Below are 71,160 nucleotides of genomic sequence, written 5' to 3' on the forward strand. Positions count from 1 at the left end.
TCTACATCTATTTCAACGTGCAGTGCACCAGCTCATGTCATGGGTAATTTTGTAACTCTATATAAGCCGGCAGACATATGTGTTTAGAGAGAGAGAGAGAGAGGGGAGGGGAGGGGTAGAGAGGTAGTTTTCCTTGCATGTCTTCCCGGGCTTTTGGGGGTCCATTGACTCTTCAAACAAGAGCTGAAACTCCAACCTCCATAGCTTTAAAACAAACCTCACAAAATAATCTCTGATTGTTTAATCTCCTCTCTCTCACCACCTCACCTTTCTTTCTCAAACATGCACCCCACGTTCTATTTTTGTTGACAAAGGAAATAAAAAAAAAAAAAAAAAAAGAAAAAAGAAAAAAAAAAACACTACACAAACCTTCCCCCCCCCCCCCCCTTAATCAGTTAATCATCTCCACATTTGCTTCTAATTCACCTAATCCAGCAAACCAGAACAAAACAGGTTCTAATCTCTCTCTCTCTCTCTCTCCTTCATTTCTTCAGGGAGATGGGCTTCCCTTCTATCTCCATATTTCCCTCTTTAACATAATTCTCTCCAACAACTACCACCACCACCACTTTGTTTAGCTTTCTCTTTCCATCTCTATAGTCTTTCCAACCATATTTACCTTAAGCCATGTTCTGAGCTCCCATTTTCTTTTTTGCTTTTCCTTTCAAACCCATTTTTCTTGCTCGAACTCAGAATGGTTCGAGCATTTGAACAAGATCATACAATTCAGAAATCTAAATCTTTTTACTTCAAAGGAATGTTTGACATGACAGGAAGACAGGCTCAAAGCCTTATTATTGAAAGTTATAAAGGAAGGTCATTGGTAGATGATCAAGTTACCTTTAGAAGTCAGGGATCCAATTCACCTGATAGGCCATTAATGGAGAAACAACAAATTGGGTCTGCACTTAATCGATCACCTGATGTTGTTCCCAAGTCAAGATTGAGCAGAGAAGGGGGAGGTGGTGGCACTGGTGCCTCACAAGGCAGAGACAAGAATGCAGGTAAAACCAATGCTTTTTCATTTAATTCTTCTCTTACATCTTCTTCATCAGAGTCGAATCAATTTTGTTTTTTTTTTTTTGTTTTTTTTAATTTGTTTTCTCTGTTTTGTTTCCTGTTGGGTTTGGTTCAGATTTGGAAATGATGAAAGAAAGGTTTGCTAAGCTTCTTTTGGGTGAAGATATGTCTGGTGGAGGAAAGGGTGTTTCATCAGCTCTGGCTTTGTCAAATGCCATTACCAACCTTGCAGGTGCTTTCAATCTCTCTATAAAACAGTATTAATTTCCTTTCTTTGTTACAATGAACATAAATATGAATTAATGAGATAGAACCCCATACATTTATTTGTCTGTATATGTTGAACACAAACTGCATAAGTTCTATTATTAAGAAAAAAATTAATAGTTTGTGAATTTTCTTCTTTGTAATTTAAACAGCTTCTGTCTTTGGTGAGCAAAAGAGATTGGAACCCATGGCTCCAGAGAGGAAAGCAAGGTGGAGAAAAGAAATTGAGTGGCTCTTATCTGTTACTGATCACATTGTTGAATTTGTCCCTTCACAACAGCAAACCAAAGATGGATCAAGTGTAGAGGTGACATACTTCTCCATGAAATTCTTTCTTTGATCAATTTTTCATATATAAATAGACTGTTTCTTCTCACAATATTGATAATCTCTTGATCAAATAGATAATGGTGACACGACAACGAACTGATCTGCATATGAATATCCCTGCGCTGCGGAAACTTGATGCTATGCTCATCGTAAGCATCCGATCTCTTTAAGATTTCAATGATTTAGAGGCTTGAGAGGCTAATTGATGCTGATATTTCTCTTTCTTTTTCCAATGGATTCATGATTAATTAACAGGACTACCTAGATAACTTTAAAGATCAGAATGAGTTCTGGTATGTATCAAGAGATTCTGATGAGGCTGAAAATGGAAATAGGAAGGATGACAAATGGTGGCTACCCACTGCTAAAGTCCCACCAGAGGGGCTTTCTGATGTATCAAGAAAATGGATACAGTTCCAAAAGGAATCTGTGAACCAAATACTAAAAGCAGCAATGGCCATAAATGCTCAGGTTATTTCAGAGATGGCAATCCCTGAAAACTATATTGAATCCTTGCCAAAGGTAAAAGGAACAAAACCCTATAGTTTATTTATGTAGAGCATTTGTGTCCTTTTTTCTTCCTGTTTATTTATTTCTCTATCTTATTTTGGTGTTAGAATGGGAGAGCAAGCCTTGGGGACTCTATATATAAGAGTATCACAGTTGAATACTTTGATCCAGAGCAATTCCTCTCCACCATGGACCTTTCGACGGAACACAAGATCCTAGACCTTAAGAATAGGATTGAAGCATCTATTGTAATTTGGAAGAGGAAGATGATCCACAAAGATGGAAAGTCTTCATGGGGTTCAGCAGTGAGTTTGGAAAAGAGGGAACTCTTTGAAGAGAGAGCAGAGAGCATTCTAGTCCTTATAAAGCAGAGGTTCCCTGGCATTCCACAATCATCACTCGACATAAGTAAAATTCAATACAATCGGGTATGAACATGATCATGAACATTATACATTGTACTTATCTTGTTTTTCTTTATAAATTTTAAATTTATGTATTTAATCTCAAAGAGATATCTTGAATCTGAAATGCCACAGGATGTGGGACAGGCTGTTCTAGAGAGCTATTCAAGGATACTTGAAAGCTTGGCTTTCACAGTCATGTCAAGAATTGAAGATGTTCTCTATGCTGATTCCTTGGCTAAGGATCCATCGTTGGCTGAGTCAGGCAGAAAACCTTCAGTGGATTCCTTGCCGTCGATAGGGTGTGTAAAGTTTCCAGATCCTGAAGAAGAGATTCAGAAGTTGAATTCCATCGGGACGCCTACTTCAATGACATTATCAGACTTTATGGGTTGGCATTTGGATCAAGGAGAAACCGAGCCAAAGAAAGATACATCAGAGAGTATAGATGACAATTGGAAAGAAGATGAAGAAAAGCCTATGACCAAACCTGCCAACATTAATGTTACCAACAAGAAACTTTCCTATATAGAGAAGCTTGAGATTTTGGGTGGTTTGAGAAGTCCAACAGCTCGTCATTAAAACAGAAATATAGAGAAAACTCAGAAAAGAAAGAGTGTTTAAGGAGAGAAATAGTGAAAGAGAGTGAGGGGAGCTTGAATTCCCAATGTAAATATACTCAGACCCACAAAGAGTCTTTTAGACTCTAATTGGTTTTGTTACCATTTCATTCCTAATGTGGATGATGCATTTGGGTAAATGCTCTCTTCTGTATCCAATGTGGATGTAATTGATTTGTAGAGTTTTAGCTACTGATCAGTTTTTATTCTGACCTTTATTTCAAAGAAAATACATGCTTCTTACTTCACTAGTCCTATGAATTGGCTGAAGTAGGAGTTCTTACTAGTCCTTGTTATTTGAGATTGTTAAGTTAAATTAATGATACTGATTTTGCAACTGGATACAACAATTACTCACACATATCCAAATGTAAATTTTAAAAACAAATACTGTTAGGGCGTCCATGGGGAACATGAGGCCAGTTGTATTTGTTCTTCTCAGATCATCTCATCTTCAGACTTTCTCAACTTCCACTTTGTCAGATCTCAAGTCAGTAGCAAGAGCATGAAAGAAGTGTCTGAAGCTTTCATAGGGCAGATCTACCTGCTTCACCTACTACTGAAATCACTAAAATGACCAAGAACTACTTGTTTTGGGCAAAACAACCATAGGAATGGGAGAGATAGATATATAGTAAGCCTTAGTTAATTTCTTTTGAACTAGGATGTTTCTCCATGTACATGTCTTTCCAAGGCCTTTTTCTATTGCCCCGTGATGAGCATTTATTTTTGTAATCTAATGACAAGAACCTACATATGATCGGTGTATTCTTTTAAAACTTAAAGGAAATTTTTATAGGACTATCATATGACCGGTCATGATGTATGGTGTGGAATGTTGGGCAGTTAAGAAGCTTCATATAGATAAACTAAGTGTAATGGAGATGAGGATGTTGAGATGAATGTATGGCAAAACTAGGAAGGATAAAATAAGGAATGAGAATATTTGAGCGAAGTTAGGAGTAGCTCTGATACATGATAAGCTACAAAAGAGCCATTTAAGGTGGTATGACCATGTTCAACGGACGCCTTGGGATGCTCCAGTTTGAAGGAGTGATTTGATTCAGATTGAAGGAAATAAAAAGGCTAGGGGGCATGCCTAAAAAGTACTCATGCATAGCTTAGGTCTCGTATCTTGAATGACTCTGAATAAAACTGATTGGAGAGGAACGATCCATATAGCCTACCCCATTTAGTTGGGATAAGACTATGTTGTTGAATGAAAAGAACCTACAAATGTTGTGGAGGTCTAAGCTGCATGTCCCTTGGCATGAGGTGTTATGGTTTAAAAACCATATATATTCTTCCTCATAACTTCATTGTGTGGAGAGTGATGACCAAGTCTCTCCCAACGCAGGGTTTTTCCAACCATACGCGTGTAGATCCGTTCCATTGCTTCTGCTTATGTTGGAATACTTTGGAGGATATTCATCATCTTTTCTTCTTGTGCCCGTTCTCCCAAAGAGTTTGGGAAAGAATCCTCTACAAAGATTTGGTAGCCAGGAGGAGGATCTTTGATCTTGATAGAGAGTGGAAGTGGGTCATATAGAACTTTAATTAAGCGAAATCAAGTTTCAGTATTGTGGGCAAACATGCATTCAATGCAACCATCTACCATATTTGGAGAGAGGATTATGAGATGTTGGATCTTCCATCAAATTTGGGATTCCATCACCTTTGATGTTCGAGGGAAGATTCTCCTCCTTTGAGGAACCTTTCTTAGATTCTCTTAGGAATAGACACTGTTTCTTCTTATGATTTGCCTATTAGATTGAACCCGGTTATGGAGTTTCCCTTAAGGCAAGACTCCTTTTAATTTAAAGGTCCATTTGGGAATGCTAACTTAAGAACATGCCTTAAAATAATTTTAATTTATAAAAATGGTGGCATCCTACTTATTAATTGAATATAAAATAAGAGGTACTACGGACTAGTTTTGTGATTTGAAAAAACAATCGATGGTGGGCTGCATATCTCATTTCATTGAAATTAATCTTGTTATATTGTTATTGGATATATTTAGTATGTGTTAGAAATTTTTGTTAATTTATTTTGAACTGCTTGGAATCGATTAGGAACTGGAACTAGAATCGGCCCACCCATTAATTAATGTTCCTAGATCTCCGGTTTGAAACCAGTTAGCTTATTGGTCCGATTCTAATCCTGACCTCTTAGGGCTGAAACTGTTAAGGAACCGGACCAATTGACACCCTTATCGGTAATCAATACCCGACTGATCCATTAAATTGAACCCATAACAATCAAGTATTGGTATCAGATACAACTGATACCCATGTCCGATATCAATATGGATTAGCCGATACGCCTGATTTGTTACTATTTTTAAATTCCATGGTTGCCTGCATGTTTTAATAGTGCTCTTCAGTAGCTCACTAGATAGAAGCCTAAATTAAGGGTTTCAAAATCAAAACGAAACCGTTTATCGAAACCAAATCGAAATGTTTATACCAAAACCGTGAAACTGTTTAATAAATGGTTTGATTATGGTTTAAGAATTAAGACAGTTTAATTAAATGGTATAAATCAAACCGGACCGTTTAACAATCTTAGATGTACATAAATGTGCCAGAATCAAACAAAAACCATTTAAACCAAAACCGTGAAACCATTTAACAAATGGTTTGATTATGGTTTCAAAATTGAGATCATTTAATTAATTGATTTAAATCGAATCGGACCATTTAACGCCCTGGCTAATTGCCTAAACCGGTAAACCCTCTCCAAAGGAAAAACGTAATGAACTAAGGGCATGATTGCAATTTGAAAACTGACCAGACCTCACCTCACTGCACTCCCTCAGCCGGTTGTCCTTCCTTACTCTGCCATTCGATTAACTCCCACCTCATCCACAAAGATAAGAGGCGAAGGAGCGAAATCCTCTTCCCCCTTCCACCCCTCGCTAGCCCACAATGTTGTTATCTTCCCCGTCGTCATTTCTAATACTCCCTCAATTGAAATCTCTCAGCATCAGCTCTCCATTCCTTCATGGATCTTCACCAATTCATCATCTCAACAAACCCTCTTCATCTCTTTCAACTTCACAGCCATCTCCGCCTTCTTTTCTTCCTCAAATTCGTGCCATGAAAACGCTGCAGGGAAGGGTCGTGTGCGCTACCAACGACAAGACTGTTGCGGTCGAAGTGGTGCGTCTCGCCCCACATCCAAAGTACAAGAGAAGGGTGAGGAAGAAGAAGAAGTTTCAGGCTCACGACCCTGAGAACCAGTTCAAGGTTGGTGACATTGTACAACTCGAGAAGAGCAAACCTATCAGCAAGACCAAGGCCTTTATTGCTATTCCCGCCATTGCGAAGAATCGTCCCAAACCCACTGAAGTCGTGCCGCAAGAGCTTAGTATCCCATTGGAGTCCCAGCAGACTTAGATGAGTAAGATTACGCTTTTGATTCTTGTATCTCAACTGTATTCAACCGTTTCTATCAAATCCTGCGTCGATTTGGTTCGTTTGTGACTGTTTAACTTCCGAATTCTTGTGTTTTTGTGGATTAATCAATCGAGGTGATGGAATTGTTCTTTATTGGTAACTCCGTTTATTCAAGTTTCGTGTGAAATTGGTGGCTTTTAGTTATCGAACTAAAAACTAGATATTCTCTCTTAATTATTGAAAATAAAATTGGAGTTTGTGCTAACTTATCAGAACCAGTTTTGATGAACCCTAGTTTGGCTTCTCTTGGAAGGGACAGTCAGAACTGCCGTTTTTGTGCTTGATTATTTGCCATTGAGAAATTGGGAATTCTTGTTTTGAATTGAAGATTAAAGATGGAAGTCCTATCTGTCAATCATGTGGTGATCATTTGAGATATTTTTCCTGCATAAAGAGGAAAAAAGCTTTACTGCATTGGAAGTTGTTTCTTAAGTTTGGGCCTCTTCTTAGCATTGTATGATATCTGGTTATTCCATACACCTTCATCTTATTTTATCAATCTCAAATAGTAGATGTTCGATGTTGTATTTTCTATGACCTGGGTAGTCAAGTGGGTCCTCTTTCCACTCATTTACAGCTAAAGGGTAAACAAGAATCAGCTATCTCCTGGTTATGACTTGCCTCAAAATCAGGCATTGCAAACCTCAAAAACCAATATTGCTGGAAAACTAACCTTTTACCTGTGTACTCGTTCGCCAAATCTTGTTCAGTTCCAGCCAAGCTCAGTTTTGTCTTAAATCTTCTTGGAAGAATACCAAACAATGGCTGAGCTGATTTACGAACACTCTCTTCCCGTGGTCATGGTGATAGTAAATCAATCAAGCAACAGAATGTACGAGAGTGAGAGCGAATATTAATTTGAGGAGATTTTGTACTTTGTTTATGGGTCATATGGTTGAGGTTTAGAGCGACAGTATATTATGAAAGAATCAATTCATTCAAGGGTTGTCCGCCTGTCTGTTCTCTTTCTCATGCTGGTCAATCGCATCGCTGTCCTGAGTCTTGCTTGTTGAGCTTCATTTGATAAGCTTGGCTCCTTTGCATGATTTAATATGAAGAGCCAGCTTTGACAAGCTTTCTAGGTACTCTAGCAGGGAAGGATAGTTGTCATTTGAAAGGAAACGCCCCAATGCAAGATGTATTTGGAAAAAGAGTCCTTTTCTTTCTAGTTTTCTTCTTATCTATTGTGATAAGAAATTGCTTTTAGTTCAGTCCGACCTTGAAGCACGACTCACCTAAGGTCAATGCCGACTATCAATAGAAAAGACAAATCCCTTATGAGTAGTAACTAATAAATCGATAGAACTGCTGATTGTAAGACACTGGACCTTTCAGTACCATCTTCCTCTTGCCACAAACAGTGTGTTATAAGGTAGGTTCCAAATCTCTTGAGACACCAGTAGCACTGCAAATCTTTTGGTTCATCAAAACTGACAAGAAGACACTCTATTTCCTCTTGATGTTTGTTGTTTTCCGGAGCACCACCTTCTTTCTCTTTCTGCTAACAGTTATTTTATTTGAATTGATCAGAAATAAGGGATTCCTCTTTGCCTCACGACAACCGAACCCCTAATTGAAGATCAATTGATCTCATTCCTTGTAACTAGCTGAGAAGCAATCACGTTGAAAATTTGATTGTAACAAACTAGGTTGGGAGAATCAAGTGTGCTCCTTTGAGGATTGGTGACTTCCTTCCATTATATTCCATTCGTGATCTGAACTGTAGAAATTTTGCCTCTAATATTAATGATAGATTAACACATCCGAGTTGATGTGCTACAATTCCATCATCAACCGCATTACATGCCGCATACATACAGTATACTTGTACTTCTTTCATATGTTAGAGAGAGAGAGAGAGAGAGAGAGAGAGAGAGATGGATTTTCTCTTTTGTAAAGGCCTTCTTGTACATTGTTTATTATGTTTTAGCTGTCATGATATGTTCATCCAGAGTACCTTTCTCAGTGTCAGAGAACACTTTCCCTCTGTTCTAATTATCACATTTCCTTCCCTCCCCCAAAAATGCTAAACCAATGTTTTTCTCCTACCATGGTTTGGGAGTCTAATTTTGTTTGTCAAAAAACCAAGGGTGATGAAATAAATTTATCCGCCTACATTGGAAGCAATTCACCATCACGTTCCAACATTTGAAGTTTGGATAAATTGATAATAGTTTGGATGATCGACCTATCAAACTTGGTGGTCTATCTCTGACCCAAACTTTGTCTGGTTCATCACCAATCCATGTTCACAGAGGTTATCATAGGGTTTGAAATTGCAGGTATATACTTGATAGGATCAGGAGGTCTAGGCTTTTCCCAAAGATCCCTCTTTTCATATAATCTGTATTCACTAATTGTTCTAATTCTTTGAACTTGATGAAACAACGGTTAAACCGAGATTTTCATAAAAAGAAAAAGGTTAAACCAAGATTAAATAAAAGCAAATTCAGTCTACACAAAAAATTATGTCCATGCGACTTTAACATGGAGATATGATTATTGCATATAAGATAGGGTAAAAAACTTCAAAAAGGAAATCCCCAGCCACAGATTTAACAGCAAAATGAGCTTTGCTAACTTAAGCTTTGCCCATATATTGATTAAACAATACGGGTGACAGCTGCATGTATGGCATCTGCAAGATGAGGGACTGTCCTTGAGCTCAGACCTGCCATGCTAATTCTTCTGCAACACAGAGAGAGAGAGAGAGAGAGAGAGAGCATGGGAACAACATTATCAGAAATAGAAAAAGCGAGCCAACAAATATATTCATAATTTTATAGTAAATTTCTACCATTGATACAGGACTTTCAAGTTCAATAAATATTGAAGCTTAAACCCAATACACTAAAACTTCTTAACCCATATCCCAGCATGTCAATAACCTCAATGAAATGGATTGAAGCTGGTGAGATCAATAATTCACGAATTTCTTATTAATAAACAGCTAATATAATGATTTGAGATTGAGGCTTTGAATAGAAGACACCTGGGTGTGGAAGGGTTGACCATAAGCGAAAACTAACATAATTTACAGACAAATATTGGTGATACTACGCATGTTTGGAATTACTTGTTTCCAGTAAACAGTTATACAGGTAATTGGCATAGTTGTCACGTCGGGGAAGGTTCAAATTCAAGGTGACACCAATTAGGTGACTAAGGCGCCCAAGTCGGCCAAGGCGACACCTTGACAACTATGGTAATTGGTTCATCAGACTACTTCCCACTAATATTTGATTGAAAAATGATTCAGGGAATAAATATTATTTTCACAAAGAATGGGTATTTAATGGACAAATATACCATTGGAGAAATAACTTTACCCGTCAGATGTCATGTAGACGTGATACTCTTTGGTCATGAAGGAAACTTGCTCTGTATTCAATCCTGTGAATGTAAACATTCCAATCTGCTTAATAATATGACTCCAATCGCCTGGTGTACCTGCATAGAGGCAAAGAAAAAGCATCAAATCATGTAAGCTTAACTGAGAATAGTATATATGCAGCAGTTGTTGTAAACTGGATACAAGTATCACCGAGTTCCTCACAAAAGAATCTGAATTTGTCCTTCACAAAAGATGTACTTTAAAAAGGCAGGTCATTGCAACCGAATTGGGAACTAGACATTTGATTTCAATGCAATTATATAGTTGAACCAAAGCTAACTTTGCAGCCACGATAAAAAAAAAATGCAGGAAATGAGGATCAATAAACTAACATAAGAAACCCAAAGACAAGCTAACCTCTGGAACGTAGAGCATCAAATAGTTGCTGGCGCATGCTTTTAATCCGGTCAGCCATTGCTTTCAACTCAATTGTCCATTCATGATACATATCCCTGCAGTCAAAGCACACAAACTTAGGGGAAAATATTAATGGCATAAAAAGTCCATAAATAAGAGCTTGTTTAACCCCTTGTATAATGTCACCTTGCTCTGACTTAGATATACAGTATTTGCATCTTTTATTTTATTCACCCTTCAAAGCATTATTGTAATTATTTTATTAAATGATTCACTTGATTTATATTAGTTTAATTAAATCCGTCTTATCATAATCCTTATTTCATTATTTGGACTGCATTAAGTTATCATAACAGAGAATTTGTTAATTTGACTTGCTTTGCCTATCATTTTTCCAAAATTAAACTTGGTATACTCAAATTGCAAGGGCTAAATCATTCCTGGATAGCAGCAGCATTTATACCTGTCCTTGAGGATGGTAGCTACAATGGATGGACCATGGATAGGTGGACTGGAAAACATGGGCCTGATCACAAGTTTGAGCTGGCTTTCAACCCTGCTTGCTACATCCGCTGTCTTGCAAACCTATAAATTGGCAGACCTTTAGATTCATAATATGACACAGCTTTAATCAAAAGAGAAAATAAGCAGCAACCAATTTTGAAACGATAGATAATTGCTTGAAAGGTGTTTCTTACAATGTTGAGGGCACCAACACGCTCCCCATAGAGTCCCATGTTCTTCGCATAACTCTGAGTTGCAAGGCATTCACCACCATCTGCAACAAACATGCGAATAGGTTGTGCATCGGCATCCAGGCTTCCACTTGCAAAACCCTAGAATTTGAACAATTCACATGACAGTTAGAATGGACCAATCTGAAATTGTCAAGTGCCTACACCCAGGGAAAGAAGAAACCTTATAATTTTTTTCTAAATAACTACACGGATGATGAATTATATCAGTGAATAAAAAGGGTGTACCCAGTGCACTCCTGCCACTGCGGGGTCTGAGGAGGGTCATAACTAAATAACTATAACTATAAATGCATAAATTATAAAATAATTAATTAACTAAATAACTGTAAATGCATATATTATATAACTAAATAACTATGACATATGGTCTGGAATGTAAATATATGACGCTTGCGTTGGCGTCTTGAGACTTTGCACCTACATATGTGCCATGACTACTGTGGACCAATCATTAGCCAGTTCAGATAATCGAATTTCCAACAACATAATTGCTATCCAGTTGTTATTCCAAGATCACAAGGGACTTGACAATCCCGAATTACTTTGGGTTTTGGATCAATCAAAGTTACCTGATAGGCACTATCAAAGAAAGGCAACAATCCTTTTGATCTCGTCAGCTTCCTAATCTGCTCCCACTGGTCAAGGGTTGGATCAACACCAGTCGGATTGTGAGCACATGCGTGAAGCAGCACTATTGCTCCTGTTGGAGCAGAACCAAGATCTTCTAGAAGGCCTGTTTCCCACAGATAAAGAAATATCATAAAATGCAAAAAGTGCCACAAAACATCAGATGTAAAACACAAGAGCCAAACAGGATACTCGAAAGTTGAAACAGAAAAAACAAATTAACAGAATTGAATGAATAACCAAATATACTTTGAAGAACTACAATTACTGAATATTCAGTAAAAAAATCAGATTTAGTAAATATTATTTAATCTTGATCTTGATACAGAAAAACAAATTATGCATAATACCTAAATGAAGATTCACTGGTGACACACTACTGTAACATTGCTGATAAGACCCTAAATAGCTTTATAACAGTATAGGCTCAGCATCAGAGAGGCACAAACCTTGGAAGTTCAGTCCACGTGTAGCTGGGTCATAGTAGCGATAAGTCTTCACAGACAATCCAGCTATAGTGAAAACTTTTGGATGGTTCCCCCATGTAGGTTGCGGAATGTATATTGTGTGCTGGTAAAAGAGGGATAGTTAAATTGTAAGTTACACAAATCATCGACTTAGAAAAGAATCAGGTTTAATAAACAAACGTGAGTTCTTTACTTGGTGATAATGTCTGACCAAAAACTCAGCACCAACCCTGAGTGAACCAGTACCAGACAAGCACTGGACAGTAGTCACCCGGTTCTCTTGAATAGCAGGGCTGTTACCAAAGCAAGCAAACTATCAAAATAAGTGCAATAAAACAAAATATGTTCAATAAAAGTAGAAGTAGGACATTTTTAACAATAACAAACATTAATCTTTAGGTTTATTGATCCTTCAAAAATTTTGTATCTGTCTACTTGCAATGCTTTAACTTCTCAGATCTTTCCATATTACTGCAATTATAATTCCAAGTAAAACTACAGGTTATTTTTACCTGTCAGAACCAAAAATGAGCTTAGCACTTAATTTATTGAACTCTGCCAATCCAGTAATGGGGAGATACTCCTTAACGCGAGACCTGAGATTTGTAAAAAGTCAATAACCACTTCATTTAAAGTCAGTAATAGAAATAACAATGATTCAATAGCTTACTGGTCCTGTACTAGCATCTGCTCTGCACGTCTCACCACATTCAGAACATAAGGTTTGCCTTCCTGTTACACATGATGTTCGTCAATTGAAATAATTTTTAATCAGATGTGACTAAACTCTTTTTCATGTGAGAACACATAAGCCTGTCTGCTAGTTGAATGTGGGTGGGTGGGTGTGTGTCTGTGACCACATTCAGAACATAAGGTTTGCCTTCCTGTTACACACGATGTCCGTCAATTGAAATAATTTTTAATTAGATGTGACTAAACTCTTTTTCATGTGAGAACACATATGCCTGTCTGCTAGTTGAATGTGGTTTATGGGTGTGTGTGTGTGTGAGAGAGAGAGAGAGAGAGAGACGCAGACATTACTACAATTTATTTTGTACATCTTTTCAGGTATGCCTCATAGGACTGAAGCATGGCACTACTAGCACCAGAAAAAATGGAATCCAATTCCCAGTCTAATGTATGACCGCCAACAGGAGTTACCAGTGAAATGGAAAAGTTCAAACAAATGAATACACATAAATAGGCATCTATTCTGAAATTCAAATCCACATGTGTTTATTCCTACATGTTAGCAAAAAAATCAAAAAATGTCATCAGAGAAACACACCTCTGTTCGATAGGCACCAACACCTAAATTCAACTTGATTGGGCTGGTATCCTTGTTATATGCAACAGTCACCTGATTGGTTGAAAATAATTCATAGTTAGTATAAGAAATGAGTAAAAAAAATCTGCATCAAGTTGTCAAACAGAAAAGAGATGCTAAGATTAAAAACCTCTAAAGAGGTGATAGGAATCAATAGAGCAGGCTATATGAGTTATTAGGCATAAGAAAGTGAAGAAAGTAGTGATTTGAGAAAAGGAAGGGGGGGGGGGGGGAGTTGAATAGAGCATAAACATCATTCGAAGGGGGTGGGGGACTGATTTTGTATTTTGGGGTTTCCATTATCTTTTCAGAATCCCAAACCCTACCCCCCTCCTCCCCACAAAAACACACATATATTAGACTATTTTATGCCTTATTAATAAATTTTGAAGGACCTGCCTAGGCAGTACAATTTGTTGTAGGACTTGTGCGCCATATGAAGAAACAAAGAGCTACCCTGCCATTGGCTCATCGACTTCATTTTTCAGGTGCAATGAATATAGATATGTCCATCATTAATGAAAACAGTTAATATCGTGGAATTGTTATAGAGGGCCAATGGAAGACATTTTTGGTTGCGCAGAAAAATTAAGTTATTTACGACACCCATCATGCCATCTCCCAGACAAAGAGCATGCAATTAAGGTATTTTCATTTGTGAGATGTAGTTCATCAAAACGTTTTGGCACTTGGGAGGGCAGTGTCTTCAACTTATAAGACTTCTTTCAACTTAATGAAATAGTTTCAGGTGTAGGTGATAAAGCATCCGGACAGAGTATCAACAAGCATACTCGTTTCTTATTCATCTTCTTGTAACAAAAACACACAAGTTTTGCTTCACACAAAGAAAGTTAAAAATTTAGTAGTTTGCTTTCGCAGCACCCATTGGGTTGAATAGGCGCTTGTCTTCCCCCCCAACACACACAAAAAATAATTTAATAAATAAATAAAAGAAGCGTAATCTTTGATATCAGGAAAACGTCAAGTTTGATCACTATGACCGTGGCGGAAGGTGAGATGTATACGCAACCAATCTCCTGCAACTTTTTTTTTTTTTGATCGAAATGAAAATTATGCATTAGAGATAAACCAATCTGCTACAAAATTATGTCGGTATTTCCTCCTGATGAAGGGAGCTTAAAGCCAATAATCATATTAGATTCGACTTCAAAATATATCCCGAGATTAGACTCTTAGTATTTCTACAATTTCAGAATTTTGTTATCCCAGAGAGTATATTGCTTATTAACTTACTAAACTTTTCATTTCCAAACATCTGCGGCATAGACAGTAGGGAAATGAAGCAGATACAACGAAACATAAAGTTCATACGAAGATCTAAATGAATTATACAAACATTTAATCAACCAATATCATATAATCAAACGACAATAACAAAAGAGAAATTTGGTATCAATGAGACTACGAAAAATTCTGAACGTAAGAAAAGAAAACGATTCTGATACAAATAGAGCAGGAAGAATAAGAAGAAGATGGAATCTAATCAGAAGATCATTAACAAAAAAAAAAAAAACCAGTACAATCAAGGTTGCAGAAAGAGGAAAGTAAGAAGGTTACCCCAAGAATCGGATCTTCAGGAGCTCGAACAACGTTGGCGAACACAGAATCGCCATTGAAAGCAGCAGTTGGAGAGGGAGAGATGGTGTTTTGGGAATCCATGGAAAAAGTGGAAGGATCATCTGAGAGATGCCTCGCCAAAGCACTTAACCTTCGATCCGTTGGCGAACCGTGGGCGCCGGATAAAGAGTGCTGTGGGCGCATTTTAGGTCTTTTTCGTTGTTCAAATGGTCTTAAGGTAAACCTGTTATGGACTTTCACCCTTTTATAGTGGGGACTCCGTGCTGACGTGGCCGTCGAATGGAGCTCTCATCTGATTACGTAGATGATCGGTTGGTCCGGCCCTCGCGATAACCATGATGGTTAGAAGGGTACGTGGCTATCAGCCTATATCACTAGGAACGTAAATCAAGAAAGAGTTATAGAAAACCTTGGCGCATTTTAGAATTGCGACTGAAAAATGAACAGGTGGCATACTTTTGGACAAACTAACCCCTTTAAGGCACGTTTCCCAAGGCAGTTTGCAAAGACTCGACCACGAAGCCGCCTTTTGTGAATCGATTTGGTATTTCTAAAAAAGAAAACAAAAATCGATTTGGTTCAAAATTCAAAATAGAAGAATCAAAATCAAACCGAATCTAGAATATAAATATACTTTTTAAATTAAGTTCAAATTATTTGGTTCGATTTCACTTTTTGTTCGATATAAAACCAAATTTTGTATGATTTCTATTTTAAAATTAAAATCAAATTATCCCAAATGTGGTGATTTTTATTTCAAAAATTGTTTGGTTTGTTTTTACACCTTATTTCATTAAAATAGAAACCAAATGGAATAGAAACTCTGAAATAACTAAGGAGCTATTTCAGAATTTTTATTTCATTTGATTTCACTCTTGATCTTTAATGAGCACATGGTTGGACAAAATAGTAATTTCAAGTTAAAAGTAAAGCATCATCTTTCTTCCTCTCCTAATGGTCTCACCACCACCACAATTGTCACCACCACCACCACCACCCCCACCCCCTTCCCAGTCCCGCCTCGTCCTACCACCATCCTTTCCAAAAAAATATAGAGAATCTATTCTCAAAAATTGAACGATCAAATAAATTTTTTTTTCTTGAAATATTTCATATTGATACAACTAAAACAATTTCAATTTCTTGACCCAAAAATCTATTTCTTGACAGTTTCATGAAATCAATTTGAAATGAAATAGTTATCATACCAAATATGGTCTTATTAGGTTCTATTTTAAGTATTTTCCAAACATTAAAAGAAATAAAATTTATTATCTATAGTTGATTGAAATATAAAAAAAATATAATTTTATTTGATTCTTTATTCGATTTAAGAATAAGTAATTCAGTTCGGATCAGCGGTTTTAGTCATAAAACTTAACCGAAAAACAGATTCCAACTTTTTAAACCAAAACCAAACTAATTTACTTTAATTTGATTTGGCTTGATCTAAATGTCCAATTTCAATTCTACATTAACACCCTTAGTTCATAATTAGTAATCATTTTCCCTAATTTAGATATCAGTAAGGAAATAGGGATGTAAATGGATCGGATTCGGCTTAGATAGTGCTATATCTGCATTTGCATCCGATTAGTTTTCAGACGGATTCGGATAGTGCCAAAAGGATATGGACACGGATCCGGATCGGATATTTTATCCATTTACATGTAAATATAGATTTTCAGATAGCTATAGCCTATTCGTATCCGTTTAGCTTTCGGACGGATTCGAATAGTGCTAAATGGATACAGACACGGATACGGAAATGAATTTCGATTATTCATTTACATCCATAAAGGAAAATCTCCTATGCTCATAGAAAACGGTTTCGTCATCAAATAGGCCTTCTGAGTCGGAGAAGAGAGAGAGGATCATAATTTAATGTGCCAACTTCACAAGAGTTTCATTGAAGTATTGAACAATTATTTCAATCTTGACGGTTTCAGTTTCGTCAAACAAGTTCTAAACTAGGAGTGTGGTCGGTTCAATCCGGTTTAGTCAGTGCTGAATCGGTTTGAGCTGAGAATGGGTGAAATCAAATCTGGCCCAATAAGGAAAGATTTGGTTTCGGTCTGGTTTGGATTCAATTTATATAGACTTTCTCACATTGAGCTATTATCAGTTTGATGTCATGTTTGGTCTGGTGTGGGTTCGGTTTATGATGTATACATATACATAATTATGAACAAAAAACAAGTTTTTTTTTTTTTTTTTGGATTTTCAAGTTGGTATCTATTTGATCTAGTTTTTAGATTTGGTGCGCTTTTTTATCGGTCTGATGCAAGTCAGTTTGCAGTCGTTTCAAAACATCTAAAACTGAAGCCAATCCAATAAGAAATCGATTCGGTTCAGATTTTTTTTTATCAAGTTCGATCAATTTGACCGATTCAATTTAGGGTTTCACACCCCTATTCTAAACCACCAAAACACATGACAATGTGGCAAATTGTTACATGTTGGTTAAATTGAACTAGTTTGAATATTTGAATGCCATGAGTAGTATCAGGGAGTTGTAATATTTTAGGTAAGTGGTAGGTGCGGGTAAGTAGTTATGAGAGAGTGAGAGTGAATAGCAATGAGAGATTTTAGTTAATTAGTGGATAAATGAAGAAATTGTAGTTGTGGTTGGTTCATTAACTACGTGTACCTATATTTATAGAACACAAGAGGATGAATAGAGGTAGACTTTTGATTGTGTTTGATCCTAAAACAATCCCTTAGGATTCTAATTTAGAGTTGTGAGGCAGTTCCCTCAATAGAACCAAACTCTTGTCTTAATTTTCTCTCTCATCTCTCTTATTCCAAGATACATAATAGATACGTATTAGAGCCGATTATAGATCAGAGGGTGGTGAAGCTAGAGGGAGATGTTTGTACACTTCAAGAAGGACAACAACAAATCCTCTTGAAACTTGATGGGCAAAAACAAATTCTTTCAAAACTCATTGAGTTGTTTGAGAGGCTCAGTACTCAAACTCCCAACACCGAGTTTGAGGTTAGCATAAATTTGCGAGCATCCACCCAAAATCCAAAGCCATGCATGGCCAATGAGCAACGTCTTCAACTGATCAAAGCTCAGATTAGTATTATAATGGCTAGCCAAGAATGGATGTTCAAGCAAATGTAGACACACCAACTCTTTAATACAATGTTTGACAACCAACAACCCTTAGAAGAGTGTTCTGTTAATCAAAATGGATGGATGACTTCCTGAAGGTTGAGGCTATGAAGGACTTCCTAATGTTGTATTCGACAATTTCACGGACAAGAATGATAATTGGGAGAAAATCTATCGATTATTCAGCTAGCTAGTCCTTCTCATATGACCATGGTCTTAACTTGGTTGTAAAGTTAGAGCCAAGGTTCAAAATCCAAGCATCAAACTCGGGATCTGTCATGGCCGATGCTGATCCAAATTGTTCCAACTTGGCCTAGATCAGTCAAAATGATGTATTTCTAGGTTTTACTAGATAGGGCTTAGATCATTAAAAAATACGGATCGTTCGAAAATTCAAAGAAAAAAAAAAAAAGTCAAAAATCCCTAAAATATCAATCAAAAAACCCCAAAAATGACAACTATCGGATCAGATTGACTGATCCAACTGAGTTGTCCGATCCAGGGAACGATCCAGTAAAGCCTGGATGGATCGGCCGATCCGATCCGAGATTACGAACCATGGTTAGAGCCCCTTTCATTGCAACATTCAAAAGTTAACCTTGGTAGTTCGGGTGCATATCGACTTCACCACAACCACCTTTGTTTGTCCTTGTGGACAAGGACACTTCAAAGGAGGAAGGAATGTTACATGTTAGTTAATTTGAACTAATTTGAATATTTTAAGGGTGAGTGGTCGCGGTACGTACGTGTGAAATAGGTTTGCAGGACGTATTTCCCTGGTGACCATTGATTTCACCAAGCACAATCTGAGTCGTTGAACGTATTTCCTCAGTTGAACCGAAAACCGATTGTCATCCTAACAATAGGTCATTATTTGAAATCCCTACTATGACGCTGAATCCATGTCTCTACTCTTCCTCTTCGCCTCCATCCTCCTCAGACACTGTAACTCCTTCTGTTTCCTCCGTTCTTCTTCTATCTCAGTAGGCAATGAACAGGTTCTGGGCAAAGGCGCAACAGGTGGTGGAGTAACAGCATCATCTTCCCGCAAAAAAGTCATTAACCCAGCGACCGAAGATGAACGTATGAGCTGCCTCTTCTCCTTGGGGTCTACCTCAAAGCAACCACCTAAAGAAAGCCCAAGATTCAGTTCGATTCCTTCACTATCTTCCGTTTCAGCCTCAATTTCGGTCGCCTGATTACTCACAGACGTGAATCTCTTCAACAGATCTATCGGGTACCCAGCCATTGGCAGAGAGAGATGCTCGGTTTCACTGGGTTTACCTCTCATTGCTTCACCCATGGTTTTGAAACGAAGAAAGATAAAAACTATAAACACTTATTTTAATCCTTTCTCCACCTATATAGTGATTCTTTTATCAAATTTTGAGAAACCCAGATGCAGAAGCTCCAGCACGAAATGCCATAACAACCAGAGAAAACCAGCATAAGGAAGCCATGACGAGACAAAAAAAAAAAAAAAATTACAATATCCCCAGGTTGAGATACAGAAGGTTTAGATTACTCTGAAATGACTCTCCCTCAGTAAAATCCCCTTTGCCTAATTCCGACTTATCCGTTAGAACCAGAGGAAAACACCACCGACGATGGAGGAGAAGCCATTAGAGAGAGATGGATCGAGGAGATGAGAAGAAGACCTAGTTAGGGATTAATGGAGTAAGAAGAAGAATCAAGAAGATTCTACCTGATGTGGGTTTCGATGATCTCTAGAAGAACCCAAGAGGTAGCAGCTCACAGTCGCAAGTCTCTCAACCTCTCGGTTTCTTCAATCGGGAGAGAGGCCAGGGACTGTGGGGAGAGATTTTCACCGACTGTCACAGTGATAGCAAGACTAAACAGATTTAGACATTTTTACGGCTTAGATTTTGCTTAGTGAAATCGACGGTAATGAGAGATGAACGTTCCCCAAACTAATTCATAAGGATGTACCGCGACCTTTTTGCCATATTTTAATGTCCATGAGTGGTGTAAGGTAGTTGTAATGTTTTACATAAGTGGTAAGTAGGGATGAGCAGCTATGAGAGATATAGTTAAATATTAGTGGATAAGTGGAGAAATTATAGGAGTAGTGGTTAGTTCTCTAACTACTTGTACGTGTATTTATGGATCACAAGAGAATGAATGGAGGTAGACTTTTGATTGGGTTTAGGGATGTAAATGGATAACTGAAAATCTGAATCGGTATCTGTTTAAGGACATTCATATTCGTTTAGAGATATTGGAAAAAAATCCAAATAATCCGATAAAAATCCATCCGAAAAAAAAAATCCGAATACTTAATAATAAAAAATTAAATAAATAATGACCTTGAGGGTTTTTGAAGATTCAACTGGTTCTAGAATAGTAGAACATGAGGAAAAGAGAATCATGATCTAAGAGATATGGATTGAGAGTGAATTTAATCTGAAGGGGGAGGAAGGTTCAGATTACACAACGGATGATCGAAAATCCGAATTCGATCTGCATCTGAATCCATCCGAATCTGTTTAGAGGTATTCGTATTCGATCAAAGAATATCCGGATCCGATCACATCTGATCTGTATCCGAGTCGAATCCGATCTGTTTACATCCCTAATTGTGTTTGATCCTAAAACAAACTCTTAGAATTCTCATAGAGTTGTGAGGTTGTTCCCTCGATAGAACCAAACTCTTATCTTATTTTTTCTCTCCCCATCTCTGTTATTCCAAGATACGTAATATGTATATATCAATAAACCTTCTTCGTTTTATTGTATAGCAGCTCTCAATTGATTAAAAAAACAAAAAAAAAAAACTTATTTTGGAGTCGCAGTTTTCAGCATCATTAGTAGGGATATTCACATCCCGATCAAGACTACTCACTCACAACTCAGCGAGTAGAATTATTTGAAAAACAAAAAAGTTGAAAAAGAGAAGGGTAAATTGCACCACATGTCCTTGATGCTTGAAGAAGCTGTACTTTTAGTCCAACGTTCCATCCAATTACGCTTAATAAGTTCTTGGAAAAAATTGCAACAAGTTCTTGAATGTAATAACCATGGTTAATAAAAACGAGAATGGAAGGTACGGGTTTTAAAAGATGCGAAACTCCGATGGAAATAGTTAAAAAAGGGTAAAAAAAACACATACGGTACGGATTTTAAACTTGTAGATTAAGAAAAATGTGATCGAAAAAATGACAGTATAATATAAATTGATGAATTATTACTTGAATATCTACATCTCATGTTCAAAACAACTATAACATCCAACATTTATGCATATATATATATTTCACAACTCATTATAATTTTCAGGGAAAAAAATAGTAATAAAGAATAAACATGAAATGAAAGGGTTGTAGTTTTTGCATAAGGAACTGTTTCAGCAAAAGCAATTGATTCGATATGATTATATTTTTATTCGGACACGTGTTAGATGAAAGTAGGAGTCTTATACTCTCTTATAGGAATTTATTTGTGTTTTTTCTTGTTATCTTACATTTTAAATGGAAAGATTTATTAAAATAATGATATTATAGTTGTAGTCCATCTTGAATTAGGAACCTCACTTCTTAATGAACTCATTTTTGCTTAAACCTTACGTAGGATACATATGGCAATTTGTTTTAATGTCAAATAAATGCAAATTCATTTAAAACGTAGAAGGCAAAAGTATGCATTTTTTCCTATTATTTTGAGAGGCATAAGACAAAACGTGTTTAAAACGCCAAAAATAGAAACAGAGTTTTAAACATGTTTTTGTAAATCGTGGACATGATTAAGGGTTCTTTTTTTGAACATTGTTTAAAGAAGAAACCAAACACATTCAAATGACAACTTCCCTCACCGACCTTTTCTTACCCTTGTTTATTGCTCCACCAGCATTGATCTTTCACATTCCCTTCTGAAGCTACAAGCCCCCATTTAGAACTTTCTACATCTTCTACTATAGAATTCAGCTTTGAATAAAACTAAGCATTCAATATTGATTGGGATAACCCTTAACTTTAAGAAGAAATGGATCCAAGTCCCTTCCATTGATTTTATTTTGAAGCTTTAACCATTAACCGCCCAATCTAACTGGTATTTTATCAAATTTTTTTTATGGTATTTATCAATTTTTGGTTGAACCAACAGAAATGAACTAAAATTATTAAAGCAGGGGCTAAACATCTAATATTAAAATGGGAAAAAGAACTCTGTCCGAGAGTGTGGCTTATGCCAGCACTCCCATGAGTCTATCTCTCTTCTCTCTACATGAAAAGACACTTTTGCCCCCTTTGTTGGAAAAAAATTCGATTATGAATCAAATTCCGATTCCCACTAGAAAAACCCATGGGTAATTTGATAATTATCCCGTCACTTAGTATTAGGGTTGTGCATTATATAAAGATATGGTGTGAAAACCCTGGGATACACTCTTATAATATTACTGACGTTTTCCATTTTCTCCAGTTTTCTTTTCTATCAGTCTGTGATTAGGGTTATGGCAAAATCTCAATTGATTATAGAGGAGCTTGCATTCAAGGGAACACAAAGCTGTACGTATACGCGTGGGACTCATTGCGGAAGGGCTAAGATCGCGTAGAGGCTTTACGCTTGTGAAGCTTAAGGTAACGATCGAAACCCTAAGTTTCGTTTTGAGATTTAAATAGTTTCTCCCATCGATTGCAACGATTCCAATTCGCTTCCGCTGAATCGTACCCGAGATTTTAAGTTTTTAATACCCTTGTTTTGAGAAAGAGAGAGATAAACACATGAGAGTGCCAGACAGAAAACTGCTATCCTATTAAAATTCTAGTATAGAGAGTATGTAAATGAATGTTATGAGAACCAAAAAGGGGGGGGGGGATTTTATTTTTGCTTTCTGAGCCCATTCTGGCAATACTCAGGGATGCTCTCCTGATGCTGCTTATTTGGATATGGCTTGTGAAGATGAATAGCTGTAAACGAACATTATTTAAGTGAGGCTTTTCTTTGTACCAAAGTAGATAGTTAGTGGAAGACTTAGTCTTGGCCTCCCTCATTTCTAAGCTTCAAAATTCCTTCCAAGTGAACTCCCTCCATTAAGTTGAACCGGAGAGTCAGGTATCACCAGAAAGGATTGATTAAATTCAGGTGTGCCGAAACTGCGACAATGACTCCTTGGTTCTGCTCCAGTGGCCCATAGAATGAATGCAACTATGACAGCATTGATCTGAAATTGAGAAACATCTGTATTGATTAATTGTGAGTTAGGCAAAATGATGGCAACTATTAACAGAATTGATCTGAAATTTATGATTATAAGAAACTGAAATCGAAAATCTTTACCATCTACAAGTTTTTACCTGTGCAGCTAAGATCATGATCAAGAGCAAACGAGACACACTTAAGTTGATTCTCAGGAAGTTGCCAAATTTCTCATCTTGCAAATCAATGTATTTGGAGATTTTCTATCACAAGAAGGGGACAGACAAATTCATAAATTGGCGTAAATCGCAAACTAAACTCTACTAGTAGTACGATTCTTAATCGGGCTTAAGAAGTCATACATCTTTCCAATCCATCTTGTAGAAAATAGAAATAAATGCCAGAGTTTGAAGGCAAAGAATGGAGCAAACAGATGCTAAATACTTAAACACAGGTTAAGGACAACTTGATTGAACAGTGAATAAGAAGCTAAATGTAGAAAATGATAGAGAAGCTTATAAAGGATACAGTGAAGAGAGTATAAGAACTGATACAGTTAGCAACCATGTGGCCAGAGAGCATGCTCAAACACACAACAATTCCTTCACCCAAACATGTGTAGATGAACCTGTAAAGTAACAGTTTTATAAGATCAATTATAAAACTTACAATAACCAGAGAAGAAACAGAGATTTCTTAAAACCCATTAATCAAATTTGGGCAGATTAAGAAAGTAGTTAAGTAATGGATAGGATGTCCTGTAACTTCAATTTTTTGTTACTGTTCCAACAAGATAGGACTTATGAAGGACATATTTGGATATATATGAAATCAATTTCGTCAAATGGAACAGATCATCACCTTAAAATATCTCAAATAAGGAAAGGAAAAGAAAAGAGAAGACAACCCAGAAAGCAGAAAAGCAAGAAAAGAAGAAAGATAAAACAGAGAGAGAGAGAGAGAAACAGGGTACCATGGTGTAGGAATAGTGGTTTCAGAACTAATTTCTCTAACTCCTTCCTTCCATCTCTTTAACAACCAAAGAGAGTAAACAATGATGGCAACCCCAAATAAGATGACAGCCAGGTTGACCATCTTCATTGAGCGATGTAAGCAACACCTGCTACATTTCACCATTGTTGCCGATCTGATTTAGTCCTTTTTGCTCACCGTTCACGCGCTAGTAACAGCAAGAGTCACTACCTAATCCCTAGGGATTCCATGTTCACTTTCCCATGTTAATTTGTTAGAGTTCCTGTTTTTTATTTTGTAGTGATTGAAAGCGATCATAAACCGAACTAATGAAGAAGGGTATTTCTCACTTTCTAACTTCGAGGGATGTATTTGCTTCTTAGCGTTGACAGAGAGAGACACAGAGAAGACCTTTGAAAGTTAGATTTGAAGCTCACAACAACCGGTAGGAGAATGGTAAACACAAGAACTGACCAACCAAAGACTGGGCTTTTGTCTTTAATTTGTAGAATTTTTTTGGCCACCAAAAAGAGAGTAGAATAAGCAAGTGAATTGGATTTTGAGTAAATTACTCCCCCCCTCCCCTCGATTATGCTCAAATGACAAACCCCTCCTTTGGGTAATATGGTCTCTTTCTAACACTTAACTTTCAAAGGGTAATATGGTCTTTCTCTAACACTTAACAGCCATTTTTAACAGAATGGGTACGGTTGATAGAATCTTGTCAATGCAGGGGAGGGGAGAGTCATTACGCAATACCCAAGGGAGGGGTTTGTCATTCGAGCATAATCAAGGGGAGGGGGGAGTAATTTACTCTTGGAATTTTAATGCGGAGGAAGTTTTTTGGCTTCAAAAATCTAGGCATCTCTACATCAGAGATGGCAACAGAAATACTAAGTTTTTTAAGCCAAAAAGCCTCCTCCGCATAAAAAAATCAAATTCTTAGAAAACGAAGAATTGAATTCATCTGGGATACGGAGCGACACAAGGTTGAGGATTCCAAAATGATGGTCCATGTTTTTGCTTCTCATTTGAAGGGGGTTTTCATCAATTCTAACCCTTTGGATGCTGACTTTGTTGAATGCTTATTCCCCCCATGTCCTTTCTCATGAGGATGTTTCCTTTCTTTGCTCCCCCCTCCCCCTATCTTTAGATGAAATAAAAAGGTAGTTTTCTCTTTTGGACCTTTGAAAGCTCCTAGGGCTGACGGTTACCAAGCTTGCTTCTTTCAAAAGCTTGGGATTTGATCTACCCTGATTTACTGGCCTTAGTCTCTAATTTTTTTGAGGATGGCTCCATTCCTCAGGGGATCAAGGAACCTCAGGGGATCAAGGAAGATTAGTAATTAACTTAAAGGACATGTCAGTAGTTTTGGCAGATATCTTCAAAAAATAGTCTAGGACTTCAAGGGGCCAAGGGGAAAGGGATGGAGTTGGAAGAAGTCTTGGTAGCATTTCATTAGAGCACCAAACTACTTTCAGCTTCAAACCTCTCAAGGTAGCAAAATCTAGAGTGTTGAGGATTCCAGTCAGCTCAGGTTCCAAAAAATGGTAGTTTTTACTTCGACCAGCAATCAGAAACATAAGTTTTCCATCAACCAAAAAACCAAAGACCCAACCAGGCTTACCTAAAACTTTGCAATCAAACCCTGAGCATAACAAAACAGGAAAATCAAATATGGGTAAAACAAAACTAGACAAGGAAGCATGGTTAGTAAAATCTGACAAATCCAAATGAGAAGGAGAAAAGACACTAGATTTAGAAGAGAGGGATGGGGTAATCTTTAAATCCAATAACCACTGGTTTATTCGACAAAGAATCTGACTAGGGTTGGGTCACACAGAATTAAACAGAAAATTATTTCAAGCCTACCAAATAACATAACAAGTAATAATAAAAACAGGAAAAAACCAAATTAAAGAGGGCTTGTCAAGCTGTCTGTCCAGCAAAGCAGAGATGCAAAAATGTCTGAGAGAAGGAAATGAAATGAATTCAGTCCTCAGACCCAAAGGACTAGCTACCTAGATGTGCTTAACCCAGTCACAAGAGAGGAAGATATGCCAGAGGGTCTCATTACAAGTGCCACAGAGAGCACAAGTGGGATCGACCTGAGTCCATTTCGAAATAAAATCATTAACCGGAATCCCTGCATGTAATACAAGCCAGAAGAAAAGTTTAAATTTAGGAAGAATTTTGGGTTTCCAAAAAAATTTCCACCAACCGATAGAAGAAAAGTCACTTAACGAAATGGTAGAAATAAAGGAGGCCGCAAATTTTGTTTTAAAGCGACCATCCCTAGCTAGCATGCACCACCAAGAGTTAGGGGACTCAGAACAGGGAATATTAATGATCCGATATAAAAGAGATGGGGAAGCATCTCTGAGGAGGTCCACATTCCAAGATTGGTTGGCAATAAAAAGATTAACTTTCTCAGGGTAAACTCCTTGAGAAGAACTAGGTTTAATGGTGAAACCCGGAACAGAAGGGATCCACAGGTCAGTCCATAAATAAGTATCCCTGCCATTACCAATTCTACGAAAGCAAAAAGACTGGAGGGGTTGAATAATCTTAGGGATACTGTTCCAACACTAGGAGCCTTTTCTAAGCCTAGTAACCGGGTCAAAAAGCGAGGTCTAGGGATAGTACTTGGCTTTCAAAACCCTAGCCTAAATTGAATTATTCTCAGAGATCAACCGCCACCCTAACTTGAGAAGCAGGGCCAAGTTCTGGGTACGGGCAGGCAAAAACCAAGGCCCCCAAGGTGGGTGGGAGCACTCATGGCTTTTCAAGAGATCAAAGAGTGTTTTTTATGCAAATTAGTTCCACTAGACCAAAAATTATAGCTAACAGAATCAATTTGCTTACAGATAGATTTAGGAAAATAAAAGCAACTGATAAAATAAGTAGGTAAAGAATGTAAAATAGATTTAATAAGAACACCGCGCCCTGCAAAAGAAAGATGATTAGATTTGCACATGGATAGTCTAGAAGAAATTCTATGCACCAGAGGAATAAGTTGTTTAGCTTTGGATCTCTTAGGAAAGAGTTTAGTTTCTAAGTAAGAGGAGTCAAGCTGCATCTCACGAATACCCAAAATCCTGCTCAACTGAATTTTCTCAATCTTGGAGATAGTCCTACTAAAATGCACTCCACTCTTATTGAAATTAATTTCCTGTCCTGAAAGATCAGAAAAAAGATCCAAATGGCCTTCATAGTAAGTAGATCATTAGAAGTGGCTCTGCAAAAAATGAAAATGTCATCAGCAAAAAGAAGGTGAGTAATCTCAGGGGCACCTCTAGCAACCTGAATGCCTCTGAAGAGATTTAGCTCTCTATAGGCAGTAATCAGCCGAGAAAGAACCTCCATACCAGTGATGAACAAATAGGAACTCAAAGGGCAACCTTCTCTAATACCTCTGGTCCCCTTAAAGAAACCAAAAGGGGTCCCATCATGCTTAACAGAATAAGTTGTGGAAGAAAAAATGCTCAAAATAAAATCACACCACTGTTGCCCAAATCCAAGAAATTTGAAAATGGCAGAGATGAAGGACCACTCCATGCGGTCATAGGCTTTAGACATATCAATCTTAATAGCAATCCAACCCCCTTTTCCTTTCTTATGGTTAAGGTAGTAGAAAATTTCATGGGAGATAATTATATTATTAGAGATTTGTCGGCCCAGAACAAAAGCACCTTGAAACGGGGAAATAAAAGAGGGGAGAAAAGTTTTCAGTCTGTTAGCCAGCAATTTAGCAATTATCTTATAAAGGACAGAGCACAGACTGATAGGTCTGAATTCACCAATAATTGAACCAGAGTCAGACTTCGGGACTAAGCAGAGAAGAGTGTGATTGATATTGGTAGGGATAGATTGAGTAGAAAAATAGTTACAAACAAAGCATAATAGAGAATCCTTGATATCCTCCCAGAACTTTTAGAAAAAGCAAGCTTGAAAACCATCAATCCCAGGTGATTTAAGAGGCTCAAGAGAGAACACCATTTCCTCAAGGGAGGGGGGAGAGCAGAGGGAAGGAACGGCTGAGTCAAGGACACAAGGGGAGAACAGACACTCCACAAAATCAGCATCAAGAGGAGAGGAGGTGGTGAAAATTCTAGAGAAATGATCCGCAAAAGCCAAGGCAATCTCTTTGGGGTTGGTAACCTTCTCACCATTTTCAAGGCAGAGGAAATCAATTTTTCGATGCCTGGTATTTTGTTTGGCCATAGCATGAAAGAATCTGGTGTTCCTATCCCCCGAATTGATATAGTTTTGTCGCGACTTTTGCAACCAGAAACATTCTTTCGCATCTAAAATCCATTGGAGCTTCTTGGTAGAAAGAAATGACTCATCCTTACAAGGAGGATCAAGATCTTCCAAGTTACCAATGTCACTGACCAGTTGTAGTTTTAGAGTATCAAGTGGCCAAAAGTGTTACGGTTCCAGCATTTCAAAAGGTTGGAGAAAGAGGATAATCTACATGGAAAGGAGTCAGAGGAGTTCATGTTCCAAAAATTAGAAACAAAACTATTGAACTTAGGGTGATGGATCCAAGCAAGTTGGAAGTCGAATTGCTTTTTAAAGGAGGTCCTAGAGGAGGATGTATCCAAGATGATGGGGTGGTGATTCGAACAGAGGGCAGACCCTTTCCTTAGGGAGGTCAAAGGGAAATGATTAAACCAAGTAGGAGAACAAAACCCCCTATCTAAACACTCCTTGATTAGGTGTGGAGGTTTATGACGATTGGACCACGTGAAAGGTGAGCCATGAAGCTTAACTTCCTCAAGAGAGTAGGACTCAATCATGTAAGAGAGGGGAGAAGAGGACGTGGTAGGATGAAAAGGGTTCCCGCCCAACTTATCACTTTGCCCTAGAATTTTATTAAAATCACCGATGACACAGAAGGGCTCCGCAAAAGTACAAACAAACTTTGAGAGCACATTCCAAAAATCACCACGCAAATGGTGTTGTGGGGGAGCATAAATAAAAATACACCAAAAGGCTCCCAAAAAATTGTCCAAAATTTTCACACCAATAAACTATGGATTAGTGGTCAAATCCACCACAGTCACATCATTTTTAGCGAAAAGGCAGATGCCCCCCTTACCCCGAGCCCTAACAGTAGTATTAGAGAAGGTAACAAGTTTACAGAGGGGGGGAAAGCCCAGCAATACAAAGGGTGAGGTGGTTCTGACACTTAGTCTCACAAAGAAACAACAGATCAGGTTTATAGATATTAAAATTTAACCTAATACACCATCATGAAAAGGGGTTATTAACACCCCTGATATTCCACGAGAAAATAATCATCAGGGTAAAGAAACAAAAACAGTAACACCGAAGCATGCAAGAGTATAGAGTGCACAACATAACAAAATAGAGAAACAATTTAAAATTTTCACCTAGGAACAAAAGCACGAGAAAGAAAGCGATAGTTGAGAACACAAGTACTCACAGAGTCATAAATCATTAAAGTGAAAAGAACAAGGCAAAAGTTAAAGAAGTCAGAGTGGAGAAATGGAACCTGTACTGAACTAGGAATTCACGGCTCTTGTGTCACCCCAAGGTCAGAGCTCAGGGGCGTGCCATCCAAAGAAAGAGTGTCAGCGTTGGAGGATGCATGGGACTGGAGATCATTCATCCATTCTTTGACCAGACAGAGAAGAGCATCAGGATCAGACGCGATAGCAAGGGATGACTGGAAGAAATCCTTGATTGAACAAAAGGCCAAAGAGAGGTGGGGGGAACATCCAACGTCACAAGCTTCCTTTTCTTACAGGAAGGAGATCCAGTAGAAGATCCAGGGGGGCAATCATTGCTTCGACCAAAACTGTGTCTGTAAAGAAATCACCAGACTGGGGAAGAGGTTGCAAATCAATAAACAACAAGGAAATAAAAGAGTCCTCGCTGGAAGGGCTCGAGTTCTTGAGCATAGGGCTGGCATCAACAACAGAAGTAAACACGCGGGCCTCGGTAGTGACAGTAGGCTCAAACATGGGGAGGGTACACACAACACCCACTGGCAGCGAAACCTCAGACAAAGAATCCACCACTGAAAGGCAGGGTGGAGCAGCATCAACTACAGAGACACCAGAGAGGGGCAACAACTCATCAACATCCATTGAAACAGACACACCAAGGCTCAAGGGAAGGCCAAACTCATTAGACGAAGTAATATTAGGGTCTAACATCGCCACGTCCATCACAGAGGACAAGTGGGGTGTAGAGGCATTGACAAAGAGGGGTTGGGTGAGAACCCTGTCAAAGCTCTCCCAAGGAGAATGACGACCAGCCGACGGATGGAAAGAACAGAAATCGACAACATGAAAGAAATGTCTACACTGATAGCATATCTTAAACGCCTTATACTTGAAAGAAATTGGAAGCGACTCACCCGAAGCACGTCGAATAGTGGATGACAAACACACTTGTTGTTTAATCCGAAACAAAACCTTAGCATGAATCACCGTGGGTGCATCATCAACAGTATGAAGATGGAGGTCGAGTAGCTTCCCTATGCAGGAGACCGCCTACTTAACCACATCAAAAGAACACACCTCGGAAGGGATGTCCCACAACTGCACCCAAATCAGAAAAAATTTCCTTTCATACGCAAACCGATCGTCATCAAGGGCATACTCCACCAAATTGATGAGAGAGAGTCCACACCACCACGGACGCAGACCCCAGACCTTATCCCTATCATGACCAGAGTTAAATTCCACCATGAAACCTCCACGTTCGTAACAACAGAGATAAACTGCACCTATAGATTCCCAAAGATCCATCAACTTCAAGCACAGTCTTGAGAAGGTCTAGGGTATCCCAACATAAATCCATATAAGATCTTAGAGGCATACAACGGTTTAACAGACTGAGCACCCACTTGCACTGCAGAACCCTATGAAGGTACACGCCAAACAGCAGAAGGAGGGCAACGCCTAGGGGTCGACGACCGTGAAAAGCCAGTGTGCGAGGAGCTCCTTCTAGCATTAGCACAGCCCAGACGGGGATGATGGGAAGACGAGAAAGCTTGCGACATATTAAGAATCTAGACACAGAAAAGAAACACAGAGGAGATAGCACAAAAAAGTAAACATAACAAAAAGGATATTACAAAAGGAAAGAGATTAGAGGGAGAGGGATTGAGGGTAGACGAAAGGGATAACGCAGAGTGAAAAAATAAGGAAATGAAGTAGGGTAAGGAAACACCAAAGGAAAGAGAGAAGTGGAAACATAAAAGGGAAGAAATGGAGAAAAATTCATGACACGTCCCATCCTCGCCCTCCTGAGATTAATTAGAGTCGCATTCCTAGCTCGTGGCCTAAAAAGGAAAAGAACCGAATAGGCGAAAAGGAAGGCAGTTAGGAGAGGCGGGAGGAGGGAAAATCAGAGGTCCAATAGGAAAGCAGTAAAGCGTGCAGGGGAGGGGTGTAAGGGGAAGTGGAAATGACTCTCCATTTGGTTAAGTCAATCAGACAGACAGCCTTTATTCTGGGACCCGGGTAGGTAAATTACTGATAATATTATTGTTGCACAGAAAATTTTTCATTTTTTGAATCATACTAAGGGTAAGATAGGGTATGAGGCCATCAAAATTGATATGTTGAAGGCCTATAATAGAATTGAATGGAATCTACTCACCTCTCTTTTTAAATTCCTTGGATTTGGTGAAAAATGGGGTAACCTGATTTATTCCCTCATCTCTTCTACTTCCTTTTCTATCATGTTGGATGGTATCTCTTTTGAATTGTTTCGGGCTTCAAGAGGCATACGACAGGGATGCCCTCTAAGTCCTTATCTATTTATTGTGGCTATGGAAGTTCTTTCCAGACTTTTCTCTGCTTATCGTGATTTGAACCTTTTCCAGGGTATAAAGATCTCAAGGACAGCACCTGAAATTTCTCATCTCTTAGTATGATATTTTTATCTTTTGCCGTACCACTCAGGATGATCTGCTGATTATTAAAGCATCTCTGGATTTGTTCTCTAAAATCTCCGGACAAGAGATCAATCTTTCCAAAAGTGGAATTCATTTTAGAAGGAATGTCTCTTCTATGGATAGAATTTTTCTCAGTTCTCTTATTGGTATTAAGAAAATGCCAAAGGAGTTGATGTATCTGGGGACTAACCTTTTCCACTGCAGGTCCAAAGTTAAGGAGCTTAATGGAGTTGTATTAAGAGTACAAAGGAAACTTTCTTCGTGGAAATCCAACTTTTTATCTTATGCAGAGCGTAATGTCTTAATTTAATCGATTTTAGCATCTATTCCTACATATTTGATGAATTGCTTCTTGTTTCCTCTTAAAGTTTACCGAAATAATGATTCGATTTGTCTCAATTTCTAGTTGGGTAGTTCTAGGGGTAAAAAGAAGAAAACGTCGCTCATTTCTTGGGATAAAATGTGCATCCCTAAATCTAGAGGGGGACTGGGATTTCGTAAGGCTGAACATCACAATATGATCTTACTGATGAAATTAGGATGGAGGCTAATCATGGAGAATTCCTCTCTTTGGTCTCATGTCCTAAAAGCCAAATTCTTTCCTAAGCTCTCCTTCTTTGATCCCAAAACTCGTGTTAGGAAAAGCTCTTGGACTTGGAATAGTATTTCCCATATTATTTCATCGCTAGAAAAGTTCAGAAAGATAGGAAATGGTAAATCTACTTTATTATGGACTGACAAATGGGTCCCTTCTTATCTAGGTAATCTATCCACCTCATCTCTTAAATCTCTAACTGTTGATACTTGAACTCATATGGTTGATTGTCTTAGATTGGAATCTGGATGGAATTCTGATTTGTTAAATAATTTTTTACCCTTGAACATCTCATCTCGGATTCAAATGATTAATCTTTCAATTTTTGATGATAGTTGGTGGTGTACTAGGGCCACAAATGACATTTTTAGTACTAAACTAGCTGCTAGAGAGCTAAATTCCTATTCTGTTAAATGTAATTTTTTTTGGGTAATTTACACATACCACCCTTGAGGTTTAACGAAGTATGATTTTACCCCCCAGTTTTGGAAAATTCTGCGTACCCCCCTGAGGTTTACAAATGTTAACAAATAAACCCATTCCATCAGTTCATGACTAATAGTGTTAAAATCAAGGGGTAAAGTTAAAAAAATACCCCTTCAAAGAAAAAGAAAAAAAAACCATGCAACTCATCTTCCCCTATGAGTTGTAGGTATCCTTGAGTATTGAATGTGCTAGGGTTTTGGTTCCGAAAATGGCGCTTTTGAATAAACTATCATGGCAGAGAACGAGAATCGCAGAAGCAAAAACGAATTGATTTCGGTGTTGATTCTTCCTCTTTAGCTTCTGATCATCGCATGAAAACTCGACGGAGATATGGTCGGATATGGATGAGATTCTTTAGGATTCCGTTGGGAAAGCTTTGGTTTTGGTTGGAAAATCTGTCGAATCATCCCTGGAGACTTGGTTAGATGTCTCTTGCTTAACGTATTCCGACAAGAAAGCCAAAATAGAGCTCTCTGTTTCCTCTCATTTTGCCGGTAAAACATTTTTCCTTTTTAATTCTCCAATTTCATAATAATTTCTTTTAAGTCTCTGATTCTATGCTATTCGATTGCTCCATCCATGGCTTCTAATGGAACATCTCCAGTGAGCTTCCGGTGTTAAATTATGACTGATATAGATTTCTTAGGTGTGGTTGAGGATTTTGGTTTTAGTTACAAATTGGGTTTCTTCTATTTCTTAGAGATTAGACCTTTCTTCGGGTTGATTCCCTTCATTCCCCCCTCTCCCCCCATTTCTGATGTTGCAGAGAGCGGAAACTGAGAACAACTTGGAGAAAATCAAGTGGCAGCTTACGTCTGCTCTTTAAGAGATCTGAAGCGGTAAGGTTTTGGGATTGTGTATGTAATTTTTGAAACTGAAAATTCTATTTCTGAATGACCAGCTCATAATTATTTTAGAACTTCTGGTCTTTTTTGCTGGTATAAAATTTAAATATTAGTTTGATTGAATGAAGAAAGAATTTAGTCTTAATTAGGTTTCAGTTTTGGACCTAACACTTCGACTTTTAATTCCAATGTGGTTCATTGCTCGACCGAGTGCTCTTCATTAGTGTTGAACAAGATGAATCTGTTTTGGCTTTTCCATAAATATAACTTTTTACAGATACTTATATCTAACCATATCTCCGTCGAGTTTTTCTTGCGATGATCAGAAGCTAAAGAGGAAGAATCAACACCGAAATCAATTCGTTTTTGCTTCTGCGATTGATTCTTGTTCTCTGCCATGATAGTTTATTCAAAAGCGCCATTTCCGGAACCAAAACCCTAGCACATTCAATACTGAAGGAGTATTTTTGTAACTTTACCACTTGATTTTAACACTGTTAGTCATGAACTAACGGATTGGGTTTATTTGTTAACGTTTGTAAACCTTGGGGGGGTACGCAGAATTTTCCAAAATTGGGGGGTAAAATCTTACTTTCGTTAAACCTCAGGGGTGGTATGTGTAAATTACCTTCTTTTTTTTTATCAACTCTTGGTGGAAATTCTTTTGGAAACTTAAGATTCACCCCAAATTTAAAATTTTCTTCTGGCTTGTGCTAAATACAGGATTCCTAATCAAGGCTACTCTTTCAAAATGGCTTCAGATAGACCCTTCCTGTGCTCCATGTGGAAATTGTGTCGAATCCTTCTGGCACTTATTCATATATTGTGATTGGGTTAAACATATTTGGGTGGTTGGACCTTTGGGGCTGAGAACTGAATATCTGGCTTATACAAATCTGAAAGACTTCTGCTTGGCAACCTTTTTCAATCATAATTTAGATAAACATTCCTTAGTATGGTTCTTTAGTGTGTTTATTATTACTTGTTACTTTATTTGGGCAGTCAGAAACAAAGGTTGTTATTGGGTCCGAAAATCCAGATCCAATCTGGATAATAAATCAAATCAAACAGTGGTTAGTAAATTTAAAGTTACCCCCCCCTCCTCCTTCATTTTCGTCCCTTGATGTATTTTCTAGTAATGAGGAGGTTTAATTAGTCCCTTCCTCTTTTGCCTAACCAATTTTCGATTTTCTTGTTTTAATTTGTGTAGGATACTATATACTAGGACTAAGTTTGGCAGGATGGTCCTATATCTTTTTACTAGATGGCAAGTTTACCTTTTTTGTTGCAGGATATATAATATCTACTATCTATATGGAACCAGAACTATTTAGTATCCGAAGAGGCCTGGACCATGGTACTAGTATGGGGTTGAGGATAAAAGAAGTGTAGTTATAAGTACCGTGGTCCTCCGGGCTCCCGGTGAGGGTTTCCTCAGCCTCTTCTTGATGACCGTATCTTATTGATATGGATAATAATGTCAATGTATAATGTTGATAAGTGGGGATTGGGATCATGCATTAAAATATGCTAACATAATGTGAAGTCGCCACCTAGAGTTAGGGCCTAGGACCCATTAAGTGTAACCTTATCCATTGTGAACGGAATCGGGCTATGTGACTCCATATGGTATGACCAGAGGTTCATGTAAGGGGTCAGGTTAAAGTGTGGGAAGGTGTTAGGCACCCACCTCGCCCGGCCGAAGCCGGTCTCTCTGTCTTAAATGCTACATAAGGACGAATGTTCTCTCTCTTTTATTACGGGGATGGGAGATATTATGAACTACATTCAGATGTTATAAATTGAACCAGGACATATTAAACTACATTACATATACGAAAAATGCCAACCAAAATGACGAAATATGAAAGGACTACATTGAATCAATAAGAGTGCAGTAATTATACCTGTACAGTTGTATTCCCTTGGCTCGGGGAGATAGACGAATGGACTGACGCCAATTCTTTCTGGGCAGGGTAATGGCTCTTTCAGGTGGTTTGAAGAGGAGAAAACAGACAAAATGACGTCTGGAATAAAGGGGTTTTGACTACTATACGTACACTGACGGGATAACAATGCTTAGGAGCAGAAGTGCTCTATGCTCGAAGGGATAATCGAAGGATCTATCCACGAGCAAGAAAATTTCACTCACTCACACTCTCTTAAGAGAAAGGGGAGGAAGGAAGATGAAAAATGAGGAAAAGAAAGTGGGAATCACTTGGGGAGGGTCTCTCTACCCGGAATTCCTTATTTTTTGGGGTAGGGGGACCCTCCTATTTATAGAGGAGGGGACCGCTCTCCCTTGGGCTAGATAAGTCCTCCACGGTGCCATGGGAGACTTTTCCACGGCGCCGTGGGTGATGTCAGCAAGCTGATGTCACACCCCCTTATGGCGCCGTGGAAATCCGGTACATGTCTCCACGGTGCCGTGGGAGTGCAGTGCCTTTCTTCCCTTGTTTTTGGGCCTAAAATGGGCCATTTTGTGTTCAGAATGGTTCTTAGGCGTATGGGTCAGGTATCTTGGGTCCAGAAAGAGGGAAAATGCGTCGTCCATCATCCATGTCCCATTGTCATCATCGCCAATCAAGGGGTGATAAAAATCAGTGTCTACAGTTTGCCCCTCTTTGGCCGAGGCCTGTGCCAACAGCCGAAGGGTAAAGACAAAAGACCAACTAATTTTGTCACCAAGAGCATGTACTACTGACGCTTTGCTCAAAGGCGACAGAGTTGCCAAAAACAGACAGTTAATCACGATGAAATCTTTCGATAATCCTCAAAAGAAAAACTCAAAAACAACCAAATCTCTATCATGCGAGCATTTGCTCAATCAAATTTTGAGGGTGATAAGGCACCACTCGACTAGAGATTAATCATGAGGGTGATAAGGCACCACTCGATCGAAGATTAATCATGAGGGTGATAAGGCACCACTTGACCAAAGATCAAGTTTGAGGGTGATAAGGCACCGCTCGATCGAAGATATGAGGGTGATAAGGCACCGCTCGACCAAAGATATGAGGGTGATAAGGCACCGCCTGACCAAACATATGAGGGTGATAAGGCACCACTCAACCGAAGGTCAGGTTTTGACCTCTCCATTGGGGATCGTATCGGACGCACATCCTTGGGAACATGAGTAAAAATGGTGCTATGCACTGCCCTGGGGATATGGGATTGTACGTGACTCAGGACTCATAATTTGGGTTGCATGCGGCCCATGGAACTGAATGATCAGAAACTAAACCTACTTTGTCATGATTGAATTCAAATGGCATATGATCCAAGCAATCTTTTTTTTTTTATCCAAGGGCCAGTGTGGGAGTCCGCACGACACCGTGTATGGGTGGCACATGCTAGCATGGCTCTGTGTGCACAGCACCGTGCCAGATTCCACAGTCCCGTGGAGAAACTCCCACGGCGCCGTGGGCCGTTAACCTACGGAGCCCTGGGGATCTCCACAGCACCGTGGACGCGATGGGTTTTCTTGTAAATAGAGGAGCCTCCCCCTCATTTCTTCATTGCCATTTTTGCTACGAAGCTCTGCCCTTTTTATTTCTTGACCTTCTCTCTTCGTTTCCTGACCTAGACCATGTCTTTTTGTTGACGCGCACATCAGTCCCAGAGGGACCCGCTGCTTGGCACTACTAGGTGAGATGCTCGAGCTGCTTGGTACCCTTCAGGGGTCACCTTGGTCGACACCGCTCGCCACGGTTGCTGCTCCATATGGGGCCAGGTTAGTAGTCTTACTCTTTCCCTTTCAATTTATGCATATTATTAGCTTCAGCCCTTACCGCATGGATTCGAGGTAATGTCCCTAGATACCGCCCTAGGTACCTAGTGATACCTGAAACAAGGCGAGGCCGTTAGACACTACCCTAAGTGTCTTGTGGCCCACAAATCAAGGTAATGCCCCAAGATAATATCTAAGGCACCCAGCGACATGTAACTTAAGGCGAGGCTGTCAAACACTACCTTAAGTGTCTTTTGGCACATAAATCAAGGTAATGCCTCCAGATACCACCTTAGGCACCCAGTGACATGCAAATCAAAGCAAGGCCATCAGACACTACCCTAAGTGTCTTTTGGCATACAAATCGAGGTAATGCCCCTAGATACCATCTTAGGCACCCAGTGACAAACAAATCAAAGCGAAGCCATCAGACACTACCCTAAGTGTCTTTTGGCATGCAAATCGGGGTAATGCCCCTAGATACCATCTTAGGCACCTAGTGACATGCAAATTAAGGCGAGACCATCAGACACTACCCTAAGTGTCTTTTGGCAAGTAAATCGAGGTAACGCCTTCAGATACCATCTTAGGCCCCTAGTGACGTGCAAATTAAGGCAAGGCCATCAGACACTACCCTAAGTGTCTTTTGGCACACCAATCGAGGTAACACCTCCAGATACCATCTTAGGCACCTAGTGATATGTAAATCAAAGCGAGGCCATCAGACACTACCCTAAGTGTCTTTTGGCATGCAAATCGAGGTAATGCCCCTAGATATCATCCTAGGTACCTAGTGACGTGTAAATTAAGGCGAGGCTATTAGACACTACCATAAGTGTCTTTTGGCATGCAAATCGAGGTAACGCCTCTAGATACCATCTTAGGCACCTAGTGACATGCAAATTAAGACGAGGCCATCAGACACTACCCTAAGTGTCTTTTGCCATGCAAATCGAGGTAGCGCTTCCAGATACCATCTTAGGCACCCAGTGACATGCAAATTAAGGCGAGGCCATCAGACACTACCCTAAGTGTCTTTTGGCATGTAAATCAATGTAACGCCTCTAGATACCATCTTAGGCACCCAGTGACATGTAAATTAAAACGAGGCCATCAGACACAACCCTAAGTGTCTTTTGGCACGTAAATTAAGGTAACACCTCCAGATACCATTTTAGGCACCCAGTGACATGCAAATCAAAGCAAGGCCATCAGACACTACCCTAAGTGTCTTTTAGCATGTAAATTGAGGTAATGCCCCTAGATATCATCTTAGGCACCTAGTGACACGCAAATGAGTTTTCATCTCTTAGTCTCTACTTCTTCTTTCTTCTCTTTTTTTTTTTTTTCTCATTTGATTATTGCGCTGACTAACAATTTCTTTTTTTTTTTACAGGGCAAAGTCCTCCCTTCGCCTAAGAAGTATTGCGGGCTGGAGAACATTGCGGGGTGGTACAGAGTTCTCTGCCTAAAGGTACGGGCTAGAGTGAGTTGGACCGGGCTTGGTCATATTGGTGCATCTTCGGCTCGAGAGCTGGACAGCCAGACGGTCAGGGCTTTAGTGGAGAGGTGGTGGCCAAGCACCCACACGTTTTACCTTCCTTTTGGTGAGGCGACGGTCACCCCTCTTGATTTTTGCATGATCACCGGGTTGCCCTTTAGAGGGGTACCTGTGAGTTTGACTCCGAAGGAGAAGATTATAGCCTCGACGGAGCTGACAGAGCGCCTGGAGTACTACAGGCATTACTTGGGGATCTCAGTCACCAGTAGAGACATCCCCACAGTAGTCTAGAGGAGTTGCTAGGATGATAGGGTTGTAACAGACCAGTCACCCTCCGGGCTGCTCGACTAGCAGGCTAGATGCTTCCTCCTATATTTGCTGGCGGAGGTCATATTTAGTGACATGATGGGGATGCTAACAGCTGACGCTGCCTTCGTCTGTTTCCCTGAGGACTTCGATCTAGCCGCGAGCTATGATTGGGGTGGTTCGGCGTACACCCACTTCCTTGATATGATGGATTACTTGGTTGTGGGGTCGTCGAACCTCATCGGATGTTGCTATGTCCTTTGCGTAGGTTGCCTCGTCTTTGCTTTTCCTTTTCTCTCTTCTTTTTTTTTTAATTTTATTCTATTATTTCATTGTCTTTTGCTTTGTTAACTCAATTACCTATTACAGACATGGAGCTATGAGATCCTACGGTTCTAGGTCCCCACTTTCAGAGTTGGGGGTGACCCCGAAACCACCTTTCCTCGGACTACGCGATGGCGTAAGTCCCATTTGCTCAGGAGCGGCCTCCATAAGGACCTTAAGTCCATACGCGGCCTCCTAAACGAGATACAGCTCGATGAGGTACTCCCATACTTGGCCTCTTCTTTTCTTTTTTTTTTTTATATTATATTCCCTCCCCCCTTTTTTTTTTGGGCTGACAACATTCCTCTCCTTGGCAGCGTGCCTTTCGACCATACTTGGGGGAGTTTATTGCAGAGTCGGACCTATTCGCTAGGGCCTCGACTCTTTCCTCCAGTCGGGTTCTCTTCGAGGGTCCGTGGGGGTTCTCTTTCTATTTGGGTGAGCGAGTGTCCCTACAGTGGTCCGAGGCTCGTTTAGCGCCGTGTCCTCCTCCTGCTCGGGTCCATAAGCCGGCCTTGATGGATCGGGAGGAGATTGAGTACTAGAGGGTAAGTGAGCCCAGGACTAGGCTGGTGTTAGTTAATATGGACTACACCACCTTCCTACATCGAGAGACCGTCTGCGTCCCCTTGACCTAAGAGGGGCCTCAGGTGAGATTTCCCCTATCATTCACTCTTTTATTTATTCAGTAGAAAGCTAACTCCCATTTTGCTCTGCTTTTTTTCTTGACAGTTCCCAGACCGCCCTATAGTTCCGGGGGTCTATGGTGGTGGGAGTTCATCCCGCGCCTCTCGAGCAGTGGAGGAGGAGTCAGGTGTTGGGCCTTCTGGAGGGGTCCCAGCCATGCAGATTGCTGGTCTAGATGACCACATCCCGGGGTATCGCCCGTGGTTCATTCACCACCACGAGCCTGGGATGGTTGAGGTCATCTTGCCACCCCCTCGCGCTGTAGATGTCGACCTGGGCCTCCCTCTCCCTTATGATGGGGTAACCATATCTGACTTTCCTGATATTTACTTATTATTTTTCAAGTCCTTGACATCTTGAATGAATATTGTGCCTAGGTAGACGCAAGCCGATACGCTGATATGAGGTCATACTTTATTGGGAATGCAGATTAGGTTTTCAAGGTCGAATTAATGAGATAATTTGAGAACTCCACTTTGCTGAGCCTTGAGGAACTATTTCCTACGCCATTAATTGAAGAGATTGAAATCTCACCTGGATGAACATCTGGATCAACTCATAAAGAAACGAAATCGCCTACTCCATCGACGGAGCAACCAAGGAAGTCGAAGCCTGGGCCAAGGTTAGCAATCATTACAGGTACGAAGGTTTTGATGGCTGTGAGGACTGGTTCTGGTTCGGCCTCTAGGGTTTCGGAGAGAAGAGTGTTGTTGCATCAGAAGCTGTGGAAGCAAAATGAAAAGGATGGGGAGGTGGGTTTTGGAGAGAAGAGTGTTGTTGCATCTCATCTGGGTTCAAGGTTTGCAAGAGGAAAAAGAAGAAGAAGAAAAGGGAAAAGGTGCATTGTTGTTGTCTTTTGTAAGTAAGGATATTTTGGTCACATCAGGTTAATTATTAACACTGTTAACGGCCTGGTGCTAAGTGAAGCCCAGTTTGAAAAGTAGGGGAGGTCTGAATAGTTGTCAGAAGGGCAAGGGAGGTTTTCTGAATTGGCAGGAAGGTCAAGGGAGGTCTGAGTAATTTGCTCTACATTGTATTATAATCTTATTTTACGTAAAATTGATAATTTTCTTCTCGGCCCAGTTCAGCCCATGCATCTCCCTTGCCAATCCCCAATATCAAGACCAATCAAGGTCAGCCCGGCCTGACCCAGAGGGCGGGTCAGGGTTGGATTTTTTAGGCCCTGAGTTAGGGTCGAGCCTGGGCCCAACCAAGGGGACTTAGGATTGGGCTAGGGTTTAATAAAGCCCGGCCCAATCCGACCCTATTGCAGCCCTAAATATAGCCGATAATGGGTTATGGAGCGAGATCCATAATGAACGAGCCGAACTTGGAAAGAAGAATGGCACAGGTGTGATTGTGTGCGTATGAGTATGAAAGAGAGAGAGAGACGTCATTGCCTGTGTCCTAAAGCAAATGGAGTGGAGAGGAACTCATCATTGTCATCATCGTCGTCATCGGAGGCACAATGGCAAGGGCTCTCTATCTCTTGCGTTAATGTCCCTCTCTCACACGGATGTGGCTTTCATAGGAGTTGTCGACCCCTTAGAGTTTAAAACATGGACCCTTGTAGGCTTGTACACCCTGTATTTTTGCCAAATAAGAGTAAGGGTGTCAAAACCTAGCCCAATCCGCTAAGATCGATCCAAAAACCCAGTCCAAATTGGACCGTTCCTTATCGGATTGGTTTTGGACTAGGATATGATGGGACCGGCTGAAAATCGGATCGCACTGAACCGATCGATATCCAAACCGAAAACCGAATCGAATGAAACAAATAAAAAATCATTGAGTATAAAGTCATGAATAGGTGAACTGATCCATTGATTTCAATATTAGTGAGAAAATTTCTTGTTGTAAGGGAATTGATTCCTTGATTAGGTTTTGCCTTAATTGACCCTGACAGTCTCTATTGTGTCCCTATATGTACTAAAAAATGAAACATGACCAACACCAATCATTCTTAAAAAATATTGTTAACCTTATATAAATCAATAAAAAATAGACTCATAATATATCAATAACATGTAATACAAACATCAAAATTTAAAAAAAAAAAATAGTTCATATTGCATATACAAACTTTAGTCCCCACCCAAAAAAACCTTGATGAATAACCTTCAATATACAGAAGATTATATTTTTATATGGGGAGATTTTTTGTACATGGTCATGCTTTATTCTTGGTTAATTTATTAGATATTCATGATGACTTTTTTCTCCTGATAACTTGCAAGAAGAAAGTGTGATCCATATATGTGCAACTTCAATAGATGCTATAAGGTTCACGTTATCTAATCCCATGACACCATATATATAGAGAAACAGGTTTTCACTTATTTTGTAACACCTATCACTTGTAGATCTCCGCACACCATTTCCGAAAAGATATCATAATAGCGAATCAGACAAGAAATGACAAAGTTATGCCGTCCGAAAGTTAGTCCTGGGATTTTTAGTATTTTCTGTCAGATCAAGTCACTTTCTGATCCAGAGAATCCAGGAACTACTCCGATACTTCCACTACATCAGATAGAGTACTTATATTTGTTAGTGGGTCGATTTGGAGCAATGAATGTATTCTATTTGGATCTTCAAATATGTTTTGTAACACCTATCATTTATTTTCTCAAGATTGAATAAAATCAGTTCAGATTTTTTTAATTTTTTTTGGATGGATGTTCAATGATCCCTTTGCTCGATGTGTGGCCCCATAAAGAGATGCTCACCCTTCAATAATGAAGAACCAATCAGAAACAAGAAACTCTTGGTCGACCCATCATCCCTCAATCTCACTCAGGAATATAGGATGTATTTGTGGTGCTCTAGCTCTGATCCATTGGACCTTAATAAAACAACAAGAAGTTCAACTTCTTTAGATCTCATGTGTGGAATTTTTTTCCTTTCCCGGTACAGTCATCCAGTTCCTCTCATAGGGGGTGGAGTGGAAATGACGATTTAATCTCACTCGGACAGTGTGTTCTGGTAGGGGGTTAGATCGTTATTTCCGACCCCCTATGAGAGGAACCAAACGACTGTACCGAGTAGGGAACCAGAGAAGATAATGATCCTCATGTGTTGGCACCACCATCAACACCGACTTTTCTTGGTTTGATCAAAGATGTTCTAAGCCTACAAGAGAAACCAACAACCCCGTGGAGATGGAGAAGACACCACCAAAGCAACCAAAAATGGTAAAGATTGATATGACTAATGGAGGAACCAAAAGAACCATCGAGGTCATTGAATCCTTGTCAGACAATCATCTACAGTGTCGACTTAATGAAGAGTTGGAGCCATTCTTACAAGGTGAACATTAATGTTCTCCTCCTTGGTTTTCTACTTGCCTTTTCTTTTGATTTTTTTTTTTTTTTTTGGGTGAATGGAAAATATATTAAGGAAAATAGCGGAAAAACAACAAAATAGCTTAACTAGGTATCCAAGGGGGATCCCAAATAAGAGAAACAAAACAACTAACAAAAGGATGGAACTTCAAAATCCAGGGAGCCGAAATAAAATCAAAAAGGTGATAGATCAAGACAAGGGAGGAACAAAACAACTAATAAATGATGATACATCAAGAATCCAAGGAAGGAGGAGAAATAATCACTTATCTATTGTAATTTGATTTTCTTTTATTGTTGAATGATTTATGATGTCCTTTTTTCCTAATACCTACAAGTGAGTCGTGTGACAGTTGAGAGAGAGGGGAGGGGATTTGTATACACTATAGGTGCAACGGTGGTAGTAGGGTTGTAAATGGATAACTGAAAATCGGGTGGCTATTTCCACAGCTAAACCTGACCCACGCTGGATTCTTAATGTAATAAGTAAGTGGATAGTATATTTGAACTTATCCCCCCTACCACACCAATATATTCCACAAACACCCCGCCCCTAAATAAATTTCATTCCCAACATTCTAACTATTTTCCTGTTTTTAATTTCCCTGTCTTGATATGTGCAGGACACAATAGTGTTGGACTGAAAACAGCGGCCTGGGCATTTATAATTATATTACAAGGGCAAATTTTGTTTTTTGATGCAGGACATTTTACTTCTAACAACGCTTTGGAGCCAGACCTGCTTAGTATAAACAATGGATTACTACGTGCTAGACTACAGGGGGTGTTGGTGAAGGAAATTTGGTATGCCAACAACCTAATGACCGAGCTTTTGCCGTTTCCAACCACAAAACCGTGGCCGCTGGACCTACTTAAATACTTTTTGTTTATAGTTGATAATACTACTAATGTCACTTTTCAATGTAAAAGTGCTATGTATATACAATGTGCACAATCACTTGTTGCAGCAGCCCTCTGTCAACAAGATGCCAACTCTGTAAATATTTCTACTGTTTAATAGTACGATGTTTTTATTTCATAAAAAAAATAAAAAAAATGAAAATCCAGATTTGTTTCGCATCTATATCCATTTAGGGACATCCATATTCGTTTAGAAAAATATCAGGAAAAAATCTGAATACTCCAATAAAAATCCATCTGGAAAAAAAATCTGAATATTTAATAATAAAAAATTAAGTAAATAATGATCTTGAGGGTTTTTGAAGATTCAACAGGTTCTAGAATATGAGGAAAAGAGAATCATGATCTAAGAGATATGGATTGAGAGTGAATTGTATGTTGGAATATGGGCTTTCCGTGAGACATGGGTTGACCCATGATATATGGTCGACCCATGAGGTTGTTTTTCTATTTAGTTGTTTATTCCTATTCCTAGCTATACTATGTTGCCTAGTCAGCTAGTTAGAGTTAGAGTTCTAATTGTAATTGGTTTCTTATGGATTTACTATTATAAATAAATCGTGGAGGGCTCATTGCTCTACACAAGCCATTATTATCATTATTTCTTCATGGTATCAAAGATGAAAACGATACCTAAGAGATAATTCTCACATCCCAATATCGATCTCTCTACTTGAGATTGAATTCTGCTCCCACTCATCTTCCCCTTCCTAAAACCCTAAACCCACCGAAACCCTAAAGCCTTCTCTCTTCTCTTCTTCTTCTTTTATGGAGGCGGTACTTTGAGGTGATCTCATAATGATCTAGTACCTGCCCATAATCTTACCTCCTTTCGTGTATTCTTTTTTTTATGATCTCCAACAATCGTGAGATCCATGTCTGAAGATTGAAGCTCTGCAGTTTATTTGAAGACCTGCAGATTTTTTGAAGCTCTGCAGCTTATTTATATTTGAAGACCTGCAGATTTTTTTATGAAGACCTGCAGCTTTATTTGAAGACCTGCAGATTTTTTGAAGCTCTGCAGCTTATTTATATTTGAAGACCTGCAGATTTTTTTATGAAGACCTGCAGCTTTATTTGAAGACCTGCAATTTTTTTCGAAGACCAGCAGATTTTTGAAGCCCTGCAATTTTTTCGAAGACCTGCAGATTATTCAAAAACCCTGCAGGTATTTTTTTCTTGTTGCAGACCTACGGCCCCAGCAGTTTTTTTTGTTTGTTTCTATAGTTCTCTGTTTCCAGCATTCCTGCAGATTTTTTGTTCTTCTCAGTTTTTTTGCACTATACATAAGCAGAACCAGTATTCCATCACAAGCCGAGATTTTTTTTTGCAGAAATCGATTTCTGCACTTTTTTGGAATCCATATCTGTAATTTTCTTGGCTGTTTTTGGATTTTTTTTGTGATCAATATGCCTGATTCAGAAGTCTCTATAGTGGCCACTGGCCAAACTACTGCATAAGGGGATCATTATGATTATCCCTCTTTTCCAGTCAGCCCAGTGAAGCTCGATGGCACCAATTATTTACTCTGGTCCACATCAGTTTTTCTCTCCATTGATGCAAGGGGTTATAAGGGATATATCTATGGTACCACTGTCAAGCCAAGTGAGGCTGGTTCATTACAAGACAAACGGAGTTCAAGTAACTCTCCTGTTATGCCTTTTCTTCTCAGTGCAATGACTCCTTCCATTGCCCATGGCTATACACTACTTGATTCAGTCGCAAAAATTTGGAAAGCTGCTAAGGGTACCTATTCCCAGGTAGGGAATGATGCACAAGTTTATGATATTCAACGGAAAATTCATGCAACCAAACAGGGTGAACTGACCTTATCCGAATATTACTGTGAACTCCGTAGTCTGTGGCAGGAGCTTGACAATTATGATAACTTTCAGCTTGATTGTCCTTCTGATATTACCAAATTTCAGCTTAGGGAGGACAAATTCAGAGTATACACTTTTTTGACTGGCCTTAATGTGGAATATGATCAGCTTCGGCCTCAAGTTCTGAGTCGTTCACCTTTTCCCACTTTGGAGCAAACCTACTCTTTGATACAATTGGAAGATACTCGTCGTTCCACCATGTTACCAACTACACAGCCAGAGAGATCTACTTTAATTTCCTCTGAGGGTGGCTCTTCTAATACTGGTACCCGTTCCTCATCTGAGAAGGAACCTCTTAAGTGTACCCATTGTGGAAAAGAACATACTGTGGATTATTGCTGGAAGTTGCATGGTCGGCCATTTGATTCATCTGATGGTCGTGGTGGTGGTCGTGGTCGAGGCCGTGGTCGTGGTCGTGGTGGTCGTGGTGGCACACAGGCTCACATTTTTGAAGCTACTGAAACAGCCCCTACTACTACCCTTTCTGCAGAGGAACTTGCTATTTTTTGTCGCATGATGAAAAACTTTGGATCTCTTGCATCTTCATCTACATCTGCCTCTACCTCGACTGTGGTTCCCTCTTCTGAATCCAACCTTGTTTTCTCCAAACCAGGTGTTTCTTTTAATGGTCAGTGTGCTTCGGCATTATCTCATCCTTGGATAATTGATTCAGGAGTTACAGACCACATGACTGGTACATCTAATTTGTTTTTTCATTATTCTCCTTGTTCAGGCAAAGATAAAATTAAAATAGCCGATGGTTCTCTTTCCTCTGTATCCGGGAAGGGGGTCATCCATTGCTGTCCTTCTTTATCTTTGTCCTCTGTTTTGCATGTCCCTAAGCTAACTTCTAATTTGCTTTCTATCAGAAGTTTGACCTCTGATCTAAATTGTAAAGCTATTTTTTATCCTTCACATTGTGTCTTTCAGGACTTGGGGACAGGGAAAACGATTGGAACTAGTAAAATGGGTGGTGGCCTTTATTTGCTTGACGATGATCTTATCTCTGGTACTGCTGCTGCTAAGTCTGGACAGGCTCTTACTGCTACTTTCGCTGACCATCATTTATCTGAACTGCATCGTTGGCATCGTCGATTGGGCCATCCACCTTTAGGAACATTAGCTCAGATTTTTCCTATTTTATTTCAGCATTGTAATCCTCACTCTTTATTATGTGAGGCTTGTGTTTTTGCAAAACAAACTCGTTATGTTTATTCTAGTTCCAATAAAAGATGTTCTAAACCATTTCCTATGATTCATTCTGTTGTCTGGGGTCCCTCACGTACATCTTCTATTTCTTGTTTTAAGTGGTTTGTCACCTTTATTGATTGTCACACACGCACCACCTGGGTTTATTTAATGCAACACAAAAGTGAAGTGTTCTCTTGTTTTATAGTTTTTTTAGAGCTTGGTTCAAACTCAGTTCCAGGTCACCATTCAAACTCTCCGGAGTGACAATGGTCGTGAATATTTCGATGGAGCATTTCAGTTATTTCTTGCTACTCAAGGTATTATTCATCAAACCAATTGCGTTGACACTCCACCCCAAAATGGAGTGGCTGAACGCAAAAAAAGACATCTCCTTGATGTGGCTCACTCTATTATGTTTGAGATGCATGTCCCTTCTCATTTTTGGGGTGAGGTTGTTTTAACGGCTACTTACCTTATCAACAGAATGCCCTCTCGGGTCCTTGATTACAGGTCCCCTCTTGATCTTTTAAAGGGGTCTTCTTCATATATTATTCCGCCCAAGATTTTCGGGTGTGTTTGTTTTGTTAGGAATCACCATGCCCATGGTAAGCTTGATCCTCGTGGTCTCCACTACATTTTCATTGGTTATTCTCCTACTCAAAAAGGGTATAAGTGTTATCACCCTACCTCTCGTTGTGTTTTTGTTTCCATGGATGTCATTTTTTATGAGGCGGTGGCTTTCTTTCCCTCCTCATCACCTCTTCAGGGGGAGTCTACACCTACTCTAGAAGATGTCCCGGTTACTATTCCACCTCCTCTAGATGAAGCCATTGATGGTTACCATGTACCTTTAGATGATGATGTCCAGGGGGAGCAGCAGGTACAGCCAGAGAAAGACTTTAATCAGCAGTATTATAGAAAGAAAAAAGGGCAAAGACAGCCCACCACTGCAGTATTACCACACCAAGAGTTCTCCTCTGAACCAGGACCGAATGACACTTCCTCTGGTAATATCTCTGATCCTTTAGATCCTTCTCCTATTATTTCTGATCCATCACTTGACCTACCCATTGCTCTTAGGAAGGGAAAAAGGTCTTGTACGCAACATCCAATTTCACAGGTTGTTTCGTATGAGTCTTTATCCCCATCATTTCATGCTTTTGTTTCCTCTTTATCCTTTGTTTCTATGCCACAAACTTGGCAGGAGGCATTTGCAGATACTAGGTGGAAAGAGGCCATGGTCGAAGAAATGCAAGCTCTTAAGAAGAGTGGTACATGGGATCTTGTCACACTTCCACCACAGAAGAAGACTGTTGGCTGCAAGTGGGTATTTGTAATTAAACAGAAAGCTGATGGAACTGTTGACCGTTTTAAAGCAAGGCTGGTTGCTCGTGGATTTACTCAGACATGTGGGATAGATAATTTGGAAACTTTTGCACCTGTTGCCAAAATGAATACTATTAGGGTAATTCTCTCTTGTGCTGTGAACTTAGGATGGAGTCTACAGCAACTTGATGTTAAAAATGCCTTCCTCCATGGTGAATTAGAGGAAGAAGTATATATGGATGTTCCTCCTGGATTTTCATCTGCTGCAATTCACGGCAAGGTTTGTAAACTTAAGCGTGCTTTGTATGGCCTGAAACAATCACCACGTGCATGGTTTGATCGCTTTCAGATGGCAATGTTGACATTTGGTTATAAACAAAGCAACGCAGACCACCCCTTATTCATCAAGAAATCAGACAGCATTATAACTCTCCTCATAGTATATGTTGATGATATAGTTGTAACTGGAAATAACCCTGCTGAAATTTCCAAGTTGAAGGCATATTTGGCCAAGGAATTTGAGATCAAGGATCTAGGCATACTTCGCTACTTTCTAGGGATTGAAGTGTCTCATTCTTCTCAAGGGCTATTCTTATCTCAACGCAAGTATACTCTAGATCTTCTGTTTGAAACTGGCATGTTAGGTTGTTCTCCTGTTGATACGCATATTGAGGCAAATGCTCGTTTTCGAGACACTGATAGTGAACCAGTAGACAAAGGGAGATATTAGAGGTTAGTCGGGCGGCTCATTTATTTATCTCATACTCGGCCTGACATTGCCTATGCTGTGAGTCTTATCAGTCAATTTATGCATGATCCTCGGTCTAATCATATGGAAACAGTACTCAGGATTTTACGATACTTGAAGTCAGCACCTGGTAAAGGTGTGTTATTATCCCGTCATGATCATCTACAGATTGAGGCTTACACTGATTCAGACTGGGCTGGTTCCCTTGATCGAAAATCCACCACAGGTTACTGTACATTGTGGGTGGAAATTGTGTTACATGGCGCAGCAAGAAGCAAACAGTAGTGGCCCGTTCAAGTACAGAGGCTGAATTTAGAGCTATGGCTCTCGGCATTTGTGAACTATTGTGGCTCAAAACCTTGTTACAAGATTTGAGCATTCCTATTACTCTACCTCTGCGACTCTACTGTGGTAGAAAATCAGCAATAAGTATTGCCCATAATCCAGTGCAGCATGATAGGATGAAACATATTGAAATTGACCGTCATTTTATCAAGGAGAATCTAGATAATGGGACTATTTGCGTTCCTTATGTGCAATCTGGAGACCAGTTGGCTGATGTGTTCACAAAATGATTAAGTGGAAAAGTTTTTCAACCTCTTAGAGTGTGCAAGTTGGGCATGACAGATATTTATGCACTAACTTGAGGGGGAGTGTTGGAATATGGGCTTTCCATGAGACATGGGTCGACCCATGAGGTTGTTTTTCTATTTAGTTGTTTATTCCTATTCCTAGCTATACTATGTTGCCTAGTCAGCTGGTTAGAGTTAGAGTTCTAATTGTAATTGGTTTTCTTATGGATTTACTATTATAAATAAATCATGGAGGGTTCATTGCTCTACACAAGCCATTATTATCATTATTTCTTCAATCCTCTAGGGGGAGGAAGGTCTAGGTTACACAAGGTAAAGATGTAAACGGATAATTCGATCTCCGTTTAGAGGTATCTGTATTCAGCCAGAGAATATTCAGATCCGATCCATATCCGAGCCAAATCCGATCCATTTACAGGCCTATATGGCAGACACTATGAGATGCATCTTATCTAATCCCATGGCACCACAGAGAATGTGTATAAAGGACTGTTTCCAAAACTCAGCAGTTTTTTAATTGATCATGTCTAAGGTATAGTCACTCTGCTTACCAATTCATGCACAAAATAGCTTTGAATTCTTTGTTGAAATCAACCAACCTCACAAAAAACAGTTTTCCCACTTCAAAATATATATGAAAGACAGAATAGATCTGTCACTTGTGTAATTAATTTCCTATGGAACTATGTTACAAAAGATAACAATAACTATCCATCTTCACACTCCAAGCTTGTCTTAATATTCTGCAATGTACATGAAATAAGAGTATTAACAGTTTCTACTGACTCCATAGTTAGTTTGGCTGTAGGAGAGCTATTAGCTAGAATTTGAAAAGCTATAGTGAGCAAGGAACCTCCTTCCATTGTTTTCTCCTCTGGTTTAGAAGTGATCACTAAAGGCCTTGTCTCAAGCCCATCTGGAAGAATTGAAAAACCTGAAGACAGTATAGCAAGATTGCTAGAATCACATCCTGTAATCACTGATTGCATGCCTGAAATGTCCACAGGAGCATAGACAACCATTGATTCAAAAGCATTTGTGCAACTATCTTGAAGTATCCACATGCTATTCTCTTTTGATTTCATTGCCTGAATTCAAGATACCCACACATGTTGATCATATAGTTAATGATTTCAGTAGTTATTGAAAAAAACCAAAGAAAATGGCAATGAGAACTCACTTGGATGTTCACGACGTTACCGCGGTCCTGTCCTTTGGCTAAGTTTGCTATTAATTGAGCTGGACCACCAGTTGACATGATGTCCCACTGAAATTATCCAACAAGAATAAATATGTAGACTAAAGCTATATTATTCTGGGTCTAGAACAAATTCTGAAGCGAGAAAATATAAAAGAACCTGAGTTTCTATTTTCTCATGTAGTATCACTTCATTCTTTTCTATTTTCTCGCTTCAGAATGCATTCTAGACCCAGGATCTATTCCGAGAATGCATGATGCAGTCCAAATGCATCCATCTATTACTCACAAGCCCCTAAAGAGATCAGCCTGCATTAAAGCCCATCAAACCCACAAGGCCCAACCCCAAAACTTGGTCCAAAGACAAACCAAGTCATGCACTAAAACCCAAGGAGACCATGTTTTGAGGCTGGACATTGTCCTTGGGTTTTAGTGCATGACTTGGTTTGTCCTTAGACCATGTTTTGGGACTGGGTTTTGTGGGTTTGATGGGCTTTAATGCTAGCTGATCTCCTTAAGGGCTTGTGAATAATAGATGGATGCACTTGGGATACATCAATGCATACCAAACATATCCTAATAACTTAACAAAAAGAAGTGGGGGTGGGGGTGGGGGTGGGGGGGGGGGGAGGACAATCTCACCTCGTTCCGTTTACTTTCATCTCTTAAGAAATCAAATAGGACATGAGGAGCAACAGGCAAACATACAGAAGAAACTGCACACAAGATCACCCCTAGAGGTTCTGCTGGGTCATTCAAATTCTTCCTTGAAGCTACTCTTATGTCATCTCCTCCCTTTGTTGAGATTTTAGTCCATGTGTGGAAACTAGAAGCACCCAATGCACGACAAAAGCTGCATGTCATTCTTTGTGCCAACTTTAGAATGCTTTTCCTCCCTGCTAGAGTGGCAACACCAATTGAATCCTTTGTGGGAACATTAGTTGCCATGAAGAAAACAAGCCTTTCACATTGAAGTTGCAGAGTTGCTATCCAATGCTTAGCACCAAATGCCAAGCCACTATTAACAATGGAACGAAACATGGTGTGTACTGTACTCTTTTGACATTCTATGTGCTCCACCCATATCACCTAGTGGAAAACAAAAAGCAAAATCACAACAATCTTAATAAGACCAAGACTGAATTGATGGATTCTATGTTGGGGTTTCACGCGGGAAGGTGAGTAGCTTGATGTAGAAACTTATAGGTACTTGGATACCCTCTTCTTAACAGCTAGCTTTTAAAGATAAGACACAAATTATATACCTTGCAGTGACCGTTGGTTTTGTCCTCAATGATGCAACCAGATGGGCATTTTCGACATTTTACAAGGGACGCGTCCATATTTTCTTCGACTTTGTCAATGGATACATCAACTATTGCCCATCTCTCAGCACTTAATTGTTTGCAATACCTGATAAAATACACCTCTCTTGTAGGCACCATGGGTGTGAGCATTTGCAGCTCCGCGAACATCTGATATTAATAAAAAAAAATTTAACCATAGCTGAAAAATAATCCAAAACCCACGAAAGATCTCAAACATAACTCATAATCTAGAATCTATGTTAAGGCATAAGGTTGAAATGCTAAATTACCCACCAGTTGTACAGCACCATTTCTGTTGACACCTTCACCACTGCAAATAACATCAACGGTAGCTGCCTTGGAGATCATGCAAGGAAACATTTCTTTCCATTGGTTCTACAAAATGGATATAAACATGTTAGTTCAGTAGTTTATCTTTTGCAGCAGATAATTTTAGAACACTGTGTGCGTATGGTGTATAAAGTCTTCTAAATTTTGTTGATGTATACATTGACGCTGCCCTTCCTTGACATGGTATCAGAGTAGGGTGGTCAAGTGTTCATCTCCCCTGGTACCGCGCGTAAAAATGCTGCTTGAGCTCTACGTACTAGGACCATAGGATTTTAGCATGCACGTGCGAGAGACTTTTTTTTTTTTTTTTTTTTTTTTTTTTTGGTGAATAACCAATATATTCAACAAAGCGCAACTGAAAAAGCACCCTCATGGGATGAAGAAAAGAAAAAAGGGGGGAGAAGACACACAAGAGGCAGGCCCTTGGGGGTTGGGGGGGTGGGGGGAGAGCACTCCGAAAGAGACATAGAGACCCCAATTGGAAGCAATATGACACTGACCTTCCCTAACAGTTCGAGCTTTTAGGTGAAGCGATATCAAATACATTTCAATAGAACAGCTGGAAAAGGGTGAATATCTTACCACATCCATGAAAGCTTGGACAAGCCGAGGGAGATCTAAAAAGACGACACCGGTCTCTCTTGAGGCTTCAATCGATCTCCTGACCCGTCCATTACTTGGACTCTCAACTGAGAAGGCGCGAACGTATTCATCATAGTTAAGTATCTCACGTCCACTCTCAACACTCCTGATCCATAATGGTTCCCCTGCAGTGGCCATTTTAGTAACCTCTTCCGTTGCTTGGTTCACTAGCTCTAAAATTCTTGTCTTGTCAAGCCCAAAAATTCCTGTGTAATAGTCTAAGGAACTTCTGTTCTCTTGGTCATTTCCTGCAGAACAAGAGGTGCTGGGTGATGCTGTCCCTGGTGGATATTTTCCAATGGTTGCTCGCAGCTTCTCTACCTACATATTGAAATTGCAAATTTTAGTCCCACATCAGCTACTAACAAGCCTACAGCCCCCCTTATACACCTAGGAGTCCCTCCACCTAATAGTTCGAACTTTTGGGATGGAAACTTTACAAAGAGAATTAAGAACTGCCGTTCAACATTAAACAGTAACGAGTAGATTGTATAAGCAAACCTCTGCTTTGAGTCTTGCATTTTCAACCCGTAATTGTTGTTCCTCGGTGGTCATTGATGCATCTCTATTAGAGGTAGCGAAACCACAATTAGGACAGCAGGCCTTCTTAATGGTCTCCCTCATGGCTTGATTTTCTTCCCTGAGTTTATCTATCTCAGATTTCAGTAAAGAGTTCTCATGTCGCTCCTGGACAGCCTGCAATAGCCTTACAAGTCACCACCACAAGGGGAGGAATAGATGAAACATCAATGCCAAGTACCATTTTATTGATTCAATAATACTTCTGAGATGATTGATCCATAAGATTTGCTTATGGGTTTTAACTATTAAGCTACTTCATAATTTCAGAAATACGAGAAATCCGCGGAATCAGCTGATTTGATTCAAATTGGACAACCTGATTCCGATTAATGCCAATTCTTGCAACCTATTTTGGAATCAGACATGAATCCTTTTTGGCCATTTTTTCTTTCTTTTAGTTTGTAAAATAGCAGAAAATCAATAAAAAATTACCTTCTGTAGCAAAATCTTCAAATCTTTTGAATAAAAACTTCAAAAAGTCACATATTTATGAAAATCTTTGCTTCTTCTTTCTAAGTCCAAATTTCTAGGGTTCTGACTGATAACCAGGCTGAGCCCTGTGTCTAACTCTGGGTTTTTAAATCAGGGTTAAGCTAAAAGCATGTTTTATGGGACTGGTCAACAGTAGGTCTCAAGTCATTCCATTGAACAATTTGGACAAATTAAGCAAAGGAGAAATAGCCTCTCTGCAAAAGTAAAGGTAAGGCTGCGTACATTTTGACCCCTCTCCCCAGAGCAATGCAATGGCAGGAGCCTTGTGCACTAGATACGCCCTTTTTTAAGCAAAAAGGAAAACACCAGAAAGAGAGGTGTACACTAAATTACTCATGGGATCAGAGGATTTTCTGAGTAGAGGCACAGGGAGAGCGCATCAATGAGATGTGACAAAACAGTATTATACAAAGGAGGGCAACAAGGTCATTTCACAAGTGGAGTAGAGAAATAGATACAAAAGTGCTAGGATATCCTACTCCAACGGTTCAAAGAACTTTTTCCCAGTACTAATACATTACCTTGATTTGTGTTCGACGATTTTGAAACCAGAATTTGACTTGCCTAGGAGCAAGACCTAATTGCTTGCTTAGTTGCTGCCTTTGCTTCTCATCTGGATGGGGTGACTCTTTAAAAAGACTGCAATTACCCATATCAATGAACAGACACAAATGTTAATTATACAGGTGAATCTTCGTAAAAATCTTACAAATTTCTCCATTTTTTTATATTTCTAAATAAAATGAAAATTTTAAAATTTTTTTTGGCTTAAATTTAGATGTGCAAAATCAGATAGAGAGAAGAAGGGGCAGTGATTAATTAAACACGTAAAACTGAGCTTTAAAGTTTAAATTCAAGTCCTTAATTGACTAATAATGTAAATATAAATATCACCCGAGAATACGAAATCGACCTAGAATGCATTCCAAGAATCATACCAAACACAGCCTAGTTAAATTAGCTCCTATTCTCCATTCAATGCTGTAGGAGTCTTTGTAAAGAAATAGAACAGCCCATTCAATGCTGTAGGAGTCTTTGTAAAGAAATAGAACAGAAGAAAAGTAAGTAAAGAAATTAAAAGCATGACAAGAAGGAAAGAGAAACTACTAACGATTCCATTTCTCTAATTTGTTCAGCTGTGTGCCTATGATATTTCTTCCTCTTCTTCTTCTTCTTGTTGTCCTTATCATCATCACCATCATCATCATGTACTCCATCTGCATCTCCATCTTCATCAGATCTTCCAGGACCAGTATTCTCACTGCTAATCTCCACCATCTCATCTCGACCTCCACCGCCGCCGCCGCTCTCTTCATCTCCTTCCTCCACCTCCGGGCTCCTCGCTCCGGCAGGTGTCCCGGCATCTCGGAATACACCAGCCTTTGAGAGAAAATAAATAAAGAAATAATAATTAAATAAACAAAATATTGATACCAACACAGAGTGAGTAAGTGAGTGAGAGTTTAGAGTTTCAGAGAATAATGCTTACAAGAGTGAGAGAAAGAGCAGGAGAAGCAAAGAAATCTTTGGTACGGGAAGTGGGATGGTTGTTCGACATGTCCAGACCCATTGCACTTAGAGTTTTGGATGACTAGAGAGCTGTTTTAAGGGGGGGAATCAATGGCTTTGCTGTTACTTGTTAGAGAGAGAAAGAGAGAAGTTGTGGGGTATGCTAATTAAATTTAAGGACATAAAACAAAGGAATTCAGAGAGAGAGAGACTTGGGTGTTAAGAGAAGGGCTAGTAGGTGTTGAATGTTAGATATATTTGGAAGAGATGTGTGTGAGTGTGAATGTGTTAACATGGGGCATGCTACACAACCAACTTGAATAAGTTTGTATAACCAACTTCTTTCTTTCTGTTTTTAGTCATATCCGGTTGATTTGTATGAATGAGAGGCCAATTTTAACCTTCCAAACCATGCAAATATATATCTATGGAATTAATTTAAGCATCAAGAAACTGAATAGGATGAAGTATTATAGAACTTCATGGACTAATTAGCTTTCTTAGTGTTAGTAATAATCCTACACATTTGAAAAACTTGAGACCCTAGATTCCTTTATATACCAATTGGATTTCTTTCACCTAATAGTTTAAGCTTTTTGGTTGAACACTTGATGTAGACAATTTGTAGTTTTAAGATTCCTCCGTATCTTTGATCTATGGAAATAGCAATATTTTCATCTTTTTATATTTGGAAGGTAATTAATCAATCTTATTTTGAACAGTCAAGATGGAATGCTAGTAACAAGATCATTTCTTATTCTTAATTTTAGGAGTTTGACTTGTTGGAGATCACAATCAAGGGAGCATCTAGCATAGCCAAATTATGGAATTTTCTTGCCCTTTAATTTGGTTTTATTTTAGTGTATTTTTTGTGCCAATGAACCTATCTTAGTGAAGGTTACTTTATTTAGGTTTATCTTTTCTACGAATTCTTAATCATAAGATTTAGGTTTTTATTATTTTATTTTAGCTGTAGGATTTAGTAGTCTTAAAGATTAGAATTAGGTTTTTTATTTTTTATAAATGTAAGAGCTTTGTTCATATAGTGAAGAATTGATTTATGAAAATTTACTCAGTTAAGTATTTGGAACCTTGAAGTATTCTACCCTCGTAACCTTGGAAAGTTGCGTTCCATCCTTCAATTTTCCTGTGTCCTTGAAAAGTCACATTATACCCCTTGAAACCGTAGAGAGTTTCACTACAACCTCGAAGAGTTGTAGCTTTCCCCTTGCAATTTCTTTGCTCGCGTGTCCGTGTTTGTGGTTACACACCTGGTAGAGTGTGTTCTTGACTCTCCCAATCCATAGCTTCTTACTTCACCTACTAGACAACAAGATACTAATTAAATGATTTTTGCGCTTTGTCTTATTCTCAAAAATCATTTAATATAGTAGTAAATGTAGGCGTAAAAAGGAATTTTCAAAATGTTGAAAACCATTTAATGCAAGTTCTATTTGAAAACCCCTTTTTGTCCTTACATTAAATACAACATTAAATGACCTTTTGTAATAAGACAACGAGCAAAAAAGTAAAGTTACAATCTTATTGTCAATGTACAATCACCCATCACCAGAAGAGGAACCACATATGTCACATGTATTGCAATCCAATAGATGCACAACAATACATATGAGGGGGAATGTTAAAACTTTGGGCCCTCAGATGCCTTCATACACCAATTGGACCCCTCCACCTAATAGGTGAAGTTATTTTGGGTTAGACACTTCAACACTTAAGATTAATAACTTCTTTCCAGCAAAATTGTTAAAAGATCTATAAAACATAAAAGATGACATCATGTAGTTAGGAAAGCTTTTTACAATAGATGCATTGAATGAGATATAGTTGAGGAGAAGTTGATCAAGCCGCCTAAGAAAGTATTAGTTTTTGATTTTGTGTGTTTTAGATTTTAATTTCAATTTCTCAAGCCTTCACAAATACTAGAGGAAACGTGGGAAATTTAATTTTAGGTTAGAAGTAGTAGGGAATATATATAAATCATCCATATTGTTTGTGGTCTAGAGTTATATATATTATTTGTCAATCTCAGTAATTTTTAGTTATCTATCAACTTTCATTTTATTTTTAACTTTAATTTTTACCATATTTTGTATTATTTAACCATCTCAAAACTTCTTATATTGTCTTATATATACAATTACTATTAGATTTGTAACCAAATATAGTATTGTTTCCAAAATGTTGATTTTGTCAAATGTTCTTTAATCCTTACATATGTGCTTTTGTTTGATGCGTGTAAACTTCCACAATGTTAAAGGAGATTAATTTGAGACAATTATTAGACACATTGCTTAAAGGTTTAGATCACAGCCTAAAGAGGGGGACATTTATCTACTAGTCTGAAGCATGTCAACTACATCCATCTTTGCCTCAGTCAAATGTTAACAACTAGTCACCAACACTTTTGCAAGCAATAAACTAGTTTTTTTTTTTTTTTATTTTACAAATTTTTTTTATTAATCATTCCAAATTCTTTAATTTCCTTCAGAGTATTTAAAGTAAAGTAAAATATAAATACACCCATATGTAAATTTTTTGTTCTTACAAGGTTTAATAAGCTCATGTTAATTTAATTTTTATTTATTAAGAAACTAATTATTATAATATTATTTGTTACATAGATCTATAATAGGGTTTTGCTAATCTCACGCAAACGAATTTACAATTTGCACACTAACCTATCTAAATACTTCATGTTAACGCAAACATCAAGAAACACAAAGAATATAAAAACAAAGCAAAAATGACAAGACACATAGAGATTTAGTGTGGTTTATATACCAATATGATGTGCTACATCCATGGGTGAAGCTGAAGTTGATTTACTATGTGATGGAAGAAAATACAAAAGAGATCTCTCAAAAACACACTCAAAGGTTACAACAAGAACTCTCCCCAGAAAACCCTAACTCAAAAAGACCCAAATCTCGTTTCATTACTTCCTTACACAATAGGACGATATAACATATAAGCACTCCTTCAAATCAGGTCGATCCATCGATACCTCCGCTACCATCATAGACCTCACAAAACTTTTCCTTCAGATTGCCACCAAAAATATCGAAGCAGGACAAATTTCGAAACGGGTATAAGAATTTGAGACACAAATAACACTTCACATGGGAAATAGGCAGTAAGAATGTTATAAAATTAAGGACAGATTATGTACAAACTGTTGGTAGTACACATTCTCTCTCCCTGACCATGTAGGCTCTTACCCATTGGTTTGATATGGGAGATGTCAATACTCAAAAGTGTGACACAACATAAGCCTTAACATTATAGGAGCAAGGAAGAGGTGGGTGGTATGATCAGCTTTAACTAGATGAGCCAAGCCAAGCAGAGAATATAACAAGCAAGAGAGCAAGTAATAGTAGTTTAGATATTTTCCCATTCCAAATATCTGTTTGATCTTTCTACCTGTCTTCACACCAATTAAAAGTTAAAAGTAGTGAATGCAATTAATGAATTTGCCTCCAAGTTCTTCTAATATATATTTCTGACTAAGTTGATAGTATAGTATTGCAACTTCATGACAAACCCTTGTAGATAAAACTGACCTCACACTGTTGAAATTGGTGGGCCCTCCATATGGATTCTGATTCGATAGCTTTAGAAACAATATTTAGAACCTCACCCAAAGAACCTGAACTTTTTTGTCCATTCTCCAACTTCTAATATGTTTTATTTATTTAAAGGGTCTATACATAACTATATGTGATTGGATTTTTCTTAATCATATGAATTGAGACTATTAATCCTTGGGAACTGATTGAATTAACAATTATTTTAGGCTCCACTACATGCCATCACTTTCTGCACTTCTCTAAAAAATTAATTACAACATACATTTTAATGGGCCTTCTCCCCTTTAAATTGGGTAGTTGTGGAATGGTAGATATTGTGTAACAATCACATGCATTGAAGAAGCTAGTAGTTTAGAATGTACCTAGCTAGTTCCTTTTGGAACACTCCCTTTTTGTTTCAGCTTTATCCTTCTCTTTTTGATTTCTTGCCTCCCTATGAAGGTGGAAAACATTACTAAAGGAAGAAAAGAAATGAGAAAGTGAGAAAATACTATAATTATGTTGTAAGCTTTGCTTAAGGCATGCAAGAAAAAAACTATAATTATGGGGATTTGGGTTAAGAAAAGCATAGCAAATTGCAAAAATTAAGGAGAAATGTGAGTTGTGAAAAATAAGGTGTGGAAAGGAAAAAGAGTAATTGAAGGAGATAACAATGAAAAGTATGAATTAAAAGGGTACCATGTACATGTTAGATGAAAATGCTAACATTCAACACCTATCCCTCAGTCCCCACCCCCAATCTCACCCCTTTGAAGTTTATCTTTATTAGAATATGAACAATATAGAAGCATAAATGAGAGTTGGAGGAGGGGAGTGGAAGGAGAAGAAAACTACTTTTAAGATTTTTTTTTTTTAAAAAAAAAAAGCTAAAAAGTGTGTCAAGTTGATGTAGATTAAGATGAGTCGTCTTATTTTATATTTATGAAAAAAAATCTTTGCTTGGTCGCGCTCCCTACACCCTCTCACAGGGCACCATGAAATAACGCCCTTGCCCCCTAGGTGGATACCGAGGCACACTCTCTCCTTGGCCCAGATACTGGTGTAGAGACCATGCGACCAAGCAAAGATCTCTTGCCCTTTATTTATATATAGATAATGACAAATTACAAGCAGGTTGTGAAGAATTTAACTAGAGAAAAGTTATTTGGAAGAAAGAAAACCATGTTTATTACATGATTTTTGAATTTTGATGAAATTTTTTTTGTGGAGTAATTTCTTCTTCTTTCTCTTTTCTTTTTGTTTTTTTCTTTTTCAATTTTTGGGGATAGTAAAGAAATAAGTGAAGGCCAGCAGATTCAATCCCAAGACCTAGCATTTTCAGTATAACTTTTCTTAAAAGAAAGACAAAGTTTTTCTACAATATCTGTCACCTTTCTTGGTCATGTGGAAAGGCTCCTTTGGTTAAATAGAAAATTGGATGGAAATAATCTCCTTTAGATTAATTGATCATGTGTCAAATTTAGGATCAGTCTTTATCTTAAGGCTCCTTTGTCACTTTACATTTGTATTTTCAGTGATTGAATCAAAGTTTCCCCAAAGATATAACAGCTGACTTGCCAAAAAAAAATTTAGATCTTCATGTAGTATCCATGAAGAAAAAATTGGATTTGATTGAAACTTTTCCCACAAATTTTGAATACCATGCCAATAGAACTAACACTTAACAAATATTTGGGATGTGTGGAGAGGCCTCTCTTTGGACAAGGCCAAGAAAGTAAGTTTTTTCGAACGAGGTATCTCTAGACTAGTGGGGAAAATTTTTCACATGGAAAATGGATAGAGCTGAAATTTTGGGAATAGGTAGACCAAAAATCTCCAACTCATAAGTCAAATTTAAGCGAAAACATTGCTAACTGAAAAATAAAACTTTGAAAATCTAGTGAAAATATGAATCTTTTTGAAAGAAGAAATGGAAGCCTGAAAATAAATATATTAAGAACATGGGAGCAAATATGATTTCTAAGTCCGAAATTTAACATATGGCTAAAAAACGTTTCCTTAAAAGGTTTTTGCTTATTTAATGTTTTACATTAATATTTTTTTAATTTTTTTTTTAAGGAAAAGAGCTTACGCACGTATGTGCATAACAATAATCCAATCCCCAACAAATGGCACCAGACTAGAAACCACGTAACATGGGGTTAGGCAAATGAAGGGAGGGTTTCCCATCCTGCCAACATGGGAAAGAATCTGCACACTACGACCAATAAGTGGACGTTTGAAAAGGATATCATCTATGTGGACCCTACATTTTCAAAATAAATAAATTAAATTTAAAAAAAAAAAAAAAATGTGTGGAGCCTTCACTTTTTGTGAGAGAGCATGAGAAAGAATCTGCACACGGACAATGTTCAGATCTTTTCTCCGCAAATGAAATTCTTTTTCTGACTGTGCATTGGATGGTCAGGTCATTTCCTTGACTGTGTTGTTAAATTAACATTTAAAGAAAATGCTAACCTTGCAAACATATAGGGTGGGTAAAGTTGATGAAGTGTTCCCAGGTTTTACTGTAAGATGGAATTTCATCCTTTGATAATCAACTATGTCTATATGAGCCCATAGTTTTTAGAAATTGAGGCCTCGTCAGTTAAAGTGATATTGATTTTTCAAGTTGAACTATAGAAGTTCCAATTAAAGTGGTTGGTGTATACGTTCGAATTGAATATTTGAAAAGGAGAGCGAAAATGATTTAAAATAATGGAACAAGTTTTCCTTCACATGTGGAAAAGAGAGAATCTCCTCTTCACTGTTGATGTGATCTAATGATTGGATTCTTATGTTATCATTAACTCTCACCCCTAATTTTTCTAATTTTACAAGATAAAAAATACCCTTCCATATGCAAAAATCAGATAGAAACAGTTCGTGAAAAATAAAATTTCACAATCTCTCTTCAATTCTGTAACCCTCACTGTTGCCTTGCTTTCTGCTACCTTACATTTTATGACTTTCTTGTCTATCAATTCATTGTGGATCAACCCTAAGGAAAATTCTTCCAATTCTATCAAATATTTCGTCCAAAATCAACTGCAGTTAGAAGAATTTACTGTAATTAATACAGTAAATTCTGATGTATGCCTTGTTTTCCTCTTTCCATTGTTAACCTCATCATCTTCTTCTAAGACTAGCCTCATATGTTATTGATGAGTAATGCCACATAAATCTGGTTAAATAAAGGCACATCATGCAACATATGAAATGCTACACTTAGGGGTGTCAACCAGTTGGGCATGGTAACCTTTTGTCGAGCTTAATCTATCCACACCAATTTAAGGCATCACACCATTTTTGCTTGTTTAACTAATTGGGCCTTGTAGGCCAGCCAAGATACGGACATGTTTCTATTTGGTCGGACAATTACCAGTCCATAATCAGGCTCAAAGTAATTGAGCTAATTGGGCTTTAAACGGACTAATTAACCTATAAAAAGTCCTTAAATGGGCTTAAACGGACTAATCAGGCCATAAAGAGCCAGTTCTGGTCGAGTGATCATCAAGCCATTACCTTGCACCGAGAATGCACAATTATTAATCGATCGATGCTTGAGCCCAACATATTTAGTAATCAATGAGGCCGGTCAGTCAAATCGTGCCTACCGATGTAGGCCAACTTTGGACACCTCCAGGCCTAATACTCATGCTGACTTGTTTCGCAAATTGACATAATGCAGTTGCTAAGTTTTTGTTCTCAAGTCATACTTACAAACCGAAAGAAGTGAATACTCATTGAGATGCAATATTACTACCTTTAATACTAACAAAGAGTTGTACCCCAAAAAAAAAAACAGTAGCAAATAGACAAGTTCCACTCTCCACCCCAAAAGGAAGGGGCAAAAAAAAGTGCAAGATCTTGATTCTAAAGAAAACTGCTGTTCAAATACTATCTACCAGTCTTTCTTTATTCTGTATATAGCCATTGCAAGGACTTTTAGTAGTCATGCTCATCTTTGCCTTGCCATCCTAATCCAATAAATATATATATACACACACACGTCCGTACCCTCAAGTACCTCATGTAGCTTACAAGGGGCATAGGGTTCTAAGGGAAATCTCCCTTGTCCCATGTGTGAGGTTGGTGTCCGGGGGTGTTTTTCACACATGTGGACGTCGAGCTAACCCGAGCTACGCTGGGCCAGACCAAGTGTTTCACCCACATACATGTACCTATACGTATGCACACCATGCACATGCATTAGTGATTCACTTGTGTTGTTGCACATGCATTAGTCATTCAATCTTTATCTTAAGGCCCAATATGTGAAAAGACTTTACATTTGTGTTTTCAGTGATTGAATCAAAGTTTCCCCAAAGCTACCACAGCTGAATTGCCAAAAAAAAATTAGATCTATCCATCCAGAAAAATTGGATTTGATTGAAACTTTTCAGATTATATTGATAAATGCTGATGTAAACAGCATGTCCATAAATATTTGGGATGTGTGGAGAAGCCTTTCTTTGTACAAGGCTAAGATAGTAAGTTTTTTCGAAGTTTACATGAAAAATGGATAAAAGTGAAATTTTGGGAATAGGTAGACCCAAAGTCTCCAACTCATTGGTCAAATTTTAGTGCAAAGGTCGTTAACTGAAAAATAAAACTTTGGAAACCTAGTGAAAAAATGAATTTTTTCTAAAAAACGAAATGGATGGTTGCAAATATAAATATGTTCAAAACATGGGAGGGAAGATTTCAAGGTCAGGAATTTAACATATGGCTAAAACACATTTCCTATAGATATGGATCAAATTACCATATTATCCTTCTCTATGGCAAAACTTGTTGCGAGTCTAAAACAGCTTTTACTTATGTAGTGTTTTACATTCTTTACCAAAAAAAAAAATTTTACACCAACATTTTTCCAGTTGTGTTTTTTTTAGGGAAATTTATGTGGTTTCAAAATATTACGTTTATCATCCTTAAAATTTTCAAAATTACATCCACACTCTCTCAAGTACTGACTCCGTTAATTTTAATTTGAAAAGACAATTTTACCCTTTATTCACTCTGTTCGTTTTCTTCAGTTTTGAGAAAGGTTTGGGAGCATCTGCTACTCCGGCGACCACCTCCTGCTCCGACGACGACCACCTACTGCTCCGATAGGTAATTTCTTCTTCTTTAATTTGTTATTTAATTGATTGGTTTTCTACTTTCAAAGAAGAAAAAGTAAAAAAAGTAAAAAACCCTTTTCTAATTTATTTTCTCATCCCAAGAGAGACCTGCACATGGTTACACTCAAAGCTACCAGAAAGCTTTTTTGTAACTCAATCTTACCTTAATTTTAATAACTCAAATAGATTTTCCAGCAACTTACCACCACTCCCCAGATCTGGGATAAACAACTTTTGAAATTTGAATCAATTGCGGAGGATTTTTTATTTTTTTTTGGCCCGTCTAGAAGTGGGATTGTACATCCAATAAAGGTTTGAAATTTTGGATTTTTTATCCCATTTCGATTTCGGGTACATGACGGCAAGATATGAATAGTCGAAAGGGAGGAGTCCGGCGAGGAAGACGAAGAGGATAACACCACAGGACCAAGCATCTGCTTTGATTCCGTCGTAGCCTTTTCATCTGACCACTTCAGGGGCTGTATATGCTGGCGTACCGCAGCCCGTGTGGAGAAGCCCATATTTCAATTGCTCTGGGAGAGAAGAGAGACCGAAATCAGACCTTAAGGTTGCCCTGATCGTCAAAGAGAAGATTTTGGGGCTTGAGATCTCGGTGGGCGATGCCATTTCTGTGACAGAATTGAAGAGCAAAGACTAGTTGTTGGGAATGGCGATGGAGGTTGTCAGTTGTTCAGCAGCGTTGGAGGTTTTCATTTTCTTCAGTTTTGAGAAGATGATGCTTCATCCCTAATGGGGGTAAAAATGTAATAGCACTCTATCTCAAATGAGATAAATATGGAATGAAGTGCTATTAAGGGTATTTAAATTAAATTTGGGCGATAACAATCACTTAACTATTCTAATCTAACAGTAGGGTAACGATTGTAAGAATATTTCAAAAAACAGGAGAGGTTTGAGGTAGATGAAATTTCAGGGATGGTAGAGGTAATAGTTTGAAACCACAGCGGTGGTAAACGTAAATTTCTCCCATTTTTTTTTTGAATGAAAAGAGTATGCCTGGTTGATAACTTTACGGGTGTTTCTGTTCTGGTTATGTGCTGAGAAACAGCAAAACAAATTTTTCATTTTCTGTGCTGAGAAACCGTTTTTGATCCGCTTGATAAACTTGTTCTTAGAAACAAGCAAAACCCCTTTTTTGTTTTTTAAAAAAAAATTAACAAAATAATATATTTGGCATACTTTTCCAATTTTACAAAAGAACATAGTGAACGAATATAGGAGTTTTTATCGGGCACACTTTTCCAATTTTCAGCCAAGAAACTACAGAACATGTTGGACATGTTCTGTCAAAAGTCTTCCAGGGAGCATAAATTTTGATTTATGTTTCCAAAATCAGTCACAAAAAACACTTCGTTATCAAACAATTTTTAGGTGTTTTTCCGTTTCTCAAAACGAAAAAACACCAAAAATTGTTTCTCATAAGGTTATCAAGCGGGCTCAGTGTTTATGCATGTATGGGTGCAACAATAATTCAATTCCCAACAAATGGCACTACACTAGAAAGCACGTTACATGGGGTTAGGTAAATGAAAGGAGAGGGTTTCCCACCCTGCCAGCATAGGAAGGAATTTGCACATTACCATCAATAAGTGGTTTGAAAAGGATATCATCCATGTTGATCCTACATTTTCAAAATAAATGAATAAAATTTAAAAAAAAAAAAACATGTGTGGAACCTTCACTTTTTGTGAAAGAACATGGGAAAGAATCCGCACATGGACAATGTCCAGATCTTTTCCCTGTAAATGAAATTCTTTTTTTGACAATTTATTAGATGGTCAGGTCATTACCCTGACTCTGTTGTTAATTTAACATTTAAGGAAAATGCTAATCTTGCAAACATATAGAGCGGGTAAAGTTGATGAAGTGTTCCCAGGTATTATAATAAGATAGAATTCCATCCTTCTATGGGTATTAACCTCGTATAATCAACTATATGTCTACATGTACCCATACTATTTAGAAATTGAGGGTCTTAATTTTACATGGTTGATATGCTAAACAAAGGGTTCAAATCTCCATGCTGAGGAGATTCTCTCTTCATGTCTGGTGAACAGAAATGTGGTCCTAAAATAATTGTGTCCATTTTTTTTTTTCCGATAATCATACAAACCACACGTCAATCCAAAAAGGTTAACCAACTTTTGGAACCTAAGAATGACCGATATACACAACACACATCTGACTCACACACCAAAATGATAGTTTGCATTGAAAGATAATGAACTATATACACATTAAAATAAAAAAATCAGGTAGAAACAATTCGTGCAAAATAAAATTTCACTATCTCTCTTACAATTTTGTATCCCTCACTGTTGCCTTGCTTTCTGCCAAGTACCTTATATATTGACTTTCTTGTCTATTAATTCATTGTGGATCAACAGTTGCATCTGTTGATTCCTAAAACTGGCGTGTGAGCATCATATCCTAAGGAAAATTCTTCCAATTCCATCAAATATTTCGTCCAAAATCAACTGAAGTTAGAAGAATTTACTGCAATTAATACAGTAGATTCTGATGTATGCCTTGTTTGCCTCTTTCCATCGTTACCCCTCATCATCAACTTCTTCTACGAGTAGCCTCATTGCCAAAAAAAAAACTGGTTAAATAAAGGTACATCATGCAACAAATAAAATGCTACACTTAAGAGTGTCAACCAGTCGGGCATGGTAAGTTTTGGTCGAGCCTAATCGATCCACACCAATTTAAGGCATCGCACCATTTTTGCCTGTTTAAGTAATTGAGCCTCGTAGGCAAAGGTACTGACATGTTTCTATTTGGTCGACCAATTAACGACTTACCAATCCATAATCAGGCTCAAGGTAATTGAGTTAATTGGGCTTTAAACGGACCAATTAACCTATAAACAGTCCTTAAATGGGCTTAAACGGACTAATCGGGCCATAAAGAGTCAGTTCTGGTTGGGTGACCTTTGGGCCACTACCTTGCACCGAGAATGCACAATTATTAATCGATGAATGCTTGAGCCCAACACATTTAGTAATCAATGAGGCCGGTCAGTCAAATCATGCCTACCACTGCGGGCCAACTTTTAACACTCCCAGGCCTGATACTCATGCTGACTTGTTTGACAAATTAACATAATTCAGTTGCTAAGTTTTTGTGCTCAAGTCATCCTTACAAACCCAAAGAAGTTTTATAATACTCATTGATATGCAGTATTACTACCTTTAATACTAACAAAGAGTTGTACACCAAAAAAAAAAACAGTAGCAAATAGACAAGTTCCATTATTAGCCCCACCTCTCCACCCCAAAAGGAAATGAGGAGCAAAAAAAAAAGGGGGTAGTGATAATTGCAAGATCCTGATTCTAAAGAAAACTGCTGTTCAAATACTATCTACCAGTCTTTTTTATTCTTTATATAGACATTGTAAGGACTTTTAGTAGTCATTTTCATCTTTGCCTTGCCATCCTAATCCAAAAGAATAGATATATATTGGGAGAATGTTCTCTGTGCTGCAGCGCAGGCTGCGCCCAGGTACATGGGCCTGCCACTCAGGGGGGCAGGATGGTCATTGTGCCCATCCCCATGTGCCTGGACGTAGCCTGCGCTGCGGCACAGAGAACAGCACCCCATATATATTTCACTCAAAGCAATCACCAAGAAAGATAAGTAGACATTTTGTATTGCAGTAGTCAGGATAGATACTGTAGATGAATTGTTGTTAATTAAATTAGTATATCCAAATCGGCAAGCTATTGTTACAGAAGTGAGTACTAACACTGGAAGCAACCTTAATAGGACCTAATGCAACTTGGTAAAAAGAAAGAAGAAATCCCAATATTGTCACATGGTTCCAACCATACTTTGGGGATTGGTAGTTGTTGGAAGAGTAGATGAGGTGATAATTAAGAAAACTAGGCTACCACAGTACCACCACCACCAACCAATATTGAGTACAGATAGGAGAACTGGATAACAAGAAGACAGTAAATGCTAATAAAAAAGGCATGGAGCAGGTTTCAAGAGCCATGATGAGAGTAGATACACTTTGTGGCAGTCATTCATGAATACCTATTGCTTCATTTCAGATCATGAAATATGAATCTTTGAAAGAAAAATGAATATTCTCCATCTTGGTTTGTCTCTTCCTAGTTATTGGTGTTAATTAAGAATTTAGAACATCCATGTTTCCTTTTATATTTGGAATTAGAGCCTCCACAGAATGACCTCATCATTCAAACTGGGTTATATATGGTGACATAAATGGAGATAAAATTTGTGATCTCAATGGTTCTGGTGCTCGACATATGCCCAACCACATGACTTAACTTCATTTTCACATTTTTCAGCAAAGAAAATAGTGGTTGTGGTTCAAATGAACAAGATCTTTTATGTGTTTTTAGAGCTCAACTTATTTTCCAGTTCTTTTGACAATATAAAATCCAAATACTGGTCCTAACTCCTAATTGTCTTTATGATCAAGGCCTATTGTTCAGAAACTATGTGAGCAATGGTCCAAAATGGCAAAATCAACCTCATTGAATTATGTTTTTGGTCCATGTTCAGATGTTCTGAGACCAGCTAAATGTAAAACTGAGGTTATTTACACAGAAGCATGACTAATTAATTAATACTCTGTTCTATCTGCCTTTACACATCTAATACTCTGTTTTATCTCCAACTTCAGACATCTACAATCCTGGAGAAACAATTAAAGGTTTCTTGTTATATATATATATATATTTTCCATTACAAAGTGTGACCCCAAGTCCCAACAGATGCACCTATCTCTGGGGTTTTATTCTTCTTTTACATAAACAAACAAATGGCCATTAACCATAGTTTAAAATCATGCCTAACAAAATCTACAAAAATTTGTTATCAACAAAAAGTCTTCTCAACCAGATACATAGAAAGGTAGCAGAAACGACAGTACTGTTCTGTTCGGGTTCAATTCAATTGCATGCAACATCTTGTTGGGTTTCCCGTTGTGCCACATTCTCAACCATTCAAAACTTATCAAACTGACTCATTGAGACTACTCACTTGTGATGTTTGTTCTGTGTACTTTGTAGGGGGGCCTTACTTTTTTGTCATGGGAGTAATTTGCTTTGCTTTGTTCTCATTTTTAACTTGAACAACAATGACAGGATGAAGTCACTTTAAACCATGATTAACTTTGTTGAATTCACATTCTTCACAACATGGCTTGTTTACTCCGTCGAAGGAGAAATAAGAAGTCATTTCTTTGCACTAATTTCCTATTTCTTTCTTTGTGTCCAAACTTTAGAGTACCCTGCAACAAAAAATTCATCCATTTTCTATTGTATAAACAAAAGGATAAAAGATCAATCAAGATATTTACATCCATTAGGTTATGTGGTTTATTTCAATGGGGCTTTAAATGAACTGGGTTGATACAATAACCTAAAGGATCAAGGCCAACTAACACTCAACCAGGCTTTAGTTTCAGATGCAACTAGCAGCTAAGGTTCTGCTATTTGAGGATAATTGTCCATAGTGTCAACGATTTCAGAGGAAGCATCAATCCAACTCATCCTAAAGGTC

The 71,160-nt window shown here is 38.4% G+C and overlaps 6 protein-coding genes across 6 annotated transcripts; 2 read left to right on the forward strand and 4 right to left on the reverse strand.

Annotated features, from left to right (window-relative positions):
• Nucleotides 1–1,091: 1,091 nt before the first annotated feature.
• On the forward strand, nt 1,092–3,253 carry LOC122670870 (rho guanine nucleotide exchange factor 8-like). The gene is made up of 6 exons (XM_043867887.1): nt 1,092–1,252; nt 1,440–1,594; nt 1,692–1,766; nt 1,873–2,139; nt 2,235–2,555; nt 2,667–3,253. The coding sequence occupies exons 1-6, from the start codon at nt 1,144–1,146 to the stop codon at nt 3,111–3,113; spliced, it is 1,374 nt and encodes a 457-aa protein (XP_043723822.1). The 5' UTR covers nt 1,092–1,143; the 3' UTR covers nt 3,114–3,253.
• Nucleotides 3,254–6,002: 2,749 nt separating this feature from the next.
• Nucleotides 6,003–6,655, forward strand: LOC122670873 (30S ribosomal protein S17, chloroplastic). Its single transcript, XM_043867889.1, has one exon. The coding sequence runs from the start codon at nt 6,082–6,084 to the stop codon at nt 6,550–6,552; it is 471 nt and encodes a 156-aa protein (XP_043723824.1). The 5' UTR covers nt 6,003–6,081; the 3' UTR covers nt 6,553–6,655.
• A 2,404-nt stretch (nt 6,656–9,059) lies between these two features.
• On the reverse strand, nt 9,060–15,351 carry LOC122670872 (aspartate aminotransferase, cytoplasmic). The gene is made up of 12 exons (XM_043867888.1): nt 15,121–15,351; nt 13,504–13,575; nt 12,886–12,947; nt 12,728–12,811; nt 12,409–12,508; nt 12,198–12,318; nt 11,691–11,854; nt 11,062–11,199; nt 10,827–10,948; nt 10,364–10,458; nt 9,942–10,062; nt 9,060–9,300 (listed from the first exon to the last, which is right to left on the reverse strand). The coding sequence occupies exons 1-12, from the start codon at nt 15,322–15,324 to the stop codon at nt 9,216–9,218; spliced, it is 1,368 nt and encodes a 455-aa protein (XP_043723823.1). The 5' UTR covers nt 15,325–15,351; the 3' UTR covers nt 9,060–9,215.
• Nucleotides 15,352–19,148: 3,797 nt separating this feature from the next.
• Nucleotides 19,149–19,565, reverse strand: LOC122672124 (ninja-family protein AFP2-like). The gene has a single exon (XM_043869621.1). It carries the CDS (start codon nt 19,563–19,565, stop codon nt 19,149–19,151), a length of 417 nt encoding a protein of 138 aa, XP_043725556.1.
• Nucleotides 19,566–23,203: 3,638 nt separating this feature from the next.
• On the reverse strand, nt 23,204–24,629 carry LOC122670616 (tetraspanin-19-like). Its single transcript, XM_043867557.1, has 5 exons — nt 24,390–24,629; nt 23,945–24,044; nt 23,779–23,859; nt 23,575–23,679; nt 23,204–23,441 (listed from the first exon to the last, which is right to left on the reverse strand). Exons 1-5 carry the CDS (start codon nt 24,551–24,553, stop codon nt 23,274–23,276), a joined length of 618 nt encoding a protein of 205 aa, XP_043723492.1. The 5' UTR covers nt 24,554–24,629; the 3' UTR covers nt 23,204–23,273.
• Nucleotides 24,630–51,438: 26,809 nt separating this feature from the next.
• On the reverse strand, nt 51,439–57,044 carry LOC122671426 (homeobox-leucine zipper protein GLABRA 2). Its single transcript, XM_043868625.1, has 10 exons — nt 56,869–57,044; nt 56,491–56,759; nt 55,901–56,018; nt 54,807–55,001; nt 54,246–54,626; nt 53,607–53,708; nt 53,271–53,480; nt 52,648–53,094; nt 51,988–52,074; nt 51,439–51,895 (listed from the first exon to the last, which is right to left on the reverse strand). The coding sequence occupies exons 1-10, from the start codon at nt 56,947–56,949 to the stop codon at nt 51,515–51,517; spliced, it is 2,271 nt and encodes a 756-aa protein (XP_043724560.1). The 5' UTR covers nt 56,950–57,044; the 3' UTR covers nt 51,439–51,514.
• Nucleotides 57,045–71,160: the final 14,116 nt, after the last annotated feature.

Source organism: Telopea speciosissima, chromosome 8, assembly GCF_018873765.1.
Source record: "Telopea speciosissima isolate NSW1024214 ecotype Mountain lineage chromosome 8, Tspe_v1, whole genome shotgun sequence".
Classification (NCBI taxonomy): domain Eukaryota; kingdom Viridiplantae; phylum Streptophyta; class Magnoliopsida; order Proteales; family Proteaceae; genus Telopea; species Telopea speciosissima.

Coding starts and splice junctions, on each gene's coding strand:
- LOC122670873 (XM_043867889.1), top strand. CDS start 6,082: ATGTTGTTATCTTCCCCGTCGTCATTTCTAATACTCCCTCAATTGAAA.
- LOC122670616 (XM_043867557.1), bottom strand. CDS start 24,553: ATGGTGAAATGTAGCAGGTGTTGCTTACATCGCTCAATGAAGATGGTC. Junction 24,045..24,389: donor ACCACTATTCCTACACCATG/GTACCCTGTTTC, acceptor GTTACTTTACAG/GTTCATCTACACATGTTTGG. Junction 23,860..23,944: donor GTTCTTATACTCTCTTCACT/GTATCCTTTATA, acceptor CCTGTGTTTAAG/TATTTAGCATCTGTTTGCTC.
- LOC122672124 (XM_043869621.1), bottom strand. CDS start 19,565: ATGGGTGAAGCAATGAGAGGTAAACCCAGTGAAACCGAGCATCTCTCT.
- LOC122670872 (XM_043867888.1), bottom strand. CDS start 15,324: ATGCGCCCACAGCACTCTTTATCCGGCGCCCACGGTTCGCCAACGGAT. Junction 12,509..12,727: donor CTCATTTTTGGTTCTGACAG/GTAAAAATAACC, acceptor CTTTGGTAACAG/CCCTGCTATTCAAGAGAACC. Junction 11,855..12,197: donor ACGTGGACTGAACTTCCAAG/GTTTGTGCCTCT, acceptor TGTGGGAAACAG/GCCTTCTAGAAGATCTTGGT.
- LOC122671426 (XM_043868625.1), bottom strand. CDS start 56,949: ATGGGTCTGGACATGTCGAACAACCATCCCACTTCCCGTACCAAAGAT. Junction 54,627..54,806: donor ATGCAAGACTCAAAGCAGAG/GTTTGCTTATAC, acceptor TTCAATATGTAG/GTAGAGAAGCTGCGAGCAAC. Junction 51,896..51,987: donor GTAACGTCGTGAACATCCAA/GTGAGTTCTCAT, acceptor TCTTGAATTCAG/GCAATGAAATCAAAAGAGAA.
- LOC122670870 (XM_043867887.1), top strand. CDS start 1,144: ATGATGAAAGAAAGGTTTGCTAAGCTTCTTTTGGGTGAAGATATGTCT. Junction 1,253..1,439: donor TGCCATTACCAACCTTGCAG/GTGCTTTCAATC, acceptor TAATTTAAACAG/CTTCTGTCTTTGGTGAGCAA. Junction 2,140..2,234: donor ATATTGAATCCTTGCCAAAG/GTAAAAGGAACA, acceptor TTTTGGTGTTAG/AATGGGAGAGCAAGCCTTGG.